The following is a 71,561-nucleotide window of genomic DNA, read 5'->3' as shown; positions in this document are numbered from 1 at the left end:
TAAAGTGGCAGTGGGAGGTTTTATTGGAAATTTTCGTGGGGTGTGTTTGAAAACCCCTAGAAGTCTCATTTTTAAAAAAGTGGTTGAGTTTGGGGTCATAATGTTTAGCCATATGCTGGGAAAAAAATATGAGTTTAATGTAGGGGCTTTTATTTTGAAGGGTCCCCGGAGTCTTATTTTGAAAGTCTATCAGGGTTGCGTGTGAAGGGAAGGGTCATGGCCAGTAGTCATATTTTATCCATTTCCTAATGTTAAATCAGTGTTGTCTCCCTCCATTAGATTAAAATGTGCTGTTTAAAGTGGCAGAGGTAAAATCCTTTGAGCTCAGTTACCTTGACAACGCTTAACGGCTGTCAGTGAAAGAGGAAAAGCACTTCACTTTCGTTCCTTTCCTCTCAGGCTTTTTGAATGGGAATATCGGCTCAGAACAAACGAGTGCTGAAGACAAACCTTTTAAATGGTATCTAAAAATTCTTTCAGTCTAAGCGACAGCTATCCTTTGTCTCCAATTGGGATAACGTTCATGGCTGTAGCTCATTCATACCTTAATGGGAAGGAGAAATAAAAGGTTTGTCAACCTGCTGGGTCTCATTAAATACCATGGAGTTCCATGAAAGAGCAGAACTGTCAAAAGCAAAACTTTCCCTCCGAACAACGAGTGTTGAGCCAAACTGTAAAAGGTATTCAAAAATTCTTTCACCGTTGGCGTCAGCCATCCTTCGGCTTCGACTGTGCCAACTTTCATGTTTCTACTAAAAATTTGGCCACGGTGACGATGTAAAAAATTTGCATTTTCTGGAGTTTGAGGATTTTTCTCAGAATCAGTGTTTTCCTATGCCCAACAAGTCAGCTAAACAGCTAAACCATAAATGATATTGAAGAAATTCCTTCAATTTGTGAGTGCTAGAAGGTTCTGAAGAAGTTGTATACCAAGTTTCATGTTGGTACATCACAATTGTTAAATATGCGGTTGGAGGACTGCGATACGGAAAATATGTATCGCGGTTTGGATTTTGTCTGTGATTGCTTTTGGAAAATCTTCTCATTGGATTTCTATTGGGGAAGGAAACGCGTGGGACTTTTCGTGTGGTCTGGGTGTGCAGAAATTGTGGAAAACCAGTATTAAATGCGCCACAGACCATAATGAGGGTTCTATATTCTCTCTGAATCCTGGACCATTAAATTCTCTACGTTTTTGAACGGTGTACTTAATTATTTCAATGAGTTAAAAATGAGGGGACGAGAAAGAATTTTGTTTCGCTGGAAAAACCAGAGCAGCGTCAAAAGATGCTCGAGCACGCACTCTAGCAGGCTGGAAGAATTGTTCTTAGACTTCCATTATAAATCTGAATAATTCGGAAAATTTGTCTTGACTTTAAAGTATTGATGAGCTTCACTGTAGCATAACTGACTGTAAGAAGTTAGCAAAAAAGCCGAGTTTAAGGACGCTTAGAAAAACAGTAAGTAGCAGAAAGACACTAGAAACATTTAAAAGTTTGAATCGGTGTCGTGCTAGCTGAAACGTATGCTGAAGTAGTTAAGGTCAAAGACGATGAAGCTTTGGTCTTGAAGTTTGCTCGTAAATCTGTAAAGAATTCTAATGCATTTCAACGGGTGACAAAAAATCGTAGGGAGCAACAAAGTTGAATATCGCGGAAAAATACAAAAAAATATCTTTACAATCTTAGACATTAGCAGCATGTGTCTCCTGAACAAGCTGAACGGTTTTGATACCAAAATTGCTTGAAATCAGCGTTGAATGAAATGCTGACTAGTTAGCTGTAGTCAGAAAAATTCTGAACGTGAACATACTAATGTGGGAATGGCATTAAGCATTCCCAACTTGACTAGAAAAAGTCTGCATTTTCACTCGTCGAACGTAATGTGCAGTGTGATATGATGTTACGCTAAACTGCTAAGCCTGGTAAGGTTTAAAATGGCAGAATCATAGCTGAATTTAAAGTCAAAAGATGACTGGAAATCTGTATGGAATAGCAAAAAATGTCTAACTTAGTTTCTTACAAAGTAGCTGAAGCCAACAGCAGAAAACATGGCCCCCAAAAAGACTGTTAGAAAACTAACAAACAAGCAGGAAAAGCTTAATGCCTTTCCAGAAAGAGAGCAAGAATCAAGCCTCAAAATTTGAAATAATAAATATGCAGAATAGACATTTTTTTAAATAGCAAAAACGTAACATAAAAAGTTAAAAACAGTTTAATCTTAACTAGTTTGACGACAGTATAAAATGAGTAGTTAAGGATTAGGATGTTAAATGTTCGAATATGTAATAGAAAAGTATGTAATCGTCAGAATATCATATGTGGAAAAGTAAAAGATTTGTAAAAAAAATGTTTTTGAATAAATTAAAAATGTGTCCAGTTTGCATCAGCATGGACAACAACAGTGTCTTCCTTCTAAGCTTGGAAAATACCACAATCCAAAGTACAAGGACCTGACCATAGAAGCACAGGAAGGACAGAGTGAAGCTTATAGACTCTAGAGAGCTTAATCACCCACTCACTTAAGAAGCGAAGATATTTATAAAAAAAAATCAAAACTAAACTGCATGTTTGAGCGCTGTGTGATGACAGCTCAGTTGGCAGGCTTTGGCTGCATGTTACGAGGTTTAGCTAGATGCTTTGATTACTGGTATGTAAATCTTGAACCTGATTAAGAGAAATTAATGCACTGAGGTGGTGTGGTCAACAGGCCTTGGTAGTGTAATTTGAAGAAAGACAAATTGGTTTAGTTTGGGCATTAGCTACAAGCAAATATGGCACAGTATGATATGAGTTATGTTAGAAGAGGCAGTGTATGTTTGTAGAGTCCCTTGTCTTATTTTGAAAAGTCTCATCTGGATGTGTGTCAAGGGAAGGGTCCATGCCAGGCGCTAGTGATCTTAGCTAATCCAATCGTGCTAAATAAGCAATTCAACTTGTTTTCCATGTTATTGGGTGAATAGATCTGTGTTAGAGCATAATATTGGAAGGACTTTTATTGTGAAACATTCGCTCTGCGGTATGTTATTGAAATGGTCCCAAGAGTCTAATAGAAACGCAAGCTGGTACGGTGTTTGGGCAGCAATAATGCGTGAGCCATGTGTGTCATCAATTAATTCACATAGTAACTATCTTGATAGAGGCTTTTCATTTTTGTAGCGGTCCAGGTGGAGTCGTATTTTGAGAAGTCACTGTGTTGCATGGCACTATCCTAGCAGACTGTGTTGAGAAAAAGGGTCAGCATCACAGAGTGATATTTGATGACTTCTCATGCTCTCGCCGGCTGTAATATGTCACTCTTTTCCCCTGTTATGTATGCGGAGTTATGTGATGAAGTGGCAATGGCGATGGCTTTTATTTTTGAAAATTTTGCTGTGGGGTGTTATGTGATAATAATCCCCTAGAGTCTAATTTGTGAAGATGTGAAGATTGGGTTGAGTTCGGATCATATGTTGAGCCATATGCTGGTGAAATAAATATGAGTTTAATGTAGGGCTCTTTTCTTTTACGAAGGGTAAGGAGTATTATTTTGAAAGTTTATCAGGGGTTGCGTGTGATGGGAAGGGTCATGGACAGTAGTCTTATGTGTATCCTCTTCCATAATGTTTAAATCAGTGTTTTGTCTCCCTCTCATTGGGTAAACTTGTGCTGTTTGAAAGTGGTGCGACACGGTAAAATCCTTTGAAGCTCGGTTACCTTTGACGACGTTTACGCAGCACTCATGTACTGTGACAGAGAGAAAAGGCGCATCACTTTCGGTGCTCTTAGTTCTCAGGCTTGTTTTGAATGGGTGGTTCTGAGCCCTTTCTCTGATGGCTCTGACCCTCTCTTCCCGACCACACCCGAATATACTTAACTTAAAAAAAGGGATCTGATTTTGGTTATAAAACAGCCATCCCTAGGGTGCTTTAAGTCCATTAGCAGGTAGAAACGTTTTTTGGTGTTGCGCGTAACTGGCCGACTTCTCTTTTCCTTCCTCGTCTCTTCGTCCTCTTACGGACCCCGAAGTTACTCTGGCCTGTTGTCCTCTCAACCATATCGATGCGGGTAACTTTCCTATGCTTGTTACGAGCTTGTGCTATGTCTCCCCGATTCACACACGCTCATCTCTAGGCTTATCACGCCGGAAACTCTCTGATGGCTAGGGTCCACAGGCTCTTTACGTATTATACTGTGTTGTGAGAAATCCTGCTGTATCATTGAATAAACATGCAGATTAATGGTTGAGCAGCGTAACATCTCCAAAAGCAAAACTTTCCCTACTCATCTGTTCGAACAACTACGAGCGGTGACCAAAACCGTATTAGGTATTCAAAAAATTCTCTCTCTCTTCACCGTGTCGCGTCGTACCATCTTTGACTACAACTGTGTAAACGTCATATTTCTACAATATGTCGTCATAGGGTCGGGGCATCAGGCGGTGACGATGTAAAAACAGTGTAATATTGTCCAAAATCTTGCCTTATTTTGGTGGTTTCATAGCAAAGCAGATTTCTTATTACCCCGAAACAACCTTTTTCATAGCTAAACGATAACAAGATATCGACACACTTCCTCTTAAATGTGAGTAGCTACCAGGAAAGTGTTCTTCGAGCAACAAACTTCTCCAAGGATCATGTTGCTACGCTCGAACGGTTCCGAATGGGCAGCGATACGAAAGTCAAGTCTGTTTTTTTTGACATTATCAGTTCGATTTTCAGGAGAGAACTCTCATTGGATTTCTATTGGGGAAATTTGGATTCTTCGTGGTCTTGGGCCAAACTGTCGGAAAAACCGTAAATGCACCTACACAAATAATGGGGTTACATTTCCTGAATCCTGACAAAAATCCCCTACGTTTTGATGTAAATTTATCTAGATAGAGTAAATGATGCCATCGTGCAGCGATCGTGAGTTGAAGCTGTTCGGGGCATGAGAGTGAAATGTTTCAATTGTACGCTAGAGTGGTCACCACTTCTAGGCCGAGCTTAACATTCACGTCATGACTTCCAATTATAAATTTTGAAAATCTTTTATCAAAATTGTTTTAAAGTTGAAGCTTCACTGAATCAAAACTGTAAAAAGTTAGCAAAAGCCGAGTTAAACTGTAATGAAGCAGAAAGATCTGCGGAGGGAATAACATTTTAAAAGTTGAATGGGTTGTTCTATGCGAAGTATGCAGAATAGTTAAAGAGCAAAATAGCAGAGATTTAGCAGAATCTCGTGGCAAAAATCCATTCATTTCAAGATGAGCAAAAAAATTTGCAGAAAAAGTCTTGAATAATTTAAAAAAGCAAAAGACGGTAGAAATAACAATCAAGACATATGCGCACATTGTCCTAAATGAGCTGAATCATTGTGGAAATTTGAATGTTGTGCAATAGCGAGCAAAAGTATGCAGAAGTAGAAGACGTGACAAAAAATTTGGCACCCGGAGAGGAAGAAATAATAAACTAGAATTAAAGCAGGTTTCGGAGAAACATCAACTGTGGGAATGCTTCTTGCTGAACTGAAAAAGTGAATATTCCTGTTGAACATATGAAATAATGTGATCAGGAAAGACTATCGAAACTCGTTTCAAACTGCAGTAGAAAAACAATGTTGAAGATCATCTGAAGATTTTGTTGGGTTAGAATCATTTGGCAGTAAGATGGTAGAAGACAAAACAAACTCATCTTAAAAGAAACTGCAAAGCCAGACCATACATGATATCAAAAAAATGTCTTGAATGTGCGGCACTAGGAGAAGGGCTTCTTAATATATGTCTCCCATAGTTTTCTAGAAAAATTTATAAAGAAAATTTGAAAGGGGGTGTACCTACATTTCCATATGAAACTATGTCAGGCGCGCTATAAGAATTAGCAGCAAACAGAAAAGCTTAATTCCTGTCCTGAAAACAGAGCAGAAATGTGAGCCCAAAAAAAAAAAGTTCACAAACATAGGCTGAAAAGTATGAAATTAGTGAAGTAGAAAAAGAAAGTACCACAAGTACAAAACTTTAATCTTTATTCACCCTGGTTGAAGAAAAAATTTGTAGCTTAAGGATGGGAAGTAAAATGTTGAGGAAGATGGTATTGAATAAGTATCAAAATTTTGAAATCATATGTGGAAATGTCAAGACTTGGCAAAACAATTGGAAAATTATTTAAAATGTGTCGGTTGATCAGCATAAAGAAAACAGTGTCATCCTTAGAGGATTGAAAATCTACAAACCTATGTGCAAGACTGACCATGAGAAGCAGAGGAAGGACAGATAGAGAAGCTTATAGAAAGAGAGCTAATACCACTTAAGGAGCTGAATTTATAAAAAAAATTGAACCTGCATGTTACGAGCCGCTGTGGTAATGAAAACACCGTTGGCAGGCTTAGGCTGCATGTTACAAGGTTAGCAGATGCTTTATTACAGTGTAAATCTTAGAACCTGATTAAGAAATATGCACTGAGGTGTGTGGTCAACAGGCCTTGGTAGTGTAATTTGAAGAAATTGGTTGAAATTGGGTCATAGCTAAAAGCCATAAGGCACAATGAATGAAGTGTGTGAGGAAGAGGCTTTTATTGTGTACGTGTCCCTTTAGTCTTGTGATTTTGAAAAGTCTATCATTGATGTGTGTCAAGGGACTGAGGGTCATCCCCTGCCTCAGTGTTATAGAATACCATTTCTAAATACTGCTCACGTCACTGGTTTTCCATGTTATTGGGTGAATCAGATTGCTGTATTAGAGGTCTCAATGGAGACTTTTATTGTGAAATTCTGTCTCTGGGGTATGTTTGAAGAGGTCCTAGAGGGGTTAGGGGGGTCTATTAGAAACAATCTGGTAGAGTTGGGTCATAATGCTGAGCCAATTTGCATCTCAATGAATACGAGAGTATATTATAGAGGCTTTTATTTTGTAGGGTCACCGGAAGTCTTATCTTTGAAAGTCTAGCACAGTTGTGTGTTGAGAAAAGGGTCAGACCCAGAGTTGATACACTTGAGACTTTCCAATCATTAAATCTCTCTTTTACCCTGTTATTAGGCAGTAGATGACAGTTGGCATGGCGAGGATTTTATTTTGAAATTTGCTGTGGGAGTGTGTTTTGAAAAACCCCCCTAGAGTCTAATTTTAATAAATGTGTTGAGGTCAGATCATAATGTTGAGCCATATGCTGGGAAAAAATATCTTGTTTAATGTCATGGGGCTCTTTATTTTTGATTGGGTCCCGGGAGTATTATTTTGAAAGATCCATCGGTCTGGCGTGGGTTCAGCTTGTGAAGGGAAGGGGTATCGTGCCAGTAGTCATATTGTATCCAATTCCGCTAATGTTTTCTACTATCAGTGTTGTCTCCCAATCCATTAGAGTTAAAATGTGCGCGGTTAAAGTTCGTGGACGGTTAAAAATCTCTTTGAAGCCACGCGTTACCTTGACAACAGCTTAACGAGCCTGTTGTCTAGTGACATAGAGACGACTGGCTTCACTTTGTTCCTTGGTTCTCAGGCTTTTTTGAATGGGCTCTTTGTATTCAGCTCCGAACATAACGGAGTGCTGAAGACAAACCTGTAAATGGTATCTTAAAAATTCTTTCAGTTAAGCGACAGCTGTTCCTTCTGTCTCACACTGATCGGCGTGGGTAACACTTCATGGCTGTAGCTCATTCACAGCCTTAATGGACAGGATGGAATATAAAGGTTGAGAAATCACTGTTTGTGGTACTCATTTGAATGAACATGCTCAGAACAACGGCTAGTATATGACGCTTAGAACTCTCAAAAGCAATATTTGTCCCTCCAATCGACAAACTTCGCAGAGGTGAGACAATACCGGATTTGGGATTGTCAATAGAAAATTACTTTACTCTACTGTGAGAGTGTGTGCAGCATCTCAGCTGGGACGACAAAATGGTGGTTAGTTCACGTGTTAGAACACACAAAAAACACATATATTATAGGTCGCGTGGCGTTGGGGGCGTCTTGGTGCTCGAGGGTCATGTTTTTGTGTAGGATGTGTCTTATGACGTGTTGGGGGCAGGGCCTGCCGAAGCTGTGTTTATGCCTGGGGGGCGCCCTTATAGAACGAGGCAGTTGATTTACGCAGAGAGGGTGGTCGGGAAGACTGGATAATGTGCCATGCAACTATCTCCACTGACAACACTGTGCGTAAGCTATCGGTAGATTTTCAGTGTCGCGGGGGATTTACGCGCTGCACGCTGAAAATGAGTACTATATCAACCCGGAAGGATTGAGATACCGCTCGCACGGGACTGACAGCAGGCTCGGGGATCGTCATATTCTAGTGTTGCTCTGTGGTAAAAGCCGCCCAAGCTCTCTGTGCCCCTGGGTTCCTACGCGCGTCACATCTCATGGCAGGCCCTGTTCTTGGTTGGATATTTCGTCAGATAAGGTTACCCCTCTACTCCTCCCGATCTCCGTGTATTCCTCGGCTTTGGACCCCACTCACTCCTCCCTCTGGCGCTCCGCTCTGCCCCGATCCCGCTCTACACCGCTTTGCTGCCGCTCTTCCCGCCCCTACTCGCTCCGCACCGGATTACGAAAAAAAAGTCTGTTTTTTTTTTTTCATTTCGGATTTTTTGTCAGAGGATCTCTTCATTGGATTTCTATTGGGAAGTGTGGACTCTTCCCGTTGGTCTGGGTTTTAAACTGTCGGGAAAACCGTAAATGCCACACAGATGAGGTTTACATTTCCTGATTCCTTCAAAAATCCCTACGTTTTGATGTAAAATTTATCTAGATAGAGATAAAAATGAGGCGACGGATGTATGTGAGTTGAAGTGTTCCGGCATGAGTGAAAGTTTGAAAAACGCTAGAAGCTTTGCACACTCTAGCAGCTGAACATTCCGTCCATAGACTTCCATTATAAATTTGAAAAATCTGTAAAAAATTGTTTAAAAGTTTGAAGCTTCCACTGAAGCAAGAACTGTAGAAAAGTTAGCTGAAAGCCGAGGTTAAACAGTAATAGCAGAAAGGATAGAAACATTTTAAAAGTTGAATGGTGTTTCTAGCTGAAAGTATGCTGAAGTAGTTAAAGGGCAAAGTAGCTGAAGATTTAGTGGAATTTTTGAAGTTTTACATGTATTTCAATGGGACAAAAAAAAGTCATAAAAAGCTAAATATTTAAAAAAGTATAATAGCTGAAGTTACCAAAAGATACAGCAGGATGGACCAGAAGAAGCTGAACGTTTTGATACCAAATTTGTTGAAATCGGCTGAAGTATGGAGAACGAGTTAGAGACGGAAAAACGTACGGAAAGTATAATAATAATAATAAAGAGAAACAGAAAAACAATAAGTGGGAATGCATAAGCATTCCCACTTGACTAGAAAAAGCTGTTTCGCAGAAACAGCAAAGTGGGAATGCTTTTTTTGCTGAACGAAATAATAAAAATTAGCGAAAGAAACTGCGAGAAGGAAAAGAAGCACAAATTAGCTGAGGAACATATGAAAATGTGAAAGGAAGTCATCAGAAACTTAAAACTGCAGAAAACAATTGAATCATCTGAAGATTTTGTAGGGTAGAATCATCTGGCAGTAAAATGGCAGAAACAGACTCATCTTAAAAGCTTCACAGCCAAACCATATATGACATCAAAAAATCACTGGAAGCGTCTTAATGTAATGTCTCCCAAGTTTCTAGAAAAAGTTCTAAAGAAATCTTGAAGGGGGGCCACCTACTTTCCAGAAACATGTCAGGCGTGTTATAATTTAGCAGCAAACAGAAAAGCTTAATTCCTGTTCAGAGAGAGAGCAGAATGAAGCCAAAGTTCACAACATAGGCTGAAAAGTATTAAATTAGCTGAATTAGAAAAGAAATTCAAATAGAAAAACTTGAATCTTATCTGGTTGAAGAAAAAAGTAGTAGCTTAAGGATGGGAAGTAAAATGTTGAGGAAGATGGTATTGAATAAGTATCAAAATTTTGAAATCATATGTGGAAATGTCAAGACTTGGCAAAACAATTTGAAATTATTTAAAATGTGTTGGTTGATCAACATAAAGAAAACAGTGTCATCCTTAGAGGACTGAAAATCTACAAACCTATGTTTAACACTGATCATGAGAAGCAGAGGAAGGACAAAGAGAAGCTTATAGAAAGAGAGTTAATAAAACTTGAGGAGCTGAATTTACCAAAAAGACGAACCTGCATGTTACGAGCCACTGTGTTGATGAAAGCACCATTGGCAGGCTTAGGCTGCATATTACGAGGTTAGCAGATGCTTTATTACAGTGTAAATCTTAAAGCCTTATTAAGAAATGTGCACTGAGGTGTGTGGTCAACAGGCCTTGGTAGTGTAATTTGAAGAAATTGGTTGACTTTGGGTCATAGCTACGAGCCATACGGCACAATGAATGAGTGTGTGCAAGGAAGAGGCTTTTATCTTGTAGAGTCCCTTTAGTCTTATTTCAAAAGTCTATCATGGATGTGTGTCGAGGGAAGGGTCATCCCCAGCAGTGATATAGAATCCATTTCTAAATGTGAAATCACTGGTTTTCCATGTTATTGGGTGAATACATGCTGTATCAGAACATAAATGGGAGACTTTTATTGTGAAATTCGCTCTGGGATATGTTTTGAAAAGTTCCCTAGAGTCTAATAGAATCAAGATGGTAGAGTTTGGGTCATAATGCTGAGCCATTTGCATCAAGTAATGCACGAGTATAACATAGAGGCTTTTATTTTGTAGGGTCACTGGAGTCTTACTGTGAAAGTCTAGCAGGGTTGTGTGTTGAGAAAAGGGTCAGACCCAGCAATGATACTTCATGAATTTGCAATAATTGAATTGCTACTTTTACCTGTTTTTAGTTCAATAGATGAAGTGGCAATGGGAGGCTTTTATTTTGAAATTTGACATTAGGCGCATTTTGAAAAGCCCCGTGGAGTCTAATTTTTGGTTAGGTTGAGTTTGGGTGATAATGTTGAGACATATGCTGTAAAAAAAATATATCATAAAGTATGATAAAGAGGCTTTTATTTTGAAGGGTCCCCCGAGTCTTATTTTGAAAGTCTATCAGGGTTGCGTGTGAAGGGAAGGGTCATAGCCAGTAGTCATATGTTATCCATTTCCCAATGTTAAATCAGTGTTGTCTCCCTCCATTAGATTCAAATGTGCTGTTTAAAGTGGCAGAGGTAAAATCCCTTTGAAGCTTGGTTACCTTGACAACGCTTAACGAGCCTGTCAGTGAAAGAGAGAAACGCGCTTCACTTTCGTTCCTTTCCTCTCAGGCTTTTTTGAATGGGAATATCAGCTCCAAACAAACGAGTGCTGAAGACAAACCGTAAATGGTATCTAAAAAAGTCTTTCAGTCTAAGCAACAGCTATCCTTTGTCTCCGATTGGGGTAACTTTCATGGCTGTAGCTCATTCACAGCCTTAATGGGAAGGAGAAATATAAAGGTTTGTAAATCCTGCTGGTCTCATTAAATAACATGGAGTTCCATGGTAGAGCAGAACTCTCAAAAGCAAAACTTTCCCTGCGAACAAACGAGCGGTGAGCCAAAACCGTAAAAGGTATTCAAAAAATTCTTTCACTGTTGGCGTCAGCCATCCTTCGGCTTAGACTGTGCCAACTTTCATGTTTCTACTAAAAATTATTTGGCCACGGTGACGATGTAAATATTTGCATTTTCTGAGTTTGAGGATTTTTCTCAGAATCAGCGTTTTCCTATGCCCGAACAAGTCAGCTAAACAGCTAAACCATAAATGATATTGAAGAAATTCCTTCAATGTGAGTGCTAGAAGGGTCTGAAGATGTTCTATACCAAGTTTCATGTTTCTACATCAAATAGTTAATAAATGGGAGCGATACGAAAATATGTATCGTTTTGGATTTTGTCTGTGATTTTTGGAATATCTCTCATTGGATTTCTATTGGGGAAGTGTGGACTTCTTCATGGTCTGGGCCAAACTGTCGGAAAACCGTAAATGCCACACAAATGAGGGTTATATTTCCTGAATCCTTACAAAAATCCCTACGTTTTGATGTATAATTTATTTCAATTGAGTTAAAAATGAGGGAGTGAGAAGAATTTGTTCGGAAAAACCAGAACAGCTCAAAAGCTAGAGCACGCACTCTAGCAGTTGAAGAATTCCGTCCATAGACTTCCATTATAAATCTTAAAATTTTCTTTTAAAGTTTGAAGCTTCACTGAAGCAAAACTGTAAAAGTTAGCAGAAAGTCGAGTTAAACAGTAATAGCAGAAAGATACAGAAACATTTTAAAAGTTGAATGGTGTTTCTAGCTGAAAGTATGCTGAAGTAGTTAAAGGTCAAAGATGATGAAGGTTTAGCTGAATTTTGCTGAAATCTAAGAATTCTACATGCATTTCAATGGGACAAAAAAAACGCAGAAAAAGCTGAATATCGCGAAAACTACAAAAAATATCTTTACCAAAAGACATAGCAGAATTCTCCTGAACAAGCTGAACGTTTTGATACCAAAATTGTTGAAATCAGTTGAAAACTGCGGGACTAGTTAGAGTCAGAAAAATTACAAGTGAAAAACAATAAGTGGGAATGCATAAGCATTCCCACTTGATAATAAAGAATAAAGAGAAACAGGATCTCAATAGTGTGAATGCCTACAGCATTCACACAATAATAATAATAATAAAGAATAAAGAGAAACAGGATCTCAATAGTGTGAATGCCTACAGCATTCACACAATTAAAGTGGGAGCAAGATCAAATTAAGCAATATGTCGTTTTACGGGGAGTCTAACATTGTTTTGCCATATTTACCTTAGCTAAGTAACAAAAAACTCTTTATGGCTTTACTTTGTTACCTCAACAGAATAATGCAGTATTTAATTTGTAAAAATAATTGGAAACTCCACAAAGCTAAATCATTGAAGAAGCAAAGCTTTTCTAGAAACATTTAGATCTAAAGACCTATTTTGTTTTTGTTTGTTTGCTTTTTTTATTTAACCAAGTTAAATAGTATTTTGCTTTGCTTTGGTTTTGAACAGATTTGTTTAGACTGCTTAACTACAATTAATTGGATTAATCATGGTTAATCGATCATTCAAATATCCTCAACTAATTTAGTAATCAATTAATCATCAACTGGAGCATAGAGACTCCCAAAACCTGCATTTAGCTGACAGAGCGACCCACTTAAAGCAGTAATTATACCAAAACTGTACAAAAAATAATACATAAACATTTTGCATTTAAAATAATAAAACAATTCTCTGTCAATATGCTCTATCCAGAAAACCTGAAGTAGAAAAATGTCAGTTTCACCTGGTTTAATTTCCTGAAAAGTCTTCTTTAATGAACCTTTTGTTATCTGATTATTAATGGATTAATGGAAAATCATAATCAACAAATTAATAGAGTTTTAAAATAATCGTTAATTGCAGCCCTTCTACAGATACTGTTCCTGACCATTTTCACATTCGTCATTATTTAGAGGCTTTTTTTATTTTTATTTTAATTGAATATTTTAGACCATGATTAACTAGCTAATTTATGATTTTGTTTTTGTCATTATTCAGATTTTTGAAACTAAGCCAAATTAAGTTATGTCAATCAAAGAAAAAGAAACTTGATTAAAAAAAACATAACCCAGACAACTGTAGCCTCAAACCTCAGGCTACAACTGCATGACTCCACTCTGCACTGAATTAAAAGACTACTGCATATATGTGAATAGCATATGGATAAGTTACTCTCAACAGACATTTAATTTAGATTCTTTGTTCATCATGCAGAATTTCCCCTTAATTCAATTAGCACTAATGGGCCCTAGCGAACTAATGAGAGGAATGCCACAGGGTCACATATACACACAAAACTTCCAGCTATGCTTCTGTGCCACTCATTTACACACAATATAATGCAAGAGGATGTGATGGGACTAAGCTTTGCATTATTAATGAATGCTATATAGCTGGTTATAATTTCTTTATATTTTATATATTTCTCTAGTATGCTTTTGTTATGCTTTTCTCAGCTGCTACATAATCAGACAATGCATACTAGTGTGTTTTACATTGACAGTCTTCTCCAGCTCTCCTGTCTACATTAATAAGAATGGTGTCACAGACATTAGACTTCCCTTTGGAAGCCGACGGACACTTTTATGGTGCCATCAGTTTCTATAAATACACCCTTCACAGTGGTTTGTGTGTGTGCCACTATAAATTTAAGCCTAATGAAATGGAAGAGGCTTACTGGAATAAAAGGCTTGTCTCCCAAGGACGATGAGGCTGCATTAGTGAGCTGGTCCAGCGGGAGAGGAGCAAGCAGGGAGGAAGAGGAATAAAAAAGGGGGACGTGAAGCAAGACAATTTAATATGAGTTTGGAAAATAAAGGCAATAAGCCACAAAGTTTAACTTTCAATTTAACTTGAACGTAAGTTGGACTTAATTAGGGCTGCACCTAGCAATTATTTAGCTAATTGATTAATCTGTCAATTATTTTTTCAATTAGTGATCGGATAGCCGAAGGTTCCTTATGAGTTTTGCAGAATGAAACCATCCATTTGTCAAGCTTATCCCTGCTGGTGCCTATCTCCAGCTGTCTACAGGCGAGAGGCGGGGTACACCCTGGACAGGTCGCCAGTCCATCACAGGGAAACACAGTGACAAACAACCATTGACGCTCACACTCACACCTAAGGAGTATTTAGAGAAGCCAAATTACCTTACAGTCAGGTTTTTGGTCTGGTGGAGGAACCTGGATTTCCCAGAGAGAACCCATGCATGCTCCACATGCACATGGGAAACTAAACCTCTTCAACTTGTAAGTTCTGGTAAGAGCATGTTGACAAAGAAAAATTTTTTTTTAAATCTTATTTCTTTGGTTTTGGTGTAATTACTGCTCTAAGTGGGCCGCTCTGTCACCTAAATTTATGTTTTACAGTCTCTATACTCCAGTTAATGATTAATAGATTACTAAGTTAATTAAAGATTATTTTAATAATCAATTAATCACAATTTATCTGATTAATCGTTTCAGCCCTATACTTAATTTCCACACAAAATTATCCTTCAGTACTTTTTAGTACTGACTGGCTCACTCTTTCTTTCTGCCTCTTTCTACCAGAGGCAAAAAATGTGCATAAATCCACTTAAGTAAAATACCTTTGACAGTAATCAAAACAGGAATACATGTTAACATTCATGTTTGAATCGGGAAGCTCTGCAGCGTTTGTATGTCTGTCTATAAATCTTATCAGCATTCAGTAAATAATATATGTGTCCTTATAAAAAACATTCAGTTTAGCCCTTCTGTTTTGGTACATTTACCAAACTAATATAGCATTTTGAACTAATGTTGGCATTGCAGCATTCAAGCAGGCCATAGTTCTGCACAGCATGACAAGCTGTTGGTGGTCCTGATAGGTTCTTCTAACTCAGTAGGATTTTCTAGTGGATACGCTTTTATGGTATATTCTAGTACATCATGTACATGGGATTGTCTAAATTTTAGAACAACTACAAAAACTTTTGTACTATGGCCTTTACACAGTATAATCAAACAGATTTCTAAACCGCAACGTTTAGAAATCATGTTTCTAAACGTTGTTCTGTTCTAATGTAATGAGCACATATTTTAGTTTTGCTCGTATGTACTACACAACCTTTAAACATGTTTCAAGGTCTGGCATATTATTCAAATTATTATGTAGTTTAATTGTATGCAATTGAATTACATTTAAATATCTGATGCAATAACATTCATGTGTTAGCAACGTTTGTTTAGGTTTCCTCCAGAATATGATGGACATTTCTATTTGTGGGCAGAAATGGGCGCACACTGTGGTCTGGGAGTACAGAACTGTCCCCACAACACATACAGTTATATTTATCAGACTCTTTATTTTCACGAATTCGATACTTCTGATGCTCCACAAACAGATGATGGCTCATGTAATTGCATAGTCCATAAAAAAGCTGTCATAAAACTTCTAAGTTCTTCATACTCACCAAATAGCATTTTACTAGGTAAGACCTGGTGCTCCATGGTGCTCTCTTTTTTCCTTTCCAATGTTATACTCTGCTCTTTCTGACATGCCAACAGCTTGTCCTGGCAAGCCTACATTTATGACGTCACATCAGATCTCTCGCCTGACATTACTATTTCTTAGTAATCAGTGGGTGAAATGGACGTACAGAGAACGGGCGAATTCAAACGAAGCCCCAAGTTGACCTCAATTCGGGGATGTTGCCTTATTTGGTTCTGGCCTGTACTTTTGTCACGCCCTGAAATTGACATACAGACCAACCTACTGGTTCACTGGCCCACGGGGGGTGGGTTATGAAGTGCTGGACCGCTGAATGGACCAGACCTTAGAAGAGAGCCATGAGCTGCCCGTCCTCAAATGGAGGAGGGGCTACTGTCATCGGGTCGGGTTTGGTCGCTCCGTCCCCCACTGGCTCCCTGCCCCCGTCCGCCGGGGTTCCCAGAGCTCACAGCTCAGTTTGAGTGCCCGGTGTGTTTCGACTACGTGGTGTACTGTAGTCAAAAAAATCCCTGACAATTTTGAAATCCCAGCCGGACATTTTTTTAGGTATGAAAAGTAGGACGTCCACGAAAAGGAGGACATCTGGTCAGTGGGTGCTAGTTGCTATGATGCGTCTTTGCTCAGCAGCTTCGCTCGTTTTAAACCAACCAATCATCTAAATATTCATGAGCATACCATAAAGGAAGAAAACCTGTCGTTTCATTCTAGGGCTTTTAACCAGGCTTGCATTAGGGCGCATAGAACAGCAAATATGTCATTTTCAGCCCAACCAATGTTACACACCCTATTCAGAGACCTTAAGGACCAGCACCAGATACCCTATAGAATCATTCTATGACCCCTTTAAAAGTAGGTCTTTGTGGATTGCCAGGCTGGTGCAGCATGATCCCAAAATCAGAGCCTTCATGTTACATTCGGAGAGCTTGAACTTGTTTTTCTTTTGCACATTGAGTAAAGTAATAATAACAATATGAGTATTTCTCCAGCTGTCCCTCTACCTTATCAGTAAATATGATGCCAGTGGTTGTCTTTGACAGCGTGAAAAGAACTGCAATTTGCTGTAGGTTGGAAAGATTTATTATATTTTACTGCAATGGGGGAACAGAGCATATCAGAACCTATAAGAGCCTAGGTTGTACTTTTTGTATTAGAAAAGTTTTCTGTTTGCCTTTTTTTTTTTTTTCTCCTAAAAGCTTAAAGAGAAACAGGCTGTAATAGAAACTGCAACCACACAGCAAAGGGTAATCCAATAATTGGATGCCTTCCATCAGTGCATTTAGTAAAAAAAGAAAAGAAATTAATAAGTACCCCCCTTAATGCCATACAAATACATGAAAGAAACAATTCAAAGTTTTTATAGAGATCTATCTACAGATCAATAATAGTCATTAATCACTAGTAAGTAATGAATATTATATATAATTTTATTGTATTGAAACTGAAAAGAGCAAAGCCATTTCCAACTCATATCTACATGAGTCAAGTTCAGTTTGTCTTAAAGCCTCTAATATTAACATCAAATGGTGTTAACATGGAAAAGAAAAAAAATACTGAAATTTTAAGGTATAAAATAAAACAATCTTTAAAAACAAACAAAAAAAACCCAAAGAAGCGATGACTCTGATTTAAGATTTCAGTAAGCTTAGGTTTTCTGTGAATATATTCTCAGCATTAAATATATTGTGGAGGACTTTCCCGTATTTTTTAAAAATATAGTTGCTTTTAATAGCTGCTGTTCTCATAGCCAATACATGCTTACTGAGCCCGAACATCAGCCTTAACCCCTAAATCCCTTAATTGCTTTATAAAGTGGGGACTATATAGTGGACTTTATTGTGGTCACGGAACTCTTCCTCCATTGCACGGTGCTTACGCCATCTTTGTTATTATTCCGCTGTTTGGTAGGGACAGTGGGCCGCTGTGACAGCAAACCCCATAATGCTTTGTGAGGGGAGCTCACTGCGCAAAACATTACAGGATATATCTACCTCTTTTGAGGCCTTTTTTCTCATACACTTCGCCGACACTTTTTATCTTACGACCCTCTGCCATTTTCACAGAACAGCAGTAAGAAAGGTGAGCTTCAATGACTGGCTGAAACTGTAGCTCACCACTTATAAGCCTGAAAGTGCACATGCGCAGATAAAGATGGCAAACGGGATGAGCACATAGGACAGCCTTACATAAACGTATCAGAATGATTGACAGTTAGAAAGACCACTTATTTAGATGATCCACCCAGAATTAAAAGATCTTCCTCTATACTTTAAGCCTGGTTGTAACAAAGTCCTGCCATTTTAGCCATATTATTTTAGGTGTGAAAAAAGCTAAGCCACAGGTGATTTTTTATGAAACTTGGGAGTGGATGAATTTAAAACAGCTTGGCAAAGGAAATGTTAGGAAACCCAAGAGTCTTCTTCAGTTCTAGCTGATGGTGGGAAACACTGATATTAATATACTGTAGGTGTAATTAGAGTTGTAGTTGGAGCTGTAAAAGTGTAAATGCACATCAATGCAAAGGTTTTTGACGACATTTAAAAGCATGATTAAAACATACTTTGATACCTCTCAGACCTCATGTGAGCTGTAATTTGAATGTTATTTTGTTTTCCGCTCAAGCGGTTTCTGCTGATTCTCAAAAGGTCAGGAGACAGCTCTACTCTCTGTGATCACCTGTCTACCTCTAACTCTGTGTGCTTGAAGAGATTGAACAAACAAACAAAACAAACCTTTGGATTTTATTTTACTGCTGTAGACAAAAAACAGCAAAGCTTGAATTCAAATGTGGTTTTCCGCTACAGAGACGACACTAAACTTCTTTGAACAAATAAAGTTTAAAATTACTAAACATAAAAGCAATGTTGGGCTCTCTTTATTCTTATTGCAACAATAAATTGAATAAATAAATTTAAAAAAACATAAAAGCAATGACAACATGTTTAGCGTCCAAAAAGAAAAGGCTGGAGAAAAAATGACGGACACAGATGGTGGAACATATCATGCATTCCACTGTGCTGTATTAAACCCTCCCTGGAAGATGTCTATATATTTAATTGAAATCTTCGGTCTATAAAGAAGATGTGTTGGGGCAATTTATTTATTACGTGGTTTCTCCAGATAAAACTTGTCCTGTGAAACTATGTTTATTCTAGTAGTGCTTTATAGGATGATTTCTAGTGCTGTATTATACTCTCCAAAGTTGTATTTATACATTGTATTTGTTTCCTACTTTTAATCCCTCAAAAATATCTGTTGCCTTAATTTTCCTGTATGATTTTAATTTATCCTATTTATTGCAGCTGTTCAAAGCATTGATATTGACAAGTCATTTCTAAAATAAAATAAAAAATGAAAAGTTTATACAGTAGATGGTTCCCATGACATCAAGTCTGCTTTACTTCAGCACAATAGCAACATTGTTGTAGTGCAAAGAACCACAATGGTTGCGTATTGGGTTCAGGGGTGTACAAACAACAATCAATAAATGGTAAAGAAAAGTTTCTATTACAAACCAATGAGAGTAAGCATCGAGTGTAGACGAGTGTTGTTGGCTGATGTAAAGAGAAAATGGAAACTACCTGGACATAGATTGGCTGTCTTCACTTTATTAGTCGTAAGGACATTTTCAGATGTCTTAAAATAGCTGATATGGTTAAGATATTAAAAAATGTAACGCAACAACAATGTAAACAATGGAAAGTAGAACATAAACACCTTGTTATTACTAAGTACACACATTTCTGTAAAAAACATCCAGGTCATGTGAATTTTACAATATTTCCCATTTCTGGACAATAAATGAAGACCATATATGCATAAAAATTGATGTAAGAAAATTACTTTCAGAAAAAAGCAACCCCCTTTTACTTAGCCCACATATTGAATTTGTCCACTTAATGCAGATCTATACTATTAAAAGCTATATGTATCTCATCTCCTTTAAAGACCACATCATCTTGCCTGTTTCTGCAATCCATAAAAACAAATTAAATAAAATACCCCTTTAATAAAACTTCCAATACTGTTCCCATGTCAGGCCATCCATTGGTATCCTGCCAATATGGAGCCTTTCCGAGTCACTTTCTTCCATTTCCAGCCTTGTGGGAACTATGTTTTGTTCATTTCTACATGGGGACCACCACACAGTATTTGTGCCCAGGGCCTCCAAATAGCTAGCGCTGTCCCTGATCTTATCTTGTGATTAAAAATATGTCACAGGCATCTGTGCCTCTAACAAATTTTCACAAAACCCCTGGTTTCCTATTCGGATGTCCTAATGCTAACTTACAGAGTCAGACCTTTGTTTTCTTGTGTAGTGAAGACCTACTCAGAGTGCTGCTGTTATTGGCCAACTGTGCTCCAGCTCATTTGGGTCCTTTTGGAGCATGGTAAACTTCACAGCTATGATCATAGTTATCCTCAATTTTTCATCATTCTTTCTTAACACCTACAGCCACATGAATGTATGCATGGCAGGCATTTTGTTCCAAAGCAGTGAGTTTCTTTTTTTAATCAATAAACCAGCTACAAGCTGTGAACTGCAGAGAAGATAGAGGACTGGGATATGGGTAGAAGTCCCAGTTTGCACTGCACACAGGAAAAAGACCTTAAGACCATCCATTTTCTGGCTATTTTCTTTTGGTTGCATAGAATACACCCAGAGTAAATGATTATATAAAGAGAAACACAGGTGTTATAGCAGAGTTAGATTTAACTTATAAACATCACCATAACAAATCCACCTAATTGATTTATCAAACTCTGATTTTTAATTCTTAAATATAAATTTTTAGAATTAAGTCCCTCTTTAACTTAAAGTACATTTTACTTTTTCGATTCAAGTAATTACTAATTATTATCATCATGTTTAGGCTTTGGTACCAGACTATTGCATGGTCTTTTAAGAGTGCAGCTGTGATGACAAAGCTTCGATCATGCTAAATATTTTATAGGAAATAAACTGCTAGCACACAGAGAGATGGTTTAAGACTAAAAATTTTGCAGAACAGTGTACAATTGGTTTATAAGTAAAACAAAGCAAACATCAGCTTTTAAGAAGAAAAAATGGATGTCTGGCACTCTAACAAAGTAGTTTGTTTAAAATGAAAAGAAGGAATGACAGAGTTAAAGTGAAACAAGATCAAAGTGATGTTCATGGCCTCGCTCCAGGTACAGCAGCCTCTTGGACAGGATTCAGTGGTTTCATTAACGGAGATGGAGCCTCGTCAGTGACAGCACAGGGCTTTTTTCTTTTTTTTTTCTTCTCCTATGTTTTTCCCTCCCCTCCTGAAGTGAAGAACCTTGGAAGTTTTGCTGCAAGTGAACATCCAGCTGGTAGTGCAACTAAAACTTTAGCTAAACTTTTAGATAAGATGTGTGCTTTCTCATCTCTTGGGGGGAAATTACATAAAAGTTGCAACAATAAAAATTAAACGATAATAATGTAAAATCTAGCTCTAAAGCTCTTAAGTCGTTCTCTGCATATCAAACAGTAATGTCAGATTTAATAACTGTAATTTTCATACCGTGTTTTGTCATTTAAATCCTCATCTTAATGTTTGCATTGTATGGAGCGTGAAATTGTTTTGTTTATTATTTGTACTGCTTTTTTTAGAGCAAATTTGTAACATAGTTTGCTCGGACAACACATCCTTACTGTATTTCATATTTTAGGTTTCCAAAAAAACACTGCAAACTATAGAAAATTGACATTAAAAACGTTCTAGAAACACTTACTTTATAGTTCTTTAAAAACAAATTATAAATAGAATAAAGTATCTTGCTTACTGCTTATTTAGGTTGCTACTTCATGTAAACTTGTGTTACAGTTAAAATCCCTTAACGTTTGCAAAGGTGAGAAAAACATACATGGTTTGCTGGAAGGATGCATGGCAATGCAACTGTAAAGTTGACATCTTTGTCAGATTCTTTGTGATTTCATATCGCCTTCGGTTCCACGTGCTGAGATCATCACTCCCCCGCGCCCCAACTTATAGACAGATACAGACAGACAGGGAGACACGACTCAACAGATTGAGGAAAAACAAGCAAATAGGCAGTAGCGAGAGCAAGATAGAAACATCCTCCCACCGGCGTTCTGTCGCTCATCCGACTAAGGAAGAAAAAAAAAGAAAGAAAAAAGCATTGCCCATCTGCTCTGCTGCAAAAGCTCCACCATGGCTATGCTTTCTCACCTACAGTGACAACTGTATCCAGGAGCTCCTCATCATCTTCACAGACGTCAGCAATTTTAGCCTAGAGCAACACTGAAACATGAGAACTAATAACTTGATGTAATCTGATTTGCAAGATGTGTGTGAAACACCATCTGTGCAGAAACCTTGCCATCTCTTTATCCTAGATTCCAAACAAAACAGGATGTGACAAATGCTCATAACAACCCGTATGTATCAAACAATCACAAATTCCTGTTGGATATTATGACCAAAGCATCATATAATTGTGCCTTTTTTGTTTTTTCAACCATGAAAGTAGAAACATTGGATTGTTGCAGGAATGTTTCGGTGTGTGCTGCTGCCCTGACCCCAATCCTCCTTCAATGGCCCTTTGGTTAAATTATAAACCATTCACTGAAATATTATTGTTGCATAACTGGTGATGCTGAAGGCTAAGCTAGACTTTGGATAGCCTTCAGATGAAATGCAGCACAGCCCTGTCACTTGTTCTCTCTGTTGAGCATGAACACACCAGAGCAAGTTGCAATTTGTGGCTAACATGCTTAAAATCGCTTGGTGCTATATGTTAAAGCTGCTCTATAAAAAAAAAAAAAAAGAAAATACATCGGAAAGCATACATTTACTTTTAGGTTTTATAGGACTTTAACTCTTTGAAGCCCTTTTTTTTTTTTTTTTAAGCAGTGTCTTTAATAGTTTGTTTTATCTTTAACACACCAGGGATAGCCTTATCGTTTGAGATTACTTTTGCCTACAGTCTGATATTATCAAGGTTTGCAGCTGCTTTCGCTTAAAGATTTGTTTCCTGCTGTCAGAAGTAACAACAGATCAGAAAATCATGACATTTCGTCTTTCTCAGTGGTAAAATAAAATATGGTGTCATTTTTTCTAATTAGACTTCCTTTCATTAATGGGATTGCTTTAAGTTGCCAGTGACAGAGGCTTCAGTTGCAAGCATTCCTTTGGAACTGCACATCATTTTAGACGTATTTTTGCCATAGGCAAGGTGTATTAATGTGTCACAGAAATGGAACTATGCTTTATCTACTTGACCTGTCACAAATAGTTTGCTCTAAAGGGTCAAAAGGGAAGATGGCTCAGACCATATAACCACCGCAGATCATATAACAAAATGTAATCCACCCTGACCTCAGAGTCAAGGTTACAGAGAACTGTGAGCAATGACTTTAAAGTAATGACGCGAAGTCAAATGTATAAAAATTCAATTAATTAGTTCATTATAACGTCTTTAAATGTATATTCAAATCGGCGCCCTAATCTTCCTAATGAACTCAGTTTAATAAGCTAATTTGTCTAATGGACTGTGTTTTATGTACCACTCCGATAAGGAGCAGCTCAGTTGGGAAACCATAACCCAGCATTCCGTCTCACTTTGGGTTTCTGTACAGGTGTGTGTGTTTTCAGTTTGTGTCATACTTCATGCTGTTTCCCTGGGAGTCAGCATTATGGCTGTGTGTCATCAAGGCGCCGTGCAAACTCATCATTTCGCACATCATGCACTTTTATCCCCCCCCCCATCACGTTTATTTGGAAAACGCTTCTGTATGTTTGGCTGCACATTCATCCTGTTGAAGGTTATTGGCTCAGAATAAAATACCTTTCACCATAAACATAGTTTTTAGGCATCTTCTTCTTTTTTAAATTTGTTTCATATGTTGGGGCTATGTTCTACTGCATTGTTTATTTCCCATTTCAGATTAAATCAAGTTTCTTACTTAATCTTAAATTAATTTTCCTTCTCTACTTGTCGGTTGTTTTGCAATTTTTTTGATTATATCTCCCTTTCCTCAAGTTTCTCATAATCCTTTGTATCCTTCCGTTTGTCCTCCAGCTCTCCTCTGCACAGCTTCTTTAACATTTATTCCTTTTTCATACCATTTTATTTTTTCTCCTATATCAACGCTGCCCCCTAGTGTTTTCAACATAATATTCCAGAACATATCGGTTACACCAGAGAATGTGTTGTTTTCTAACTCATTCATAAAATAGACCGACTTGATGGCAAACACACACTAAACATTGCTTTTGTCAGTTAACAATCATTAAAGTAAGTTCATTTTTTATCTCACTGACTAAAAATTTTATTAATAGGATTAAGAAGGATGCACTTTATTAATTTATTTATATACATATTGAATATTAATGGATCTAAAATTCCAATTGCAACTTTCTTATAATTTTAATGACTATTTTGACTGTTAAATAGCTAAAGAACTGCTTACAACTAGATGAATACATTCAGGGTTGTGAGAATTGGTTCCTGTAAATGTCTAAGATCTGCATCTGCAGAGTCCTTTTTAAAAGTCAACATGATGCAATAAACTATCCTCTTCTAACTTTTTGCAGACATACTGTTCATACTCTACCCCCATGTCTCGTGTTTTTAAACAAAGAAATCTTTAAAAGCTTTCTGTTTTCACGTTACCAGGTCTTCATGGATTTGCTATTCTTGAATTTTAGGTTAAGAGTGTATTCAATATGACTGCGAAGGAGGGAAGGAAGAGATCCATCAGCTGTCTGGTTGCTGTAGGAAACGGCAACGGAGTGGCAGGTTTGAATCATTGAATCTTCAAGCTGATAAAGTTGATTTGATTGTTTTGTATATACAGAGAATGTTGACCAGATTTTGTATTCTGTTAACTATGAACAATATTTTGTTGAAAATGTGAAAGAAATATGGTGAATAATGGCTCTATTCACTCCTTTATTTATGGAAATGATTTGATAAGATTATCTGTTATCCTGACACTAAACGGATTAATGTCCTGTCTCAGTACTGAAGTGTGTTTCTATTCTTTTACCACAAAAAAAGCTTTTAGAGAAGAGAAGGAAACCAATTGGTAAAATTGACTTTCCTCTCTGTCCCATTAGGGTTCGCTTTGGGTAAAGCAGCAGACAGAAATGCAGCTCTGAGGAAGGTAAGAACAAAAAACATATTAGATTTAGGTTCCTTTTTCAAACTTTTTTCTCTTAAAGTTTGAACTTTAATGTAGAATTCTAATGAATTCTAACCAAGTGAAAAACACTGCTAAAAAATAATGATGCAACTGATTTGAATCAGTCAGCCAGTGTTGAGAATGTAAGGTTGTTATTCAAAACTTTATTTGCTTAATCATCAGTTATTTGAAATTATTGTAACAAACTTTTTTCCCTTTCTGTCATGCATCTTTAATTTGCAGGCAAAGAACCGAGCCAAACGGCATTTGTACCACATAGAAAGATACAACGACCACACCAGTAAGTTCCTCATCATAGCAGAGCTAATTCTTTTAATCCTGCCATCTTTACAACAATATGTTGAATGGGTTATTATGCTTGTGGAACCTTTCTGAGAAACATTATAGGGATTAAAACTTACCATACACCAGAGATGGGGACTCGAGTTTGTGACTCGTACTCGAGTCGCACTTAAGTCGCATATTTAATGACTTCAGACTCGACTTAGACTCGTGATTTCCGACTTGTGAACAATATTTTATTCCAGTGTAAAAACACTTATTCAAGTGTTTTTTGTTTTACTAACTTGACTGATCGCCGCTCGCCTTACCCGCACACAGAAGAAAACTCGAAGACCCAAACCGTGAAGCACTCAAATTCAAGTGTTTTATTTCTACAAAAAGCCACAGCAAAAGTGGCATAATAAAACAGTCCTTTTCTTCTCCTGATAAAACCTAACATTCAAGAGTTTTCCTTAAAAATCAGAGGCTGGAAGTTGGGCTCCGCTTGTTATGCTGCTTCTGGTGCGAGTGATCAGCCTGCAGCACCCACTGGCTGATCCACAGACTCTGCGGGCTCCAGCACTGTTCCACTCCCTGGCGTGCCAAACCCCTTTCCAGACCGATCCAGCTAAAAAGAGAAGCAGGGAGAACGCCAGCATCCACGCGCCAAAACCCCGTCAGAAGATATATTCCTGTTTATGCTTTAAGCGAGGGGGAGCGCTACTTACAGGCGAGGTTCCTCCTCTGCCCTAATACTCCTTACTGGGCCATCTGTGCACCCTCCTGGCGCACGGATCCCGCCTGCCTCTCCCCCGGCAGCGCGTCCGTCTCTGTCACCTGCAGATTCCGTTCTCCTTTCCTTCAGACGCCTTTTATGTCGGCTTTAATCAGCCCTTGCTCACACCTGAGCGCAGCAATTACGCAGCGCAATTAATGCACTCCGCCTCCTCAGACAACTACTTCAGTCCAGTGCGCATGGATTGTCACAAGGGAAAAACAAACCAAAACAACCCAACATGCAGGAAAAATTCAAAAGTCTAAAATAAAGGAAAACAATCATATAAAAAAGAAACATCAAAACATGCAAAGCTCAAGAAGAAAATACAAAGAAAAACAAATCATATCTTCTCTCCAAACATGCAAAGCATAAAACTAACATTAAAATGAAAGAAAACCATAAATCATATTTTCCCTGTGCAACACACTGACGTCACTGACGCAACAGTACGTGGACGGCAGGATTGTGATTGTTTTTTTTTCCACAGTCCTCATTTTCAATAAAAGAGCAGACATTTACTGCTAAAACTAGAAAAAGTTGTAACCACAAATGTCAGGAAATACTGTAAGAAAATGCAAAATTTATCTGGAAAAAAATTTTGCGTGTGCTTTTTTTTAATTGTATTTTTCATTTAGCAGTTCAAGATAATGATAATTCCATAGATATAATAGCGACCTTTAAGCTATACCGTCTCAGTGACGGAGATAAACACAAGGAGAAACAAGCAAGCACAAAAATTATTGCACTTTTTTAAATTAATCAAGTGATTAGAATTTTTTGTGCGATTAATTGATTATTGCGACAGGCCTTCTCAAGACTTGAGACTTGACTTGGACTTGAGCTCTCAAGACTTGAGACTTGACTTGGACTTGAGCTCTCAAGACTTGAGACTTGGACTTGGACTTGCAAAAAATGACTTGTGAACATGTCTGCCATACACCAATTCACGTTTTACAACTAAAACATTGTTTGATGAGTAGACTGACATATAGACTGACTGATAGTTAAATAGAGGCCAGAACTGGGCTGTTAAGGATTTGTTACCTGCTACAAAAGGATGAAATAATCAGAGTTTCTACTTCATGTGCCTACAGTCAGATCACATCACTTAAAGGGAACGTTAAAAATCTCAAGTTACTTCATTTAAAATATATTAGTTAGTGACCCTGAGTTCATTGATGTAATTAGTTGCAGTTAACTGCTGACAGATGTTGCAAGCATCCCTTCAGAACTGGCAAACATTTTCCAAATGGATTTTTGCTATAGGCAAAGAGAAAGGACCTGTTTGCCTCTGGTGATTTTCTGCACAGAGTAACACAGCCCCTAGGCTTCCAAAGGTGGTGTTTACTAACAGAACAAAGAATCTGAGTTTCTCAATGATAACATATTAACAAATTTACATACCTCATACATTTTTTATTTAGTAGGAAATACAGTTACATATGTATATTTTCTCATCAAAATAAAGTCTAATTCTTGTAATCATAATTCTTCGACAAGTAATACAATAATTGCTTACCATTTATGTGATTTATCTGGAAAAACCTACACGTATGTTTCAGAGATAAGTTTTACACATAAAGATCATGGATGAGAAAAAAAAGGTCTCTTAAATCTGACCTCTTTCCACCCTGCACCCCAGGTTTCCTTTATTTTCCTCTTGGCTCATAATCACTCTGACTCCACTTGGCTTTCTGCTGCCTCATGAATCACCCACTCATATTCATGTAAGTGACATAATCTGAAAGATGGCTTTGTAAGCTAATGAATGGGAATCAGTATGAATTGCTTGTCCCTTCTTATGGGGAAGCTTCAGTTGGCTTCTTTTGCCGCTGCTGGAGAGCAGCATCAGAAAGATTAATGTGTGAGTCATCAGCCTCCATCACACCCACCGGAGGAGAAAGTTAGCTTCCTGATTTGGACCCGAACCAGGCAGGGTCGGAGTGTGTGTGGATAGGGATCTCTGCCCTGCTTGAGTTCAGAACATCAGTGTATTTCATTTTCTCAGGTTCAGGTTCTCTCTGTGCCGCCATCTGCATCCTGTCTCTGCTGTTAGTTCTTTTTTTATTTCACCTCTTTGTCTCAACCACCTGGCACCTGGAATTTTTAGTTTCCCTCTTTCTGCATTTGAAGCTCTGTATCTAAAGTTCCTTAAATTTAACCCAAATGATGTTTTATAACGGTGTTTCCGCGGGTCATTAAAAGTCATTAAATAATTATTTTTTGAATTAAGGCCTGAACTGGCATTAAAATTCATTAAATGTGATTATTTTGGTATTTAAAATGCTTTATTTAAAAAAAAATTTTATAAAAATTTTTTTTTAAATGATATATATATATTTGCAAATATATCACAATCGGGATATATTTGGGTACTTTTGCATTAAAATAATTTTTAAGAGCATTAAAAAGCATTAAATTAGAGTTGCTCATTCCTGTATAAACCATGTATAAAGTAACATAACTGCAACAAAAGCTTTTCTGCTGAATCTTTTTTTTGCAAATAATTAAATTCAATGCTGTGTAAAACTTCTTTTTTTTGGTAAATTTCTTAACAATTCGCTAGTTAACAAACCACAACCTTTCTTATTTTTTGTTTGTTTTTTGTGTAAAGGACCAACAAAGTAGTGAAGTGGATAGAAAAAGGCACATGATCATATTTTATTGCATAATAATAAAAAAAAAATCTGAAAATTGTGACATTTTTATGTAGTACCCCATGGTCGATTCTTTGCAGAACAACATTTTGCATTGCTACATGTCAAAGTTTTTGTTACTTTTTTCAGCTTTACATGTGTAAAAAGTGTTTTTTTCCCAATTCCTCTTTACAAAGTAGGTCAGTCAGATAGTTGTAGGGCGACTATGAACAGGAAGTCTTTGACCCACATTCTCATTTTGGTCTGAACTGTTGTAACACATATACATATGAAATCATTTCATTGTAGCTCATGCTTTGTGTTTGGTTTTTGACCCTTGACCAGGTTTTCATCTCATGATTGCTCTGTATTATATCCATTATGAGAAAAGAAACCCTCCTCACAGCATGATGCTGCTAACTCTCTACAACCTGTCTGCTATGATCCTTGTTCTCCTTTTTTCACTCTTTCATTGATCAGCTGTATTCATGCTGAGATTAGATTACACTGGGTTGTAACTGTAGAGAATTCCTGGAGGTCTGCTCCAGTTAAATATTAGTTGTTTATTCCCACTATTGCCACATGCTTGGGTACAAAACCTCACATTGGCATAAATTAAACTAGTTCTACTCCAACTAGCAAAATATAATGCCCTATTCTTTGATTAGAATGTTATTGTAAACCCCTAAATATCAGTACCTCTATTCACTACGTGAAACATTTAGATAAATTACACTGAAGAAATTCTTATATAAAAAAAAAAGTAGAACTGCAGTGGTAGCTTACACTCTTTGTTTTGTTTTTGTTTGTTTTTTTTTTTTTTACCTTTTTTTTTACTTCTTAACTGGAGTTGCCATTGGTGTCAGTTGAGCTGGATGCTTGTCACTTCTTTTTATCAACAAAATCTTTTTTTAATATAAAGCTTCAGTTGTTTGCTAAGTCAGACCCATTTAAGGACACCCTTGACATGGCGTCCGCTGAGCAGTGCAGGAACTTTCGACCCTGTTCAGGAAAATGGGCTACCGGCAGATGCATCGGCCCTGAACTACTGAGATGTCAGTCTAATCATCAATCATTATTTTCATCGTAAAGGGTAAAATAAACATTCTTACTAATTTAATACAACTATAAATATCTTAACTAACGAAGATTCAGGCACTCCATCCCATTTTTCATGATATAATTATATTAATTTGCGAAACAGATTAACCCTAATATTTCTGTTTTTTTCTTTAAATTATTTCCTTTTTAGTTTTTACATAATTTTCCATACACATCAACACTCTTGGAAAAAAATACTTCCTCTGAAACTTTTTTTTCCATTATTTTATTCATTTAATTTATTTAAAGTGAAAAATACAATGTTTTTTTTTTGTTTATGAAATCCTTTACAATTATAAATATTGATCTGAAAATATAAGTTGTTCTTCAAATGTCACAGTTGTTGGCCAAAATATTTTTTTTTAGATGGAAGAAAGGTTACAAATGGTTCTTTGGATATGTTAATGCACTTCAATTGATGGTATTATATTCATAAATTGGATTTATTTTTCTTGTAAAATACAGAGTTAACAGTCGACTTAACGTTTGGAGCGTTAAACATAATCACTGTTAAAATTGTGCGCTAAATGGGCTACATCTAAGCAGGGCAACACAGTATATCTCACTGTTTAGGCTGCACAATTTGAATATTGCACGGGATAGTTTAGATTGCAGTAATTGTTAATCCTAATGTTCCAGTTGTCCAAAAGGTTCTAAAACACAAGTAATAATGAGGATAATGATCACTATCACTGGGGAAGATATTGAGATGAAACACATAATGGAAACCTATGGGTCCTAAAGGTTGCAAAAACATGAAAGTGTTGTGTATAAACAGGGAATTAGAAAAAAATGTGTATCTGATATCCAGATTTTAAAATTAAAGAATATTTAAGTACACAATTGTTTGTTCCTTTAAAGCATCAAATTTTGCTTCACTTTAATTAACACGACTTGACATTAGTCATCTTTATGTAATCCACTTGGAATATAATGAAGTTTGTGGGTCTGACAGGCTGTAAAAATACTGAGTTTTAATTATCTTGCAAAGGCTTGTAAGCGGTTTAAAATAAAAAAAAATGAATGCATTCGTCAGTCGCAGCAAGACCGAATATATCCACCTGCTCATTTCTGTCTGTTTTTGGAATAAATCAGACAGATTTAGAGTGATATTTTCTGTAGTTATTTCAATCTTCCATTTACTGGGAGATAAATTGGTTCTTATTTCAGAAGAAGAAAAAAGTTCTGCCTTGATTTTCTCACTTTGTCAGATGAAGCTGGACCTCCTGTTGCTCTAACAAATGCTTGATTCCCTGGGGTGGATGAGTCATCTAAGTGAATATGAAGTTCATATTAAGCTGAACTTTTCATTTCATCACTTGTGTAGATTTGTCTGTAGAGAACTGAAAAGAATAGTTATAAACTTTATATTTTTTTCAGTCCGTCATCAATGCGTCCTCATCTGCACTGCTGCATCATCCATGTGCAAAACTGAGTTCTTTGGTTCACACTGGACTACTCCAGGTTACAGGAACATCAGCAAGAGCTGGATTCCAACCTGAAGCCACGCATCTGCCAGCAAAACCCACTCCTCCTTGAGGGTTAGGAAATGAGTTTAAATAAGTAATCAGCTACAGCTGCTGCAGTGAGCAGGAGAGTCTCGCGTGTGGAGGGACAGCTGCTGGGCATGTAGAGAAATATGAGCCCCAAGGAGTGGTGGAAAATAAAAAGCATAAAGCAAAGTGCCTTCAGATGGAAACAACTCAAACATGTGGAGCTAGTTAGAATTTTTTGATTTGTTAATGATTTATTTTCTTCCATGTCTGATGCAGCTGTTTTGTTTCTCCACCAACAGTTTATCATGACATTGACTCCAGGTTCAAGAGGACAACTCTGCGTATGAAGAAGCAAAACGAGGGTGCGTCTGTTGCACAAGGGTTAATTTATGCCAGATATCTCACCCAGCAAATTTATATGAAATCATTCTGTGATGTTTACCTTAGCCATCCTCAAATGACTGCAGGCTGTGTTGGAGTTTGACTGCTTGTGCTTGCAGGTTATGGTCTGCACTGCCACAGGGCAGTCATCACTCTCTGCAAGCTGATTGGCATTAAGGACATGTACTGCAAAGTAGACGGGTCAGTCAATCTCCTGAACATCACTCGGGCACTCTTCACCGGATTGGCCAATCAGGTGGGATTATGTTTGAATAGCGGCAAGAAATCTCCAGAAAAATGTCTGACATATTCCTCCTTTAACGGTCTTACACAGGGTGGCCACTTATTCATTTTCCTAACCACTGAATAATAAGAAATACTAGTAACTCATGTTTTTAACTAGTTTTTTTTTTGTGTCTACATCTGGAAAATAATGTATTTACTGATGCAATCAAAACAGACCAATGAGAGCAGACTCAGCCAGAGATTGAGACGCAAAACGTATAGATATTCCCTTTTTAGGTATAGAGGGTTATAACTCTTGTATGCTTTCAATGAAAACTCAGGCTAATCTATTGATGTATTTTAAACTGTGATCAACTCATGGCCTGCCATTTGTCCCTTTTTATACATGAAGTCTAGAACAAAAGCCTTTTTTTTGCTTCCTCCATACAATGTGCTTCTAATACTCTATGTCAAGCATTTAGCATGCTGACAGAGAGTTTACATATTTTTCACATGCAATGTGCAACTGAGCAGAATACTGATTACTGCAGTAAGCCAGTATTAGTCAGGCTCAAGTTCTCCAGAAAGGGGTAAAAAAAAAAAAAACACTGGCAAACTTGCAGATCAATGAGTACAGAGACCTGAAACAGGTGAGGATCTATTGAAAAGTACCATTTCGTAGTTAATATTGTGGCATGACAAACTTTTAAAAGTTTTAACTTTTAGTTTTTATTATTTCGATTAAATTCAGTTTACTTATATAGTGTCAATTCACAACACGTCATCTCAAGGCACTTTACAGTTCACCAGATAAATTGATTCAAAGTTTTCTATCTAAGGAAAACCAGTTGATTGCATCGACTCATTGATTCGAATGCAATCCCTCACACTAAGCATGCTTGTAGCGACAGTAGAGAGGAAAAAAACTCCCTTTTAACAGGAAGAAACCTCCAGCAGAACCAGGTTCAGTGTGAGCGGCCATCTGCTAAGACTGACTGGAGTTCAAGGAGACAGAAGCAGAGATAGAAATTCTAGGCACCACTAGTAAACCTGCAGATTGACAGCGAAGTGCTCTGTTAGGGACATAAGCAACAATCTGATCTCTGATATAAGATGGAGCTTGGCCATTTAAGGCTCTATATGGAGAAGGAGGATTTTAAATTCTATTCTTGATATAACAGGAAGCCAATGAAGAGAGGTAGGATAGGATAGATAAGATCTCCCTTTCTAATTTTCATCAGAACTCTATTGGCTATATAAGAGAAACTAAAGTTCAATAGACTCGAACCTTAAACCCAAACATTAATATTTATTTTTTGAAACTTCAACAATTTAAGTTAAATGTTTTCTATATCTTTTTCCAATATTCTTTAGATTATAACACATATGAATATTTCTTTACAAACTTAGTTTTTTATTATTTTGGCAATTTTTCATCTCCATATACGAAGAAAATCATTGAAAAGCTAATTTTGCTCTTAACTGGGCTCATCGTCATTATTATCAGATACCTTAAAGTTAAAAGTAACGGTCTCCATATGAGTTGTTTTTACTGATAAATATCGTTTCCCTGCTCAACGTTTCTGCTTCAACCACCCAACAGGAAACCCACCAAGCACTGTCCGACAAGAAGCAGCTCCATGTTGTGGAGTTCCAGTCTCACCGAGGCCCGCTACCTGTAGTGGTGGCCAGCCCTAAAGACGGGGTGCGCCCCAACCCTGAGTCCAAGGATGAGATCCCCAATACCAAGCTGCACTGGGACGACGTTCAAGCTGCACAGAGAATCAAACGCTCCATTTGGGCTGGGGTGAAACGCACCGTCTGGTAGAGCAAAACACAAATTTAGTGATTGTTGCTGTTGATGTAGTGTTGAAAAGCTGAAAGGACAAACCTTTTTTCTTTCTTACACAAAAATTTGTTAATAATCTAATTTCAGAGTGAATCACCTGTTCAAATGTCTGATTATTAAACAAATGAAATTGAAATAAAGTTTGGAAAAATGATCAGGTACCAGTCAGGAAAACCCAACGGCCTAATAAAAACGTTTTGGTCCATCTTGATATTCAACAACATTAAATTGACAGTGAAATAAAGTTTCGTTCTGTAAAACTGTTGTGTGCATCTGTCTTTGTTTTGCTTAAATCCTTTTTAAAAGCCTTCAGCATTTCAGTTTGTTTTATGTAAAGGTTTCTTCTAATAAAAAAATAAATATTTGTTTCATTTATTTCAAATACTAAATTTACACTACTTTCAGGCACTAACAAAAGTACACCCAAGTAATTGGTTGGACCCTAGTGTGCTTTGATGTTTAATAATAATTTTCTATGTAATTATCCAACTTATTCAATGCCAGCACAGGAATGACATGTTATGCAAAAAGTTTATATTAGGAAATAAGCGCAGCACAAACGTTTGCTAGGATGATGATGTTATTGGCCGAAATTAAAAGATTCTGGCTTTGTCTGACAGCACTATATAGTGGTTATGCAATTTTATATGAGCGTCCAAATGTTTAGTGGATGAAAAAGTACTCAAAATTTCCTGAAATGCACCTTGAAGAGTAGTGCTAAGTTTAAATTCAGCACCTAATCTGCCACATTCATAGCCCCCTGGCCTGTTCGGTTTGGAAGACTTCCAGTTATGTGGTTGACAAATGCAGCCGCCTTGTTGCATAAGATAGAGCTGAATAGTGGTGATCATTGTAAATATTTCAATTTAATAAGTATGTGAGTATTTCCATCTTAAATCAATAAAATGATAGCTTTTGAGTCAGATATGTGGCGGATAATGTTTGGTTTATTGAAAAGTTGTATCTGTCCCTGTGCAAACGGGTTTGGCTAACGTTTAAGCACAGATTCCAGTATCTGTACTGTATGGAGACTATAAATCTGATATTCACTATAAATTCACTATAAATCTGATATTCACGACTGCTTGTTTAATGGAGTTTAACCAGCCCTAAATCAGCCTTAACCCTCAGTTTGCGCTTTCCCGCAGATGGTCCGCCGCTATTAGTGCCTTCCCAAACCACAGTGGGTAGGGGGAGTGGACCGTTGAGCCATAGCGAGTCTGCATAACTGCAGGTTTGCTGGAATTTGGCAGCAGGTGTAACAGCGGCTTGATGGCGGAGGAGATGTGTGAATTTAAATGTAATTTCCAAGATTCGCCGCGTCTTCATCACACTGACAAAAATCACAAGTTGGGTATGAGAAAAAAATAACTGAATTCCAAAAGGGAAGGTCTTCTTTGAAATAGTTTTATTTCACTGTATACATTTGTTTTAGGAAAGGGACAAATGTTATTTATGTCAGCCTCCGCCAGAGAGCTGGAGCCACGCACATGGGGCATCACTGTGTTGCCTCAGCAAAGACCGCTATCTTTTTCTATTGGAGGGAGGAGGCCCCCACTGTCTTGTCTTGTTTATACCCCCCACACACACACACACCTTTAATCAGAGCTTCTTCCGCAGCTGCCAGTAAGTTTTATTGCGAATTACAGTTGATATTTAAGTGTTAGTGGTTAGGGACCGGTTTGGGATTCAACCATATAGTCCCTATACAAATACACTATATTGCCAAAAGTATTTGCTCACCCATCCAAATTATTGGAATCAGGTGTTCCAATCACTTCCATGGCCACAGGTGTATAAATTCAAGCACCTAGGCATGCAGACTGTTTTTACAAACATTTGTGAAAGAATGGGTCGCTCTCAGGAGCTCAGTGAATTCCAGCGTGGAACTGTGATAGGATGCCACCTGTGCAACAAATCCAGTCGTGAAATTTCCTCGCTCCTAAATATTCCACAGTCAACTGTCAGCTGTATTATAAGAAAATGGAAGTGTTTGGGAACGACAGCAACTCAGCCACGAAGTGGTAGGCCACGTAAACTGACGGAGCGGGGTCAGCGGATGCTGAAGCGCATAGTGCGAAGAGGTCGCCAACTTTCTGCAGAGTCAATCACTACAGACCTCCAAACTTCATGTGGCCTTCAGATTAGCTCAAGAACAGTGCGCAGAGAGCTTCATGGAATGGGTTTCCATGGTCGAGCAGCTGCATCCAAGCCATACATCACCAAGTGCAATGCAAAGCGTCGGATGCGGTGGTGTAAAGCACGCCGCCACTGGACTCTAGAGCAGTGGAGACGCGTTCTCTGGAGTGACGAATCGCGCTTCTCCATCTGGCAATCTGATGGACGGGTCTGGGTTTGGCGGTTGCCAGGAGAACGGTACTTGTCTGACTGCATTGTGCCAAGTGTAAAGTTTGGTGGAGGGGGGATTATGGTGTGGGGTTGTTTTTCAGGAGCTGGGCTTGGCCCCTTAGTTCCAGTGAAAGGAACTCTGAATGCTTCAGCATACCAAGACATTTTGGACAATTCCATGCTCCCAACTTTGTGGGAACAGTTTGGAGCTGGCCCCTTCCTCTTCCAACATGACTGTGCACCAGTGCACAAAGCAAGGTCCATAAAGACATGGATGACAGAGTCTGGTGTGGATGAACTTGACTGGCCTGCACAGAGTCCTGACCTCAACCCGATAGAACACCTTTGGGATGAATTAGAGCGGAGACTGAGAGCCAGGCCTTCTCGTCCAACATCAGTGTGCGACCTCACAAATGCGCTTCTGGAAGAATGGTCCAAAATTCCCATAAACACACTCCTAAACCTTGTGGACAGCCTTCCCAGAAGAGTTGAAGCTGTTCTAGCTGCAAAGGGTGGACCGACGTCATATTGAACCCTATGGATTAGGAACGGGATGTCACTTAAGCTCATATGTGAGTCAAGGCAGGTGAGCAAATACTTTTGGCAATATAGTGTATATCCTAGAATGTTTCGCAAGGGCTCTCCGAAAATAATCACAGAATTTGTTTTGTGAGAACGAAAGAACAAACATGGCACAGGCACTGTGCAGGGAACCAGACTCCCATGACCAACAGGGAGCGAAAAGTAGAGATCATCTGTCCAAGCGCTCAGTTAACTGAGTTCATTGTAAAGTCTACAATCTTTCTAGTCAGCACTCTATGTAGTGATTGAGAGTTTAGGTGTTAGGGCAGCTGTTCGGACATAGCCAAAATCCATCTATCTTCTGTTTCAGTCCTTTTCAGGGTCGCAGTGGAGCCAATGCTGATCTCCAGCAGTCTACGGGCAAGAAGCGGGGTACACCCTGGACAGGTCGCCAGTCTGTCACAGATAGCCAACATCTTAAAAACCAAATCAGCACAGACAATAGTTTTACCTGCACAAATCAAGTAGCACTGAAAAACTATAATTTTTCTTCAAAAGGGAGCTTAATGGGGAATGGATGAACTCTGGGTGACCTAACAAAATAGAAGCAGAGGAAATTTTTCAATATATGAGGGGACTAAAAGATAGGACTGGAGCAATGGAAGAAGGTCGTATGATCTGAGGAGACCAGATTAACCCTGTTCTAAAATGATTGGTAGATCAGCGAACAAAGAGAAGCAGAGGAAGCGATGCGCTCATTATACCTAGTGCCTACTTTAACAGCATGTGGGGGTATTGCTAGGATCTTGGGCTGCTACAGTTGATCAGGTGTAGGTTTACACCTGAACAGTATGTGCTCAAAGATAAGATCATCTCACATACCTGTATATACTAAATGACAAAGTCATTTTATCACTGGGTGTTTTTCCTCTCTTCTGACACAAGCATATTCCAAGATGACAATGCCAGGAGTTTTTGGGCTGGAAATGTCAATGAGTGGTTCAAGAAGCATTAGATATCATTATAATACATGGATTGGCCAGCACAGTGTTGTTAAATGAGGAAGTAATGTCCCCTAAAAAGGCGGTTGCGCCTTGGGGCTTCCCCACCGGTTCTTTTCCTGGGAGCAAGTTACTTACTACTCTTAACTCAAACTGTAAAACCATATAAAAAAGGAATATTAAAACAGGAGTAAAAAAGTAACAGAGTTTATTCCAGATCTGGTCGTTACAGGACAGAGAAAATGCTTGGAGCTTGCACAGCTGTGGGCTCAAAAAACACGTCCGCGAGCGTCCGGCAAAGATTGAGCCCCGAACAAGGTTATCTTCTCCTTCTTATAGCTCATGAGTCTATGTGTTGGATCATGTGGATGTTTAGTTGTCCGTATCCGAAACTGACACGCCATCCATGCCCTGACCTGTATGCATCTTGCCTCTATGCCCAAGATTACAGATACATCTCCTCTATCTGGCTGGCCTCAAGATTTGCCCATATCGTGTGTATCTTTAAAAGACAAGAAGGCTGTCCTATTTAGATGACCTCCCTACACAAAGTGACATCCGATATGTGAAGGAAGGCCATCTACTCTCACTATCTGGCTAACAAAGTAAAAATGCACATGATGTATAAAATAATAAACCTAACAGTGTCCAATCCTTAACCAAATAGAGAAACGTTGGTATTTGCAAGAAAATGGCTAGCACAGTCATCAGACACTACCATAATCACTGCAAGATCTTGGTGAAAAATTAAAACCACACTGGGTGTGAGACTGTAGATTCTTATGGAAACAATGCCTAGGGAAAGTTTGAAATCAAAGTTAATGGGAGTCCATCGATATCGTAATATGCAGACTTATTTTGTTTTTGCCATGTAGGCTCTGAACTAAGAGGTTCCCAAACATATGGCATAGTGATTCCTGCCAGAAGTAAAGGAGTGCTCCAGGTGAGGCTTGAACTCACAACCTCGGCATTGCTCAGTTGTACTGCCTTATAAGTACCGTGCGCTGACCGATTGCGCCACTGGAGCTGATGATAGAGTAATGTTAGTATGCAAATTTGTCAAACACAAAAGGTATATCTTATTTGATACAAGCAATACGAAATATATTTGCAGAAAAAAATGTAGTCTTTTATAGGGAATAAACCGAATGTTACAAGACAGACTTGTTTTTACCTACACTATTATATTTTCTGACCAAAAGGTCTTCTTCCACTTGTTTTTTAAATTAGTACGGCTAAACTAACAGTCTCTGTTTAGATCTATTTCCTGTTTCTTTGATTAACCTCTTTATCATGAGTTTGGGTGAACAGGGAGTTCTTGATTGGTTTAGAATTTGTGTAGATGTTTTAGGGTAAAGGGGGCGGTACACAAATGCAACATATAGACCGAAGGGTATGACTACTACTGCAATAAAGTTATTAAAAATTTTAAAATACCCATATCCTGTATTTTCAGTCCACATAGTTTAGCAATTTTAAATAGAACTGGAAAACACGGAACAAAGTAAAGCACAACAGAACCAAGACCATGACAGTTTCGGAAGATGGAGACGGAGAAAACCAAGACTTACCTCATCCTTGGTCCTACCTCAAATAATTTTTGGAAATAGTCAAAAAATTGAGCTTTCAATTCATATAGTGGCATTTGGTTGTTTTTTTTAAAGGTTACTTTATACTTTTATACTTTAAGTAGTTTTTGGAGCACATACTTTTTCACTTTCACTTGAGTAAAGAGGTCAAGTTATTACTTCAACTTTTACCAGAGTGTTTTTAAAGTGCAGTATCTATACTTCTACTTAAGTAACAAATGTGTGTACTTCTGACACCACTGCCTAGTGCCTACTTTAACAGCCTGTGGGGGTATTGCTATGATCTGGGGCTGCTGCAGTTGATCAGGTGTAGGTTTAGCAACAGTATGTGCTCAAAGATAAGATCATCTCATGAGCTGGATATACTAAATGACAAAGTCATTTCATCACTGGATGTTTTTCCTCCCTTTTGCCACAAGCATATTCCAAGATGACAATGCCAGGAACTTTTGGATTGGAAATGTCAATGAGTGGTTCAAGAAGCATTAGATATTATTAAGATACATGGATTGGCCAGCACAGTGTCCAATCCTTAACCAAATAGAGAAACGTTGGTATTTGCAAGAAAATGGCTAGCACAGTCATTAGACACTACCATAATCACTGCAAGATCTTGGTGAAAAATTAAAACCACACTGGGTGTGAGACTGTAGATTCTTATGGAAACAATGCCTTGGGAAAGTTTGAAATCAAAGTTAATGGGAGTCCATCGATATCGTAATATGCAGACTTATTTTGTTTTTGCCATGTAGGCTCTGAACTAAGAGGTTCCCAAACATATGGCATAGTGATTCCTGCCAGAAGTAAAGGAGTGCTCCAGGTGAGGCTTGAACTCACAACCTCGGCATTGCTCAGTTGTACTGCCTTATAAGTACCGTGCGCTGACCGATTGCGCCACTGGAGCTGATGATAGAGTAATGTTAGTATGCAAATTTGTCAAACACAAAAGGTATATCTTATTTGATACAAGCAATACGAAATATATTTGCAGAAAAAAATGTAGTCTTTTATAGGGAATAAACCGAATGTTACAAGACAGACTTGTTTTTACCTACACTATTATATTTTCTGACCAAAAGGTCTTCTTCCACTTGTTTTTTAAATTAGTACGGCTAAACTAACAGTCTCTGTTTAGATCTATTTCCTGTTTCTTTGATTAACCTCTTTATCATGAGTTTGGGTGAACAGGGAGTTCTTGATTGGTTTAGAATTTGTGTAGATGTTTTAGGGTAAAGGGGGCGGTACACAAATGCAACATATAGACCGAAGGGTATGACTACTACTGCAATAAAGTTATTAAAAATTTTAAAATACCCATATCCTGTATTTTCAGTCCACATAGTTTAGCAATTTTAAATAGAACTGGAAAACACGGAACAAAGTAAAGCACAACAGAACCAAGACCATGACAGTTTCGGAAGATGGAGACGGAGAAAACCAAGACTTACCTCATCCTTGGTCCTACCTCAAATAATTTTTGGAAATAGTCAAAAAATTGAGCTTTCAATTCATATAGTGGCATTTGGTTGTTTTTTTTAAAGGTTACTTTATACTTTTATACTTTAAGTAGTTTTTGGAGCACATACTTTTTCACTTTCACTTGAGTAAAGAGGTCAAGTTATTACTTCAACTTTTACCAGAGTGTTTTTAAAGTGCAGTATCTATACTTCTACTTAAGTAACAAATGTGTGTACTTCTGACACCACTGCCTAGTGCCTACTTTAACAGCCTGTGGGGGTATTGCTATGATCTGGGGCTGCTGCAGTTGATCAGGTGTAGGTTTAGCAACAGTATGTGCTCAAAGATAAGATCATCTCATGAGCTGGATATACTAAATGACAAAGTCATTTCATCACTGGATGTTTTTCCTCCCTTTTGCCACAAGCATATTCCAAGATGACAATGCCAGGAACTTTTGGATTGGAAATGTCAATGAGTGGTTCAAGAAGCATTAGATATTATTAAGATACATGGATTGGCCAGCACAGTGTCCAATCCTTAACCAAATAGAGAAACGTTGGTATTTGCAAGAAAATGGCTAGCACAGTCATTAGACACTACCATAATCACTGCAAGATCTTGGTGAAAAATTAAAACCACACTGGGTGTGAGACTGTAGATTCTTATGGAAACAATGCCTTGGGAAAGTTTGAAATCAAAGTTAATGGGAGTCCATCGATATCGTAATATGCAGACTTATTTTGTTTTTGCCATGTAGGCTCTGAACTAAGAGGTTCCCAAACATATGGCATAGTGATTCCTGCCAGAAGTAAAGGAGTGCTCCAGGTGAGGCTTGAACTCACAACCTCGGCATTGCTCAGTTGTACTGCCTTATAAGTACCGTGCGCTGACCGATTGCACCACTGGAGCTGATGATAGAGTAATGTTAGTATGCAAATTTGTCAAACACAAAAGGTATATCTTATTTGATACAAGCAATACGAAATATATTTGCAGAAAAAAATGTAGTCTTTTATAAGGAATAAACCGAATGTTACAAGACAGACTTGTTTTTACCTACACTATTATATTTTCTGACCAAAAGGTCTTCTTCCACTTGTTTTTTAAATTAGTACGGCTAAACTAACAGTCTCTGTTTAGATCTATTTCCTGTTTCTTTGATTAACCTCTTTATCATGAGTTTGGGTGAACAGGGAGTTCTTGATTGGTTTAGAATTTGTGTAGATGTTTTAGGGTAAAGGGGGCGGTACACAAATGCAACATATAGACCGAAGGGTATGACTACTACTGCAATAAAGTTATTAAAAATTTTAAAATACCCATATCCTGTATTTTCAGTCCACATAGTTTAGCAATTTTAAATAGAACTGGAAAACACGGAACAAAGTAAAGCACAACAGAACCAAGACCATGACAGTTTCGGAAGATGGAGACGGAGAAAACCAAGACTTACCTCATCCTTGGTCCTACCTCAAATAATTTTTGGAAATAGTCAAAAAATTGAGCTTTCAATTCATATAGTGGCATTTGGTTGTTTTTTTTAAAGGTTACTTTATACTTTTATACTTTAAGTAGTTTTTGGAGCACATACTTTTTCACTTTCACTTGAGTAAAGAGGTCAAGTTATTACTTCAACTTTTACCAGAGTGTTTTTAAAGTGCAGTATCTATACTTCTACTTAAGTAACAAATGTGTGTACTTCTGACACCACTGCCTAGTGCCTACTTTAACAGCCTGTGGGGGTATTGCTATGATCTGGGGCTGCTGCAGTTGATCAGGTGTAGGTTTAGCAACAGTATGTGCTCAAAGATAAGATCATCTCATGAGCTGGATATACTAAATGACAAAGTCATTTCATCACTGGATGTTTTTCCTCCCTTTTGCCACAAGCATATTCCAAGATGACAATGCCAGGAACTTTTGGATTGGAAATGTCAATGAGTGGTTCAAGAAGCATTAGATATTATTAAGATACATGGATTGGCCAGCACAGTGTCCAATCCTTAACCAAATAGAGAAACGTTGGTATTTGCAAGAAAATGGCTAGCACAGTCATTAGACACTACCATAATCACTGCAAGATCTTGGTGAAAAATTAAAACCACACTGGGTGTGAGACTGTAGATTCTTATGGAAACAATGCCTTGGGAAAGTTTGAAATCAAAGTTAATGGGAGTCCATCGATATCGTAATATGCAGACTTATTTTGTTTTTGCCATGTAGGCTCTGAACTAGGGTTGGGAATTGAAAAGATTTTCACGATTCCGATTCCCTTTTCGATTCTATGAAACGATTCGATTCTTTATCGATTCTTTTTTCGATTCCAATTTGGGGGGAAAAGGAGAACAAACAGTTTGATTATCAGAATCAACTTTGTTTACTTAACTATTGCACAATCTTACAAACTCAACAAGATCAAGATGTCCACAGGAAATTTGAAACTGGAGTAACATCTGTGTTTAAATGAAAAATAAATATACAAGAACAAACTTAATAACCAACAATGTCTAATAACAAATGATGGGATAATAACCTATTTTAAATAACAAAAAATACTAATTATAAAACAGTAGTAGGGAAAATTAACAGTTATTTTGCAGAAAGATGAGCATATCTGCTTTTTCTGGAAGGATACAGGATCTTTCAGGGCTTATGGTGTCTCCAGCCGTGGAGAACACCCTCTCAGATGGGGTGGAGGAAGCCTGCACACAGAGGTAGTTTTCAGCCAGTCAGATAGCAAGGGCAGCACATCTTGCTTGTTCCACCACCACAGTGTGGCGCTATCCCTGCAGGGGATGGAGGGCAAGCTTTTATAGAGCTGGATTTCCTGATCTACCCTCTGGGCTAAGGAAAGACGGGGCTTTGATTCACAAAGTGACCGCAGCTCGTTGTCTTCCTCCTCGAATAGTTCTTCCAACTTGCGTAACTTGCGTAACTTGCGTAACTTACGTAACTTACGTAAAAAACGTGACGTAAGTCGTGCTCCCCAGAGCCGGCGCTCTAGGCTCTGGTGCTGCGGGAATCGAAAAAAGAATCGTTCTGCCAAACGATGCCATGGAATCGGAAAATACAGAACCGGTTCTTAACAGGAACCGGTTTTCGATTCCCATCCCTACTCTGAACTAAGAGGTTCCCAAACATATGGCATAGTGATTCCTGCCAGAAGTAAAGGAGTGCTCCAGGTGAGGCTTGAACTCACAACCTCGGCATTGCTCAGTTGTACTGCCTTATAAGTACCGTGCGCTTACCGATTGCACCACTGATGATAGAGTAATGTTAATATGCAAGTTTGTCAAACACAAAAGGTATATCTTATTTGATACAAGTAATACGAAATATATTTGCAGAAAAAAATGTAGTCTTTTATAGGGAATAAACCGAATGTTACAAGACAGACTTGTTTTTACCTACATTATTATATTTTCTGACCAAAAGGTCTTCTTCCACTTGTTTTTTAAATTAGTACGGCTAAACTAACAGTCTCTGTTTAGATCTATTTCCTGTTTCTTTGATTAACCTCTTTATCATGAGTTTGGGTGAACAGGGAGTTCTTGATTGGTTTAGAATTTGTGTAGATGTTTTAGGGTAAAGGGGGCAGTACACAAATGCAACATATAGACTGAAGGGTATGGCTACTACTGCAATAAAGTTATAAAAAATTTTAAAATACCCATATCCTGTATTCTCAGTCCACATAGTCTAGATATTTTAAATAGAACTGGAAAACATGGAACAAAGTAAAGCACAACCGAAATGGTGTGTAGCTGACCCAGACCTTAAGTGAGGGTTTAACCTAGCCTTTTTATTGATGTGAAGAAAACGTTAATGTGTCTTATGGTTAATGATACAGTCGTCTATACGTATCTCTCTTTAGATACTGATAGAAAAACAATCGATAAATGTTCTTTAAAGATACTTCTTCTGGACAATATTACAAAATGTGCACAAGTATTTATGATAAACAGTTTTTATTCATGCTTGAGAATCAAAACAGCCAATAAAAGAAAATATGTACATGGTTTGAGTTTAAAACATTGCAAAAGTAGCAAGGATTTAGCTGCTATTCAGAATTCTATGAAATTATAATATAAACCTCCTTAGGCTCAGTGTAATCAGGACATGTTTCTGCTCACTATGTATTAAACAACACATAAAAGTCAGAAGCCAGACTAGCCTACTTTATATCATCATTTTGTTTTAAAAATGCATGTCTGTGCACAGAACTTTGCAATGTCAAATTTGCAACGTTCTCCTTGTAGCTGTCTACAGCCTAAACATTGGATAAAGGGAAATAAACAAAATCTTCAAATCCAACAATATCAAATCTGTATTGCTTAAAATTTAAACTCTATAGTAAAAATTTGTATCGCTAATTTATTTTTTGATTTGTACCTCGACCGTTGCCCGAATGTGATATAAACACATTCACATGACCATCTGAAAAGCCAAGGGGACTTTGGGAATATAAACATGGAAACAAATAGCTTCTAAAGCAACTGTGCATTTAGGCCTTAAGAAATTTTATTTAATTTAAATTAAAAAATTTTAATTGTATTTTATTTTAATTAGATAATAGTAAATCCTTTCTATATTAACATCAATTTACAATGATTAATTATAACAAAATATACTCTGACTTATGCCTGTTTAGATAGTTATAAAATATCCTATTTGTTTTTTATTGTGAAGAGCATATTAAAAAACAAACAACTATGTTGTATTAGATTTATCTGAGAAATTAGATCTTAAATTGATGTCACCTCTGAGTTGACAACATTTGAGGCTCTATTCAGCTTGTTTGCAAATTGATTCAGTGCTACCTACAACTAGAAATGCTTCCTAAGAACAATTACGTATCTTCTGTTTTAAATTAAATTCATAAGGCAACATGTTTATTATTTTTATGTTTATTAATAAGATACCAACTTTTAAAAGCAACATCGATTTCTTGGACTTCTCTAGTTGGAATGTGTTCCTAATGAATCATCTTTTATTTTTACCAACATATTCATATTGACAGAAAGTTATTTTAATGTTTTTGAAGGGGGCCTTTGAGGCTACTGACTTGAAACTGACTTGAAGGAGGCTTTCATTTCTAAACACTTGGAGTTTATTCATTAAATTGTTGAAATACAATTGGAAAGATGCAATAAGTTTAACAGCAGATTATTTTGAATCCTCTAATACCATAGAAAAATCATTGTTAATTGAAAGCCTTATAAATTAATTCAGCATAGTATTTCTAATAAAATATAAATATTTATTTTTTATTATCAAAATCGGTGCTCATTTTGGTTTATTTCTATTATGTTTTAGATACCTGACCCTGTAATTTTCTGGTTTATTGCATATTATTTTATATCTAAATGTGACACTTAAATAAATTATGTCAGCTTAAGGCACATAAGATTAGAATGCACTGACATAAACTGGACTGATTTGACTTACATTTGGACCAAATTAGATTCTACCGTATGTAATTGGATGTAAATAAAGACTTGTGTAGAATATAACCTGGCTCTAGTTGTTATGGGTTTTATGTTATTTATAAACTCAATGAAATATATCTTTCATTTTCATTTAGTTAAACTTTAACTTGTAACTCTTAACCCAGTAACTCATTTGTAATTCAAATCCTATCTAAAAATACCAATAATTTCACTTAGCAGCTAATATAAAAGAGACAATTAAGATAGTGTTTTTCATTTCAATCAACTATAATTACCTTAGAAACCAGTAAAAACAGCATAAATTCCTTGACATGTAGAAAAAAAATCATATACTTAATGATCAAGACACCTATATTCTAATTTGATTTTCCAAGATAAAATAATATTTTTCTCTTCCAAACTGACCTGTTATTCAAGTTTTCTTAAACTATACACATTATTTTTCTGGCCACATACAACAATACATGTCTACATTAAAAGTCTGTTTGGTGCAGAAAGCCTCAACCCAAAATCCTATGTAACAATAGATTTGGGATCAAAAGCTGAATGGGAGCTGATGAAATAGTTGCTAACAGCATTTTAAATGAGAAATGACTATATAGTAGGAATCACTAGGTTTCTGTGGAAATCTAAAGTTGTACAAAGATGCCAATAATGATGCTGCTCTGTTCTTCTTGCAGGTTTGGCCTTTTCTCCTCAAAAGTGTTTCCATCGGATGGCAGAGAGAATGGCGTGGATAAAGTAGAGGAATGTGGCAGCAAAGGCAAACACCTTCAAAAGGAAAGAAAGCATGAATCCTAAACATTTTATCATTAACAACTGTCTGGGTTAGGTGGAATAATTTTACTTAAAATTACTTAAATGTTAGTATAGAAAAAAAAGCAGAAATGTAATCTTTAACACATAACATATGACAATATCATCCATGCAATCACAAAACATGTTTAAGATGCACTGATTTACATAAACCAACTGAATTATGCTCTGCATGCAGAGTTTTGAGAAAGAGAGGCAAATAAAAACCCAGATAGCTGCATTAAGGATTGTTAGCCTGTTCTGCATACCTAGAACCAGAACTAAACATGGAGAAGCAGCACATCCATTTTTCTCTATGATTTCTCAGAAAAGGAGCAAAATCAACTGTCCCATCAAATGTGGGTCAACCAGTTCTTCAAAAAGTAAAGCAGGCCCAGTACTGCCATGTTTACATGTCAGTATTGTGTTCATTTTATTAAATGCAGTATTGATTTATTATTAAATTAGGAACACATTCATTCCAAGACGTCCTCATAAATGTCTTCCTAAACGTTTTTAAATTAAGTTGTTTCATTTTAGAAGATCTGATATTTTGGGTCAGCAGACCTTTGAGCAATGGAGGTCATTTTTGCTGAATGATAAACATTAATATTCACTGACTTTATTGGTAAGTTGACTTGCTCTTTCTAGCTTCCTGGATGAGTCAGTGATATGATCTTGGTTTCATGGCCACTCTAAGAAGTTTAAGCAGTATCTCATATTTTCCATGTTGAAAAAGTTTCACATACTTTTATATTGGGCTTGGTTGTTTTAGATAGTTATTTACCTTAGTAAGAGAAATAATAAACAAAAAATGCATTTGTTTCTAATGTCTGTCTGATATTTTGTTTCATATATTAAAAAAAAAAGAATTCCGACAAAAGAATAGTATTCTGATGCATATTTTTTACGAGAACATCGACACACAGACGTTTGAATATTTTTCTCACTTCTTATCTACTTCTAATCATTCAATTAGAATGCCATCAAATGTTTTTGTATTAATATCCTTTTACTATTTCAAGATGTAATACAGTCATTTGTATTATGAATCCCTAATAAGGTGACTCAAAAAATGCAAGTGGGTATATTATCAGTGAAACTTTTATAACCATGAAAAACATGTGTGAAAAACAAGTGAAACAGGCAACAGATCAGTTAAAGAAATAACTAACTCTGATGAGCTTCACTGCCATAAAGCCAGTAGAAGCTTGTCCATCTACTACTTTAAATGGTGTAAATAGATACTGGCAGGGAATTTATCATTAAACATTGTTAAAATTGATTAAAAAAGAAGGAAAGGCCTGAATGATGAGAAAAAAGCATAAAGATAAATAATGTCTGTGTTTTTTCAATTTGAATTGATAATCAAATATTAGTCAGCTCAGAAAAATATTCATTATAAAGATATATATTCCCTGTCTTGCATAGCTTAAATTGAAATGCTAAAGGCTCATAGTCTAAAATACAAGTTTAATTCAGCTTTATCTATTGGTCTTATTGGTCTACATGAGGAAAAGTCTTTTAAAATGCCTCCATGTTTTTTTTTTTTTTGCATAATTCAAACAGGATCAGAAATAAAATAGTGTTATAAGGGAATAAATAAGTTTATAGTCAGAAAATTCTTTACACAACAATTCAGGGAAATTGGGGAGATGATGTGAACCCTTTCAAATTAAGAAAAAATCTAAATCTCACCACTGCTGAGATATAAATCCGGTAGAGCCGTAGATCACCACCTTTACTAAGCATAGTAATGAAAGCCAAAGTAACTCCTGCACTGAGGTAGAAGATTACTGCCAGTCCATGGTAGACAAAGTCCTGCATGTACAAAAAAGGAAATACACACATATTACCATACGTTTTTCTTCCTACCATCTTATTTATTTATCTTTTTAAATTCACATTGTTCTTACAGCAGCAGCCCAGCCAGAACTGCTCTTGTGACAGCCAGCAGCAAACAAGATCATCCACAGGAAGGTCATGACGAAGCAGAAGATGGAGACGAACATCACCCATCCCAAAGGGTTTGGTGGGGTCACATGGGTGGATGCCACCAGAATCCAAACCAAGCCTCCAAAGATCTGGACAGAGCGTGTTAGGAGAAAGTCTTAACATTGTTAGAGTGACCCTGATAATCTACCATTGTTTTCCTTTAAGAATAAACTGACATTCAGTATATTTTTTTCTGATTTCTATGCAATAATTAAATGAATAATTAAAAAGATGAATTTGAACCATTGTTTCAATACTAGATTAGTCATAAGTCAACCATCTTCAGTCAAAGAAAAATAGAAAAAAAAGGTGAAAAGTTTTCTTGGGTCCACAGCGACTATATATTAATGCTAAATGTTAAACATTAACCACCCAAATGTTTAGTTAAAAATAATCTTAGTTCAAATTTTCTAGATTCTGGTTTAAAGAAAACATATTTCCCTATAGTCCTCAACAGATTTCTCTCCTGATCTTGAATACAATCGGGACCTGAGTTTGTTTTAATGTGTTGATTTGCACAAACTTGGACTTAAATCATAGACCTGAGAATTAAGATGTTAAAGTTGCAATGATGACAGAGTGTTAGTGAAGGCCTGCTTAAAGGTATAGTGGAGGTTTTTTTTTTTATTTATAAAAAAAAATGCACATGCACAACCCTTTACCCGCTCACGAGAGGCCTGTTAAACACGTGAGCCCATTTCTCCTCGTGTACGCTCTGTTTAAAAGTTGCTGTTTGCATCGCTCATAAAAGCTTACTTTCCGAAAGAAGATGTGCAATTCTTATACTTTGTCAGACTCACCACCGGTAAGTGAAAATGGGGCTGAGCACGTAGGACGGACTTATGTACGGTAAACATATTACCAAAATGACAATTAGGAGCACCACTTATTTTGGTGATCCACCCAGAAAAAGAACATCCTCCACTATACCTTTAATCAATTCCAAATGCATTTTTTACATTAGAGAAAGATGTGGTTTTGAAACACCAACCCGTTTCACATTTTGTCTCATCTGAATCTGTTCTGTCTGTAAAAGAAGGAAATTGGTCGAGGAACAACAAAGAAACACCAAGGTTCAAGGAAGCTGCTTGAACACCAGCGTATTTGTCAAATGCAAAGAGAAAATAGCATCAAATTTACTCAGGAAGAAGGAACATTTACTTGTCTTCTGAATACAAGGTGATGTTTTCAAACCCAGGACTATGATAACAGCAGTCAATCATTGTAAAAGTAGAATCATGCTAAGCTTTTCTTTGTGGCCAGTAGAATTAATAGATTAAACACAGTGGGTTTATTAATAGAGGTCAAGGTCAATCTTCAAATCTTTCAATCTCACAGCATTTAATCAGATAGATGCTTTAAACTTGGACTCATTATATCAACCCAATGATATAATGCAGATCCAACTTAAATTTATTGCTTTAATTGGTAACAAGTAATTCAATCAAGTCGATCCAGAGGAATTTATCAAGTTTATAAGTTGAAAACTTAAATGTTTTAAGTTTGGCAAACTTAATTCAACTACTTGTAACCAATTAAAGCAATTTTTTTGAAGTTGGAGATGCATTTATTTTGTTAGAATATCGGTGTAGCCTCATTCCAGCTGTAAATTTGTGAAATGAACTTTAAATTTTTTTTAATAAATTGCAGTTAAAGGTTTTTCCAAATATAGTCTCGTTGCAACCTATAAAGAGAATTTTAACCAAATACCCCACATGGGAGGGTTTATGTTTATGCTTGTGCAGTGCATGAGTCATGTTGACTTTGTTAGAATTGTAGATCATTCATTAAAATTAAGTTAACTCATCCCATAGATTATTGTCTTCATAATCTTATTCTGTAATTTGCTTTTATAACAATTCCTCCTTGAAAACTGAATATTAAATTTATACTAGAAGCCAAAATTAATTGGTCCATTACAAGAATTAACCTACTTCATAGAGGTGAAACAGAAAATATTTAAAAAGTCTATAGAAGCTTTACATACTGGGTGAAAATTGTTGAGACATAGTTTGCAAATAGCAAGTCATCCACCTCAGAGACAATCCCTCTCTGAGTGTTGACTAAACAAACAGTTGCCTTTCTTTGAATGTGGGAGGTTTTAATTGCTAAGTCACCATATGATACTGTTGACTAAACTCACTGGAATTTTCATAGAACCTATGCTACAACTCAGTGGTCACAGCAAAGACTGTTTAGAAAGAAAGGGCGTGAATAGTTCGTAAAACCATGTTCCAGTTTATCCAAGGAGTTAAACCAAAGGAATCCATTTATTTCAATAAGAATCAATCAAGCAAATTATTTTGGGTAAATTTACTGTAACACATCTTTTATGTTTTATTCCTGAAATAAAAAAATCTATGACATTTTTTTTCTGTACCAGCCTTTTTGCATTTTTTCTTTAGAAATGTTGCATTTTTACCATAATCTTAACATTATAAAAATGGTAAACTTGTAATTTCTCAAATTATATACAAAAAAGACTTTTTTAAACGTTTTTTTTCTTTAACCTTGTTAAAGTGTAAATATTGATATTATTTGTTATTAAATATCAATTGTTTTAACATTCATTTAAGTTTCCTCTAAGAATAAAATTGCCTTGTATTTCCCCCTTTTGCTCAAAAATATCAAATTAAGCTGGGCAGACACTGTGCAACATTTTGAGTCTTTGTACTCAGCTACAGCTAAAACTGTATGATGAAACTGCAGGGTTTAAAAGTTCTCAGTTCACAGACATATGTTCTTACACTGTATGGCCCCATGCTCTGATGCGATCTACCTGCTCACACTGTATGTCCAAAAAACCCAAAATCTTTCTCCAAAAAAATATTCTCACACGACTGTAGAATTGGCCCAAAAGGGGCAAAAACTCGTAGCGTATGCCTGGCTTTAGTTTTCTGCAGCTTTAAATCCACCTGCAATCGTGTCATAAAGAATTAATTAAACTAATGAATGTCTCACAATAAAAAGTAGATTTTTTAAATGACAGTCTCTCCGTCTGACCTTAATGGTTTTTAGCCAACTGAACTTCTTTTTGGTTTTGTCATAAAAAAATACTTATCATGCCAAACAATGAAACAGTATATTCATACTGGGCTATGAAAAAGACGCCATTGTTAAGTACAGGGAACTGCAGAAATGACAATGTACTGCAGACACGATATTGTGTATTTTCACTGTGGAAAATCTTCTTTGTCATGTAAGAAATTAGTCTGCTATTGAGTCTTGCTAAGCTATCTCAAAGGGATTGGCCCGCACTATGTCTGACAAAACAAACACATAGGCAGTTTAATAGTTAATTCAGATAACAAACAGATCTCTCATTTTTGTATTGAAGTACCATTCACACCCATACTGTAAAAGCCCCACACCTCCTAAAACAGGTAACAGAGGCAAAGTGTGTTGATCACGTCCATGTATAGCCCAGCTAATGTGATCTAACAAGTGTTTGAGTTTAGGTCAGGACTCTAGGCATGCCATTCCCTCTTCTGGACTCCTAGGTTCTATATACTCTGATAAAACCCTGCTTTGTATGTGTGACTGTTGAATATAGAAACTGAGGATATGGAATTGCCCGTTTGTAGAATGTCATATTGAGTGAGATGTTGCACCACGGCATCTCAGTTCATCAAAACCTGTTTCTAATTGGCAGAGAACTGAGCACTTTGGGTGTGACTCTTATAATCGGCTCTGCTGCTCAAACCCATTTGCATGCATTTTCCTATAAAATGTGGAAGAATTAAATAAATAGATTACAAGGATTTCCACGGACATGAGTTGGATTGCAATGCATTCTCTCACTTTTGGTTTTGTTTATTTTAAAATGCTTATATACAATTACTTCTAGAACAAAAGCACAATTGTCATGACCTGCATATTTAAAGCCCAGAAGTTGTGTTCTGACTTTTTGGTCAGAATATTGGACCAAGGTTATCAGTAGGCCCAACGATTCTGTCCAAAATCATCAATTATTAAAAGCATTTATATAAACATTTTCAGAATACTTTGCTTCAAAAAACTCAATACACATTTGATAAGTAAGGTGGTTAATACAGTGCAACTGTCTCCATATACCCACAAAAAATGTTGGTACATTGAATTACTTAAAATATAAAAGACAAAGGGAAGAATAATGAGCCTAAAAGAAATTTAAAAGTACAGAGAGCTGCTGTAATGCATTGTTGCACATTACCCTTCATGATTCTGTACCAGTCTCTCTCATTGTATCTTCTTTATTTGTTCAAATAACCCCTTTTGGAGAAATGTAAAATTTTTTTTTTTTTTGCTAGTTACTAGATGTTCTATAATTGAATTTTCTGCATTCATGTTTAATGTTGTGTATGTAGTCTTTTGTATTAAGCGTTAAACCCCTTATGCCAAACAATGAAAAGAACATTATTCATTTCTTTAAACCTTATTAAGGTAACCGAAATGTCTGTCAGTTAATAAAACAAGGAAAACGCTGCTTTCCTTCTTACATATAGGATGAGTTAGGAACCCATTGTGACACTGAAATAATAAGAATGAGTGGACCTAATGGGTTTCCATTATTATTAGGAATGCGTGAGGAAAGAATTATATAATTGAATTATACACTAATTAATATGGATGGAATTTCCTAAACTTACTTTTGCAATTAGTTATTGTATTAATTGAAAGACAATTCTTCAAAGTGTCCTATTAACTCTCTACTTTAGTTTCAGATGTTTCTTTTTTTTTTTTTTACATTTTCTTCTTAATTCTGACAAAGCATCTTTATATTTGAAGAGAGTATCTCTTCTGCAGCAGGTACTTTTCCAGGCCTTATAAAAGATTTTTCTGTTTATTTACTTTTGTCTTTTTTTCAGTGAGACAGAGGGTTGACCGTATTATTGGATCGGTAACAGAGACACAATATGACTGAAATATGAGACGTAAAATGATGTAGGCACTCCTCCCACATTAGAAATGATTCATTATGCTTAATTTCTCTAAAAAGAAAACACTTTTAATTGAAGGGCTCAGCCTTTATTTAAAATACTATACACCAAATTGTCACTTAAAAAAATATATACATTTAAAAACAACTATCTGCATCTTTATACTCTATTTTTGAGTATGGGATTTTAGATTCTTTTGTTCAAATTGTATTCAAATATTTGTCTCATTACCCTTCTTAAAAAACTTATCTTAATTGATGTTCAATCAAATAGTTATCAGAAAAGAAAAAAAAAGTCTCGTTTGTTTGCCATTTGGACTAAAAAACTAAAATCCTAAAAAAAACAATTCTTACAAAAAAGTAGCATTACTGTTGTATTTATTGGAATATTGTCAATGGATTTTAAATATCTTAACCAATAAATTGTGAAACAGAATACAAAAGGGAGCAAATCGCCACATAGCCTACTTAGAAAAGAAGGAATCATTTTCCTCTTACCAGTTCAGGCAGATAAAAAATATCTGGGAATGTGGTGCATATTCCCATTCCACTGGGCAGGGTCCCCATAGACTGTGCTGTGGTGGCAGCCATCTCACCCTGTTTCTTCGTCCAACGCTAAGTCAACAGCAAACGAACAACCGCCCCGGTCTCCTCTGAACTAACGGAGTAACAGCAGGTGTAACTGAGCCTTATACCTAAGCCAGGTTTAGCAGACAAACCCGTTCTGCTATTGTGTGTATGTGTGTGGGTGTGTGTGTGGGATCCCTTCCCGCAACAGCTCCTCGTTGTGGGGCGAATCCAGGCACGCCCTCCTTACAAGCATCCAGCCCGCTTGGTGGTTTAACAAGAGCTGATGGTCTGTGACAGGCTTCTGAAACAACTACAGGAAGAATTTAGTAACCTGAGGCATGCAGTGATCCTATAAGATATGGTTGCTGCTGTTGTTGAATAACGAAACAGCTCAGTACTTTGTCAGGTAACACTGACACCGTGGCCCTACTGGTCCCTGTGGCCTTTATTTGTATTGCACACACTCACTTTAAAATAAGTTTTCATTCAAAATAAAAGAGCTTTCTGTGAGTGAACACATTTATGCATTAACCTCTCAAACAAAAGGCTTTTTGGTCATGACTCAAAAGATTTGTATGTCGACAATGAATCATAAGATTGTACCCTATGTAATAATCCACAGCAAATGTGTTGGTAAAGCTCTTAAGTCTCTCAGCCTTGTTTGCGTTTGATAACTTGTCAGCCATGTAAAACCTGGATTGCTTTTCAAAGCTAGGCTAACTGATCAGAGAAGGAAAATGTAACATCGTTCTTTTATGGGTTCAGACCCAATCCTTTCTGTCACTCTGACACAGTGATATGCTAAAGTTAATGCCTCTATCATAGTCAATTAATCCGATCTGCTGTTTTGTATTATTTTCTCTCTTTTCATGCAGTCTTTCCTGTCTATTTCTCTTTCTCCCTTTAGTTCTTATCCCACCTTTCTTTTTTTTTTACCTCCTTGCCCAATGTTTATGATTTTACTCCCTAAATAATTTTAAATAAATTTATACAAGTACCAAGAAGAACCTTATGGCAACAGTCATAAGGGTCTGCTTGTAAAAGCAATGGTGTCTGACTATTATTTAAAAAAACAATTACTGAAAGTAAACTTAAGTAATCAAAAGTATAAATCAATTTTTTTTAAATCAATCCATTGCTGTATAATTTTCAGAGTAAGTTACAGAGCTGTGTAACTTTTAGAAACCATATAACGTGTTGACGAGTAGAACAACTATAAATTCTACACCACCTGTAAAGAACTTTAGCATAAAAAGGTCACAAAAAATAAGGACACCTATTTTGATTATTATGTTTTATTCAAAACCACACCAAAAAGAAAACATAAGAGTCTTGATTATCCTCACATTTCTCTATGGAATAGAGATTTAAGATTAAATCTTTTACCGCAAAGAAAAGCATCTCTGCTTTGAGAACTCATTGAGAATTTGGTCAAATGGCAACAACTCATGCCTACAAAAAATATCTGCTCTGACTTTTTCCCATTTGTGTAATGTCATTTCAACCTGAAAAACTCACAAAAATAATATTGAGATATTGAAACATATTGTATGACTTTGGTGCTCAGGCCTAGGTGGGGTACATTAACAATGAATTTTAATTTGATTATATGCATGTGCTGCTCAATGAGAACAGAGATGAAGCTCTGGGCCTGAAAATGGTGGCGGAACAGAGATGGGATGCAGATTGATGAAAGCTGGAATAAGGAACAGGTTCATATGAACCACCATAATGAGAAACCATGAAGCGACAGTGGAGAGAAAAAACTCCCCTTGTGAAGAAACCTCTTTCATAATTAGGCTCAACAGGGCGGTCTTCCGCCGGAGCAGCTGGGGATGCCTTGTGAGAGCACTATGAGTCCAAGGAATTACTTCAACAGTGGCAAGCGGCAGCATGAAGAAGGATCCAGATGGAGCTGACGAGGATGGTGGAGAAGGTGATGGAGGAGGGTTGAATCAGGGTCATCAGAGTCAAAGTCTCTTGATAGCTGGTAGATTCTTTTAAGCAGGACTCGGATGCTGATTGGATTACAAGGAGGTACAGTTGAATGCTAATTGGCTGTTAGACATATGGATGAGCCTCTGATTGCATGAGGGTAAGTAATCCAGTGTATTCAGTTGAACTTCCACCCAAGCTTCATGCAAATCTCTAAAACAGTGGTGTTCAAATTCACTTCTCAGGGGCTGCTATCTTGCATGTTTTAGTCCCTCTCCCTTGATGTAGTTACCACCTCCTCAGCAGACCAAAGGTCTGCATATGCCTGTCAATGAGCTACCATTTCACCCGGGTGTGTAAAAAAACTACAACAGGATTCCTGTTCATAAGAATGAACTTAGTGATAAGAAGAACAGTGTGGCCAGTTGCAGTTCAAGAAAGCAAAAAAAGCAAATTAACAAGCTGATCTGAGCCAAAAGGAATGACTAACAACTTGCTTCCTAGAAATGTAGTGGAGCAGAAAGCCTGAAATTTGACTTTGCAATGAAGTGGAGTGAAACTTCTTTGTACTCACCGTCCCCCCCCACCTCCCTGTGTACCTCCACCCGTAGCTGCTCACTATTTGATTTTACAGCTGACACTTCAGTCTCACAAATCTGTGGTCTGTTTGTCACATAATCTCCACCTGAGTCTTCTGAAGTTTCCAAAAAATAAGTCATGCTGTATTGCATTAAAAGTCAAACTCAAAGACCATGGTCACCACAGTGTTGACTGTCATAGAATTAAGGGCAAATTAATGTATAATTAGGTAAGCAAAATTATTATGGAGTAGAAGAAGATCCAATAAAATGAATTAATAAATTCTTTTCAGTTTAAATGCTGCTTTTCTATTCTGTACTAAAAGCAACACAACCTCCAGGTTCAGATCAGATTCAGAATTTTTATTGAATTTTTTTTTATTCAAGGTCAGAATGGCAGGTTGATTTAATCCTCGCAGATATTTCAGTCTCATTTGTATATAGAAAAATCCCATTAAATTGCATTAATTTGTCCTTTGTATTTAATTGTTCTTCTGATTAAATCTTCAACAAACCAACACCTTCCAGTTTTAAAAGTATTTATTTTGTGACAAAGAATATCAACAAAACATTAAAGTGAATTCATCCATTAACAATCTTAAATGTTAACATTTACTCCATAATATCAGTCATAAAAATGTGAAACAACACACTGTTGTTAGTAAAAGAAATATAAAAAACAAGGTCAATCAAAAAGAAAAATCTATTTGAATTTTTTAAATCTAAAATATAAAGAAAACAGACGAAAAAAGAAACACAGTGAAACTATGAGGTGGAATTCTTCGAGATAGTTTTGACTACTATAAGTTGGCACAAATTTATATTGTAGTTGTGACCTCTACATTTCCTGCTACACACTTTTGAAACAAATGTTCTGTAATAGTTTACTGTATTTTATTCTATGGCAATTGGAAAAATTAAATAATTGAAATGTAACTATGGCACATCCATCGAAAACAAAAAATGGCCAAAGAAAACCATAAAATATATCTTCGCCCCAGAAAAGCTACTCATTGAAGGTGAGACATAAACAATAAAATGTCAGACAAAATTGGAATCAAAGACAATCTTAAGTCCTATCTGAATAAGTATACATATTCTAAAGGAATAGAAAAAGTTTAAAATTACTTTGAATGGTTGAACAAAGTACCTTATCTTGTCACAACAACAGCAACTTATGAAGTAGTAAAAGCAGAATGGAATGCTTCTTTTACACTAACGTAACATAGTGACATTTATCCCTTCATTTTACAGAAAGAGTCAAACAAAAATGTACCACTTTATCTCTCACTTCATGTCTGGAGATTCATGCTTCAGGCACTCTTCCATCTGATTGCAGAGAAAATGGCATGGAGGAAGTAGAGTAGAGTAGCCACATGAGACATCACCTACAAAAACAAAGAGTATTAAAATATCTGGACACCTCCTGCAAACAGAGAGGTATACTTTTGGAATACTGTTAGCTTCATACCAATTTCCTGAATGAAAAAATCTGGATTTTACTTTTTGACTGAAAGAAAAACCTATAAAGTATTTAGTTTAAGACTGGAATCAATCATTTCTGACCTTGGGAGACGCCCCTCGGATTGTATGCAATACTTGCACTATCTATAGTATATCTACGGTGAAAATACACCAGTGAAAAATGACATTTTTTGGTAAAGGAAAATAAAAATGCTATATTCATATTATTATGCTGTCCTGCATAAAAACTTTTGTTTAGATGAGGCGCTGGGTACAGAGAGACAAAAACTGTATCTGTTCATAAATTATGTGGTAAAAATATGCGTCAAGGTGAATGCAAGCAGCACCACCGTGTATTCAGGGCCCACTGGTGGTACAGTGACACTGCCACAAAAACGAACTGTGGCATTGGTCACTGTGGAAAAAAAAAGGTCAGCAAACCACCAGATACATTATGTGCACTCAACCAATTCAAAGTAATCACAGAAACATGATGGTAAAGAGCTGCATGAAAGTTTTGGAGAAAGATGGAGCTGTGCAATAACTGTTTCAGAAAGCACTTAGCTATCATGTACACATGGCAAAACATATTTTGAAATCTTTCCACTCTGGTACGTTTATCTGTGTAGATGGGAATTTATGCAATATACTCTATATTTCTTGGAGTTTATCAGATAAATAAAAATACCCGTTTAGAGCTTTTAAACGATAAAACAGATGCAACAATCTCTTTTCTTACAGGTGCAAATGTTTAAATTAATATTCTGCTCACATTCTGATTCTTTACAGTCTAACATTAGGGGAGTGTGGCCTTGTGATTAGGGTATTGCACTAGGAATCCAGAGGTTCAGAGCAAGACCCTTAAAGGAATAGTACACCCAAAACATGATTAGCCTTCATTTTCTACTCACCCCCATGCTGAACAACACTCTGGAGTACTTTTTTGATATCTCAAATGCATCTGGAGATCTGGGAGGCTTCTTGCTGTCTGCTGACATTCAAATAATGGAGGTGCCCAGCGCCCGAGGCAGAAAGGTCCATAAAAGTCCACAAAAAACGTGTCAATATTCCTCCATTCTGCTCGTCCAATGTATTCCAAGTGTCCTCAGTGGGTAGCATCCATAATTTACTCGAAACGAAGTCATTTAGAATGTTTTTAGAGCATAAACAGTAGTGTATAGGATTTCCTAAAAGCGCGTTCACGAGTCTACGGAAACCGCGGCAGACCAAACCAGATGAAAGTGCGCATTCAGCTCGGCAAAGAACTCATGCTCTTCCTCAACACTGAAGTCCTCAGACATTTTTCTTTCGTTGTTTCTTTCTTTGCACAGGTAAACAGCACATTTCTTCTTCTACGCTTGCATTATTGGCAGAGCAGACGCTGAATGCGCACTTTCATCTGGTTTGGTCTGCCGCGATTTCCGTAGACTCGTGAACGCGCTTTTAGGAAATCCTATACACTACTGTTTATGCTCTAAAAACATTCTAAATGACTTCGTTTCGAGTAAATTATGGACGCTACCCACTCAGGGCACTTGGAATACATTGGACGAGAAGTATGGAGGAATATTGACACGTTTTTTGTGGACTTTTATGGACCTTTCTGCCCCGGGCGCTGGGCACCTCCATTATTTGAATGTCAGCAGACAGCAAGAAGCCTCCCAGATCTCCAGATGCATTTGAGATATCAAAAAAGTACTCCAGAGTGTTGTTCAGCATTGGGGTGAGTAGAAAATGAAGGCTAATCATGTTTTGGGTGTACTATTCCTTTAACCCCACAGTGCTCCCCAAGGGAATGGGTTAAATGCAGAGAGTTCATTTTGTTGCTCTGTACTCTGTATAAAAAAACTCGCTGGAATTATAAAACATATACTTTTGGTCATTTCTGCCCACTCTACTCTGAAAATCCTCTGAAAAGCAGTAACATTTTCAGGACATCCTTTTTGTCTAGAGCACCACCTTTCATATTTTCTGTCGAAATTCCTTCCTTAATTCCTGCAAGGCGTTCATAATATTATTTTTCACCAGCTAAACCTATTATTTAGGTAATTTGGGTCTGTGCTTGGGCTCACTGCAATGCTGGAAAATGAAATCCATCTTAATCCCCAGGTCTTGATCCCTCAGTATGATGCAGTCGCCACTTTGTTTTAATGTAAGTTAATGTATGTTGTTCTGTGTCTGACATGCACCATTCTGTCTTTGCATCAAATATTCCTTCTGGAATTGTGACCCACCAAATGAGTGAGGGTCCATCACAATAATCTAGGAAATTATTTGCCAGAAAATCTTTAATATCCTTTTACTAAATGATACTTTAAAAAAAATTGAATTTTGGAATCCCATGTCACCTCTCTCTTTATAAGATTTTTGGAAATGCAAATGAGTAAAAAACTATATGGGAAAATCAAGCTCTAATGATGTATGGTAGGTGTGAGGACTAAAATCTTTGACTATTCTTTATAGCTTTTTTGGTCAGGGATTAGTAGTTTTTAATTTTCATTTGGTTGAACATTACAAGAGATGTTTCAAATTAAAGGTAAAGGTTTAAGACGATTATCTCTTAAATCATGCTGTCAAGGTGAAACTTTTAATGTTTTCTTTAAAACACCATGCGGTGGCCTTTATGGTTTAAAAACCAAACAAAACAAAAAACACAATCATTTTCATTTGACCAAATCTGACCAAAACAATATATGCTACAGGTGACGGCCTTATAGTCACAAAGGTCAGGGTTAATCACTTCTAAAACATTTTCAAGCCAAGATATTATGTTTAAAATCTATTTCAAATTCTTCTATTAGGAGAAGTTTATTTTAATTTGGTGTTGTTTATCCACACCACAGTAGAAATATCCCACACCATAAGCTGCAATATTCATATAACAACTATTTTTATAGCATTTTTGCTCAGGGATTAGTTTTTTTTTTTTTAAACATTACAATAGATTTTTCAAATTAAAGGTAAATGTTTAAGACAATTATCAACCATGTCTTAAACCATGCTTTCAAGGTTAAAACTTTTTATGTTTTCTTTAGAACACCATAGACCATACCATGCCATTTATGGGATAACAAAGGATGAAATTATGTTGAAAAAAGGTACCAAAAAATAAATAGTAGTAAATAAAAGTTTTTAGAACCCAGTAATCCATTTTAGTTGATATGACCTAAACAATATATGCTATGGTGACAGCATCATAGTTATAATGGTTAGAGTTAATTACTTGTAAGACCTTTTCAATTTAAGGTATTTTTCCATACCACAGCAGAAATGTCCAGTCGGTAGATCTTCAGTTCCTCAAAAGTACCCATAGAATTCTTATTTTGAATGGTGACGTAGGCCAAAACCACCGACGCACTGAGGTAGAAAACAGCCGCCAAGAAATGAAAACCTGTGTCCTGCAACCAGAGGTAAGAGAGACCATTAGTGAATATACAGGTGCTGGTCATAAAATTAGAATATCATGAAAAAGTAGATTGATTTCAGTAATTCCATTTAAAAAGTGAAACTTGTATATTATATTCATACATTACATACAAACTCATATATTTCAGATGTTTATTTTGTTTAATTTTGATGATTACAAATGACAACAAATGAAAATCTCAAATTCATCGTATCAGAAAATTAGAATATTGTGAAAAGGTTCAAAATTGATGGCCCCTGGTGCCACACTCTAATCAGCTAATTAACTCAAACCACCTGCAAAAGCCTTTAAATGGTCTTTCAGTCTAGTTCTATAGGCTACACAATCATGGGGAAGACTGCTGACTTGACAGTTGTCCAAAAGACGACCATCGACACCTTGCACAAGGAGGGCAAGACACAAAAGGTCATCGCTAAAGAGGCTGGCTGTTCACAGAGCTCAGTGTCCAAGCACATTAATAGAGAGGCGAAGGGAAGGAAAAGATGTGGTCGAAAAAAGTGTACAAGCAAGAGAGATAACCGCACCCTGGAGAGGATTGTGAAACAAAACCCATTCAAAAATGTGGGGGAGATTCACAAAGAGTGGACTGCAGCTGGAGTGAGTGCTTCAAGAACCACCACACACAGACGTATGAAAGACATGGGTTTCTGCTGTCGCATTCCTTGTGTCAAGCCACTCTTGAACCACAGACAGCGTCAGAAGCGTCTTGCCTGGGCTAAAGAGAAACAGGACTGGACTGCTGGTGAGTGGTCCAAAGTCATGTTCTCTGATGAAAGTAAATTTTGCATTTCCTTTGGAAATCAAGGTCCCAGAGTCTGGAGGAAAAGAAGAGAGGCACTTCATCCACGTTGCTTGAAGTCCAGTGTAAAGTTTCCACAGTCAGTGATGGTTTGGGGTGCCATGTCATCTGCTGGTGTTGGTCCATTGTGTTTTCTGAGGTCCAGGGTCAACGCAGCCACATACCAGGAAGTTTTAGAGCACTTCATGCTTCCTGCAGCTGACCAACTTTTTGGAGATGCAGATTTCATTTTCCAACAGGACTTGGCACCTGCACACAGTGCCAAAGCTACCAGTACCTGGTTGAAGGACCATGGTATCCCTGTTCTTAATTGGCCAGCAAACTCTCCTGACCTTAACCCCATAGAAAATCTATGGGGTATTGTGAAGAAGAAGATGCAATACACCAGACCCAACAATTCAGAAGAGCTAAAAGCCACTATTAGAGCAACCTGGGCTATCATAACACCTGAGCAGTGCCACAGACTGATCGACTCCATGCCACGCCGCATTGCTGCAGTAATACAGGCCAAAGGAGGCCCAACTAAATACTGAGTGCTGTACATGCTCATACTTTTCATGTTCATACTTTTCAGTTGGCCAACATTTCTATAAATCCTTTGTTTTTATTGGTCTTCAGTAATATTCTAATTTTCTGATATGATGAATTTGAGATTTTCATTTGTTGTCATTTGTAATCATCAAAATTAAACAAAATAAACATCTGAAATATATGAGTTTGTATGTAATGTATGAATATAATATACAAGTTTCACTTTTTAAATGGAATTACTGAAATCAATCTACTTTTTCATGATATTCTAATTTTATGACCAGCACCTGTATAGTGTTATTTATATATATATATATATATATATATATATATATATATATATATATATATATATATATATATATATAGGGTTATTATCAGAACACTGTCTTTGTTTTGTCCTGTATCTACAAAAATAAAGCCATCAAAGTGTGTGTCTAACCACGCCAGGCCAAAAGCTGCTTTTATTGCCTCCACAGGCGAAGATGAAAAACCACAGAGTCGTCCCAACGAAGCAGAAGACTGACACAAACATCACCCAGCCCAGAGGATTGTCCGGGGTGACCCGAGTTGAAGCCACCAGGATCCACACCAAACCCCCAATGACCTGCAGGGTCAGGAAAGGAAAGAAGATGTTTGAAGCTCCAACTCTACATAATGCTCTACAAAAGTATAGAAACGTAATAAAAAATATACAATCAAGAATATGAGCGTACCGTTTATTTTTCTTTGCTTCATATTTACCTGAAAAAATAATGACACCTTGTGCAATAAAAGTTTTTTTACATGTTCCTACTTGTTAAAATGTGTTTTCTGCCTCTATACTTTTTTTCTTTACATTTTTCCCAATTTTTCTGTAAATAGGCTGCTTCTATTTTCTTTGTTGAATATTTATCATTGAATTTGAGCTTGTCTTTATAACAATTGAAATTTTCTTTTTTTCTCTGAGATGTGTTTTTGTTTTTTGTTCTTTGCTGTAAAGTATAAGTTACTTTTCATATTTTATAGCCTGTTTGCTTTTTTCATCTTTTTTGTTACACTGAAACACCTGAATTTCTCCTCTGCTGGTCAATAAATAGTATTTCTATTCAATTCTGAATTATTATTCATTTAAGAACTACTTAAATAAATTGTTATCAGACAAAAAATATTGAAAAGGTATTACTGATAAAAAAAAGTGAAATATAGTTATACATATATTTTAATATACATCTATCTATCTATCTATCTATCTATCTATCTATCTATCTATCTATCTATCTATCTATCTATCTATCTATCTATCTATATATGAATATATATATTCATGTATTTGTTTTTTCTTGAGGCTAATGAAAGGCGATACTTTAGGCTATTAGAAAGTACACACACACATTCTGATATGCACAGCATTGCCACTATTCATTGTATTATTTTAGTTTGCCTCTCCTCCTTTGACAAACACTGGGTTGAAACAAACCTTTCGAGCGAAACAGGAAAGCTCAGCGATTACTCATTGATCAGAGAGACTTTCATATCCTTTTGTAAACATCTAGATTTTTATCTGCTTATGAAATAGTGTTTATAAAAAAGACAGTGATAAGTTCACATTTACATATATTATACAATACAATATATACGATAATATATACAATATATTTTACAAGTAAATTGATATTACAATGAATCAGAACTTTTAAAGTTTTAGTATAAAAAAGCAATAAAATTTGTATTTATTTCTTTGTCCTTTACTGAAAAAGAAATTAAATACATTATTAAAAAACTTAAAAGTAAGTAAAAGATTTTAAGTATACTGTGACTCCAGATAGATTGTAATATAAGAACAAATAAAACCAAATAGTATAAGAGAGAAGAAAGCAAAAGCTTTGCAACAGTGTGAAAGTTTGAAACCTTTAATATAATATTTGTCAGGAGCACCAGGAGAGGTTTTACAATTTAGTCATATTAAATAAACTTTTTTTCCGTTTGTTATTAAGGTGACTAAGCTGAAATTAAGTTCTGCTGCCCTTTAAAGAGCTTCTCGAAATGTACTAATCTGCAACCATAAACTAGAAGCATGGCTGCCAGAGAGGCTGGAAATAATTAAAGAGATTACATTATTCAAAGGTGTGTATCAGAAATGAAGAAACTGAGACAATAGAAACAGTGAAAGTCAATTGCAAAGGAACAGGATCCTAGGACAACATGGAGATCATAAAAACACACATTTCTCCAAAGTTCATAAAAAAAACTAGGCATCAGCTGGTGAGGAAAGAGGACAATGAAACAGTAGAACTTAGGATTTAATGAGATTGGATTTAAAGTCCTGTAATGAATGTTTCTGAGCTCAGCAATAAACCTAGCAAAGGTCTTTGGGGGTCACCCTAGAGGGGCCCTTACAGAGAGAAGTCCTCCAAATCTCAAAGAATTTTGGGATGGTTTGAAAATAGAATACACAGCAAATGCCTTTTCACAACAAATTGTTTCTTTTTTTTTTTTTTTTTTTGCTAGTTGAACTCTGTTTAAAAAGATCATTAAATAGGATTGAAGAAGATCGTCAAACAGAAGATTGGTAAATGGATTTTGAATTGAAAAAGCTTCCTGGATGGGAACCGAAACATCTGCAAATTTGGAAAAATGTACAGTGGTTGTTTTTTAACTTTTTTGGAATGACTAAGACCTGGATGACTGAGAATCTTCACCAGCACACTGTTAAACTGCGACAGAGTGTGTTCAGTCGAAGGCCTATATATATATATATATATATATATATATATATATATATATATATATATATATATATATATATATATATATATATATATATATATATATATATATATATATATATATATATATATATATATATATATATATATATATATGAGTTACAGCAACATTTTATTTCTCTTTGGGATTCATAAAGTATTTTTGAATAAAATTTGGACTAAAGTGAAAAAAAAAGCCAATTAATAGAAGTTCTGTGCACCTTTCAGAACCACTGTATCAGCAGAACAATAAATATAAAGACAGCTTGCCCTACTACTAAAGGAAATTCAATAAAAATGCTCTTCTAAATACTATGCAAAAATCTCTAAAACAAAAACTAAAACCATCTATTACTATAGATTGGCACATATATTCGTACCCTAACCTCATTATGGCATTCTACTATAATGAAAAAGAGCTACAAACCCCTCCTGAAACTATATCAACCAGGTTTCTGTTAGCTTTGCAAATATTACTGTATCAGAGGATGGAATCGCTATTCATACATTTCTTCAGCACCAAGCAGCCAAGCTGCAGTTTGCCTAACAGGAATGTGCCATGCCCTAAATCAAACAATATGTCTGCAAACATTTCTCCAATGCTGTGCGTTCCTTTAACATTGTGAATGCTGATTTCTTCTTTGAACTCATTAAGCTCTTTGAGTACTTTTCTTTATGACTCACAGATATTTTAAAAATATCTTGATTAACAAAAGGTATTTCTACTATGGACCTACTATGGACCATACTACCATTGTTTTTGCAAGACAATTTTAAATGATGTAGTTTAATTCTTAAGCCTAATTTTTTCAAAGAATATAAACACAAAGACGACAATATCTTTATTCAGGCAGACGCAAAACCTTATGTCATAATATCTAAAGATTGTCCCCTAAAATCATTGTCACGTGTCTTGACAATTTGATTGATTGATTGACTTTACTGATCTCACAGTGGAGAAATCTACTTGTTACATGGGCTCAAATAGCCAAATAAAAGGTGCCAAAGGAAGAAAAGGTCTATGTGAGTATATACAGTATATACAGTGCGTCCACATATGACAGCTGAAGTCTTTTTTCAGTCACCAGAAAAAAGTTTTTTTTATAATACCTACTTTTGGGATTGCTACTGAATTATGAGGTACTGTTTTACAAAGGGAAACATTCTAGCTGATATATGTTTTCCAATTGGCCGGCAGGAAGGGTTTCCACTTCATCTGTATTAGATCAGGTCAGCTGATCTAAGATAGTGTCTGTTTCTCTGTCTTTCAAAATGTGACCATGAAACCATTTATGCTGCAAAGATGTTCCAGCGCTCCGTGTGAAATTATGGAGACACGTTAACAAAAGCAGCTCCACAATATCTATTTCTTTCAGGGGGCTGGCATGAGATCTTAAAACATTCAACCAGGTAACTCTTTAACTATCTTGACAACCTGAGCCATTGTGATTGATCAGCTTTGCTGAGGCCCCTCTTACTCACTGAAGAAATGGTAAATAGAATGAGAGTTTTCTCCGCTCCTAACAAAACCCTCAGTCTAGGTCTGCAGTGCAGCCACAATCCAAACAGTATTTCACCTTCTGGGATTTTGGTTTCACCAAAAAATTCCTTGTTGGCGATTTAATTAATTCACAGCAGCCAAACCCTATAGAGACTTTCCTCTCTTGGGTTCCTCTTTTTGACCTCACTTTTTATAAAAGGTTTTGATTAAAATCCTTTAAAAGATCTGCAGGTTTTTAAACAATGAACCTCCTGACCTTAGACCCTGCAAGATAATTCAAGAATAATCTGAATTGTAGTACAGCACAGCCTCAATGTCTTATTTAAAGACATCTATGTTTAATGAGTTGAAAAATATTTTAGATTTACCCATTCTAGTGTTAACAACTGTCCCTCAGTCAGCCAGGAATGGAAAATGGCTGCTAATTAAGAGTTTGATCCAGCTAGAGGTTTTCTTTCTGTTTGGTGTGACTTTTCCTTTCTAATGTCAGTATTGCTGCAAAGTTAACGACTATATGTAATCAGCTATCTGCAATTGCTACCTGATTATTTAGGAGGAGGTATTGCTGCAAAGTCAGACCTCATACAGTTATCCATATCTCTATGAAAGTGCATTTTTAATTAATTATCTTAATAAAAAGTAATCGGTAGCTTAGCTGGAACTGTAACATAGGTCATGAGGGAAATTGCAATTGTTAACTAAATCTGTTTGTTGAGCTTGCTTTTTATGAACCTGTATTATCAAAATCAAATAACTCTCATAACTTAAATGAACAAAAAAATTGTTTGGGATAGGAATGTGTATTCACTTCTAATATTATAGCTTCCGCAACTAATGACAGTTATAATCATTGTCATGTTAACACCATGAGGGAGCTCTTCTGTTTGGCTGCATCAGGTTTTTTTTTTTTTTTACTCTGTAATAGACATGATAGTAGATGATCAAATTTCGCATCCATACCTCTGCCAATATCTTTTATTTAAAATGTACTATAGAGCTTAATTTGCTTGTATTTTGTGTTTTCAGGAAGGGATATTTTGGAGGCTTCACACATTACAATTTACCTTAATATCATTTGACAGTAAGAAGGATCATGTTTAATTAAAAGATGACTTTCATAACTTTGCTGCATGCTCTCTTTTTTGGGGGTTGTAGGCATGTTGCCCAGGGATATATCCAACACATTATATCTCATAGATTTTACAAGAAAACATAAAAGCTTCCAAAAATGTAACCAGCTCTTGTTTTTATTTGTCCATAACAGGAGTGACTGTTATAGACAAACCAATTTCTTTTGATAATGGTTCAAATAAACAGCATTGGTACATTTCCATTACTGAGTGGCAGATAATGTGAAGGGTCGGGCCACAAAGTGAACCAAATGACCTGACGGGTGGTTTAGATTTACACCTCGCTCTGCAACTATATCTGCGTAGCACAGGTGTTTTTCCACCTGTGTCACAAAGATTTAATCTTCCATGTTTCCCTCTGCAAAGTAAAAAAGAACACAGGAGTCCTGGTGTTATCCACACCTTAAATAGAAAAAAACCCCTGATGATTTTAACATCAGGAAAACATTTACGAAAAATGTTTACTTTAGTATTCAGATTAAGTGTGAATGAATCACAATTAACACACAGCCACTGTCATATGTATCTCAAACTTCTACATATATTTTGATTAAAATCCTTTTGTATGAGGTTTCAAAAAACTTTTTCTAAATGTTATAATTTCAGCCTACTATGCTTTTATTATTTGACCCTTTTGTTGTTTGCAAAACTGAATCTGCAGCGAAAAAAACTCCTCCCCCCCAAAAAACAGCATTACATCGTTCTTTTTTGAAAGGAAGATTCTTATTTTTTTTAACTACATATATGTAAAGACCTGAGATTAATTGAATCCTGCATGTTTTAACCTATAAAATACTGTTTAGCTGCAGAAACGACTAGAGTTGATGTTTTTGGTTTTGCCAAGGTTGTCTGAAACAATAGGTCATTCAGGCCTAGCTGTCACTGTAAACTCAAGTTGTTAAAGTAACATAATAATTTACAAGTAATGCCAAAAAATTGTAGATTAAAAGGCAATTTGGGATGCCTGTTATATGTTTAAGAAAACAAAAATAAAAAATGTATAAAATGCATTTCGCATACCTTTCACGTAAGTCAGGGAGCGTATTTACTGCTTGCTGCACTTATCAAAGACTTCCTGCAACCATCTTACACCCAAATGGTTCTTATCTAAATGGAGATATGCTTCAATGGAGAAATGTTGATGAGATAGAAGGAGAGAAGGATCAAAGTGATGCTGAATGAATAAGTACCAATAAAATATAAAGCACTGGGAGACAGGCAGATAAAGAAGGAGTGGTCTGAGTCAGCAATGTAAAGATAATAAAGAGAGGACTGAACAGGGTGGGGGGACCTTAAATTTAAAAATTCATTTACCTGCCCCCCAAAAAAGACCCCTTCCCCAAACCCCTGGGGATGAAAGAAAAAGGTGGGAAAAGCTGATGAAAATCCTTCCACCAGTGGGGAGAACATCACCTGGGGTTTTGGGGTTAAAAACCCATAGCCCCAAATTTTTTGGGTGTGGGGTGTGAGTGTCTTTGGTTTTTTTTCCAGAAAGTGATTTTGTAAAAAGTTTTGGGTTCTGCTCTTTAAAGGGTGTTTTCTCTTTTCTCTGCCCCTTCTGCACCTCCCTCCACTCTCCTCCCCCCCACCCGCCCATTCCCCTTTCTAAACAAACCCGTTTTACCCCCGCTTTTTTGGCTTTTGTTTGTGCAGCAAGAGGGGCACTCCTTTTAAAAAAAGGAGTGGTTTTGTGTTCTTAAGTATTTCAGGTTTTATGTGTTTGGGCCCCCAATTTTGGGTTTTCAGTGCTTTTGGGGCATGACAAATATAAAAGGAAAAGACCCTGGGTTTTCCCTGAACCCCAAGGAAGGGAAATCTAAAGCAAGGGGGTGCAAATTTTCATTCATTTGGGGGATACTGGATTCATTGTCTTCACCAAAAAAAAAAAAAAAAACAGTTTTTAAAAATTTTATGTTTTATTCAAAAATTTTTCGTTAAAAAAGGGCATTTTTTTCTGTCAAATGTTTCAAGTTTTTAGTCATTTTCCCCAACAATGGAAATCCGCCATTTCCATTTGGGACAAACAATTTGTGGGCCAAACCAAAAAAACCCCAAAAAACATGATGCTCCACCCTTTTTAAGCCAAAGCTTTTTTTTTTTTTCAAATGTAACAAAAAGGGTTTTTAAAATTTCCCGTACACCAAATTTCAGAAAAAAAAACTCTTTTGGGATACAGAAATGTTTTAAAAGTACTCAGATACATGTAAAAAAACAAAATTTACTAAAACTAACCAGAGTTGACCCCCCCGTTTCTGCTTTGACCTGTGTTTGGGGGATGACAAGCTATCACCCCCTTAAAAGGGCTCCCCCCCTTTCCGGCCCCCCCCCCAACCCTCCTTCCCATCAAAAAAGACGTCCAGCAAAGGAAAAGCCCGGGCCGAAATCCAGGGCCCCATTTTTTTTTTTTTTTGTATTTTTTAAGTACTATCCCAAGACAATGTTTAAAACTTTGCAGACTGGGGCCCAAATATTTCCTTACTTTTATAAAAAAAATTATGACACCCTAATTCTTCTTTTAATTTTTATGATAGGATTTATATTTGTTATAACTCTTAAAATTTGGCCCGAAAACATTTTTTATATAAAAGTAAAAAAAAAAAAAAAGTTGTATTAACGGAAAAAATTTGGCCAAAATTTAAAAAATGACAAACCCAAAAGTTATTTCTGTTTTTAAAAAGTAATTTATACATATGTAAAACAGAGGGGTATAATTTAGGCTTGTATTTTTTAAACAGTTTTGTCCCTATTTAAACCCCAGGGCTTAGATTTTCAACAGAAATTCTAAAACCATAAGTCCCCCCCCGAAACCCGTAACAAGGGGGGAAGCCTGTTAATGATGATAAATTATTTCATCTTTGCAATAAAAATCAAGGGAAAACAAATGAAAAAGCTCCAATGGAAAACCCACATTAATTTATTCAAAGTACTGAATGAACTTTGTTTTTTAACCCCCCGGCA

The 71,561-nt window shown here is 36.6% G+C and overlaps 3 protein-coding genes and 3 non-coding genes across 6 annotated transcripts; 1 reads left to right on the top strand and 5 right to left on the bottom strand.

Annotated features, from left to right (window-relative positions):
* Positions 1-24,618: 24,618 nt before the first annotated feature.
* Positions 24,619-33,897, top strand: mrps5 (mitochondrial ribosomal protein S5). The gene is made up of 6 exons (XM_038295689.1): positions 24,619-24,708; positions 25,029-25,075; positions 25,337-25,394; positions 31,686-31,748; positions 31,887-32,023; positions 33,596-33,897. The coding sequence occupies exons 1-6, from the start codon at positions 24,636-24,638 to the stop codon at positions 33,818-33,820; spliced, it is 603 nt and encodes a 200-aa protein (XP_038151617.1). The 5' UTR covers positions 24,619-24,635; the 3' UTR covers positions 33,821-33,897.
* Positions 33,898-38,648: 4,751 nt separating this feature from the next.
* On the bottom strand, positions 38,649-38,740 carry trnai-uau. The gene is given in 2 exon segments: positions 38,649-38,684; positions 38,703-38,740. It is a non-coding gene; the product is annotated as a tRNA-Ile (tRNA).
* A 1,374-nt stretch (positions 38,741-40,114) lies between these two features.
* Positions 40,115-40,206, bottom strand: trnai-uau. The gene is given in 2 exon segments: positions 40,115-40,150; positions 40,169-40,206. It is a non-coding gene; the product is annotated as a tRNA-Ile (tRNA).
* Positions 40,207-41,580: 1,374 nt separating this feature from the next.
* On the bottom strand, positions 41,581-41,672 carry trnai-uau. Its single transcript is given in 2 exon segments — positions 41,581-41,616; positions 41,635-41,672. It is a non-coding gene; the product is annotated as a tRNA-Ile (tRNA).
* Positions 41,673-45,303: 3,631 nt separating this feature from the next.
* Positions 45,304-54,771, bottom strand: LOC119790219 (myelin and lymphocyte protein-like). The gene is made up of 4 exons (XM_038295663.1): positions 54,420-54,771; positions 48,925-49,092; positions 48,707-48,829; positions 45,304-46,984 (listed from the first exon to the last, which is right to left on the bottom strand). The coding sequence occupies exons 1-4, from the start codon at positions 54,510-54,512 to the stop codon at positions 46,910-46,912; spliced, it is 459 nt and encodes a 152-aa protein (XP_038151591.1). The 5' UTR covers positions 54,513-54,771; the 3' UTR covers positions 45,304-46,909.
* A 2,758-nt stretch (positions 54,772-57,529) lies between these two features.
* On the bottom strand, positions 57,530-64,012 carry LOC119790254 (myelin and lymphocyte protein-like; the record flags this gene model as incomplete). The annotated part of the gene is made up of 3 exons (XM_038295725.1): positions 57,530-58,392; positions 61,729-61,866; positions 63,668-64,012. Coding segments are annotated over 3 exons (558 nt in total), but the record flags the coding sequence as incomplete, so codon positions are not given.
* Positions 64,013-71,561: the final 7,549 nt, after the last annotated feature.

This window comes from Cyprinodon tularosa, unplaced genomic scaffold, assembly GCF_016077235.1.
Source record: "Cyprinodon tularosa strain WSP-4 unplaced genomic scaffold, ASM1607723v1 ctg359, whole genome shotgun sequence".
Lineage (NCBI taxonomy): Eukaryota > Metazoa > Chordata > Actinopteri > Cyprinodontiformes > Cyprinodontidae > Cyprinodon > Cyprinodon tularosa.
Note: the sequence above shows the minus strand (reverse complement) of the source record. Positions and strands in the feature narration are given on the sequence as shown.

Bases quoted from the DNA above. Each gene is read 5' to 3' on its own strand.
- mrps5 (XM_038295689.1), top strand. From the start codon at position 24,636: ATGACTGCGAAGGAGGGAAGGAAGAGATCCATCAGCTGTCTGGTTGCT. The intron at 25,076-25,336 runs GTAAGAACAAAA...TTTAATTTGCAG, and splicing joins GAAATGCAGCTCTGAGGAAG to GCAAAGAACCGAGCCAAACG. The intron at 25,395-31,685 runs GTAAGTTCCTCA...CTCCACCAACAG, and splicing joins AAGATACAACGACCACACCA to TTTATCATGACATTGACTCC.
- LOC119790219 (XM_038295663.1), bottom strand. From the start codon at position 54,512: ATGGCTGCCACCACAGCACAGTCTATGGGGACCCTGCCCAGTGGAATG. The intron at 49,093-54,419 runs GTAAGAGGAAAA...CGCTCTGTCCAG, and splicing joins TTTTTTATCTGCCTGAACTG to ATCTTTGGAGGCTTGGTTTG. The intron at 48,830-48,924 runs GTAAGAACAATG...TTGTACATGCAG, and splicing joins GTTCTGGCTGGGCTGCTGCT to GACTTTGTCTACCATGGACT.